The sequence below is a fragment of the Thermobia domestica genome, chromosome 8 (genome assembly GCF_964235325.1).
Source record: "Thermobia domestica chromosome 8, izTheDome1.hap1.1, whole genome shotgun sequence".
NCBI lineage: Eukaryota > Metazoa > Arthropoda > Insecta > Zygentoma > Lepismatidae > Thermobia > Thermobia domestica.
Window position 1 is genome coordinate 259213486 of NC_137461.1, and position 72089 is coordinate 259285574.

General features: G+C 36.0%; 3 non-coding genes across 3 annotated transcripts; 2 read left to right on the forward strand and 1 right to left on the reverse strand.

Moving 5' to 3' along the window:
• The first annotated feature begins 2665 nt into the window (after window positions 1–2665).
• On the forward strand, window positions 2666–2738 carry TRNAT-CGU (transfer RNA threonine (anticodon CGU)). The gene has a single exon. It is a non-coding gene; the product is annotated as a tRNA-Thr (tRNA).
• A 22069-nt stretch (window positions 2739–24807) lies between these two features.
• Window positions 24808–24879, reverse strand: TRNAQ-UUG (transfer RNA glutamine (anticodon UUG)). The gene has a single exon. It is a non-coding gene; the product is annotated as a tRNA-Gln (tRNA).
• A 4919-nt stretch (window positions 24880–29798) lies between these two features.
• Window positions 29799–29871, forward strand: TRNAT-CGU (transfer RNA threonine (anticodon CGU)). The gene has a single exon. It is a non-coding gene; the product is annotated as a tRNA-Thr (tRNA).
• Window positions 29872–72089: the final 42218 nt, after the last annotated feature.

Genomic DNA, 72089 nt, shown 5'->3' on the forward strand with positions numbered 1-72089 from the left:
CTTTATTCAACGATAGTCTCTTATTATTGTTGCTACCAGGTAGTAATGAGTATCAGAATCAGCTCCTCTGAACGATCGAACATCAGTTGTGCTAGACCGTTTTCTTCTGTTTACTAAAACATGATCAGTTTGATTATGTGTTTTACCATGTCATGAAATCCAAGTATATTTATGAATGTCGTGATGTTTGAATTTTATAATCTTTACGATAAGGTTTCTGGATGTGGCAAAGTTCACGAGTCTAGCGTCATTGTCACAACCTTCCTTATGCAGACATTTATTCCCCATAATCGGTTTGAAAATATCCTCTCGTTCTACTTTCGCATTGAAACCGTCCAACAGAATTTTCATATGGTAATGCGGGAAATGATCAAACACCCGTTCTATTCTTTCGTAAAAACTGTCTTTTTTTAACCGTCATCCTTATTTTCTGTTGGGGTATGTGCATTTAAAACAATATTACACCACCGATCATTAAGAGAAGTAAAAGAAAATCTATCATTAACAAATTCAACCAACGTAATTGCTGATATTATTAGTTTGTGAACCAGAGGCCCTGTTCCTAGTTGATAATTTTAATTCGTTCCCCGTAAAATGTCTCGACTTGACTCCTGCATTTCCTTCTCATCTAACTTTCTGATATCCCACTAGGTCCATTCTCTATTTCTAAACAGATTCGTTACAAATTTTAACGCGCCTGCCCTATAGAGACGTCTTATATTCCATGTTTCAATTCTCTCGTCGATTTTACTTTGCTGAGTTCGTGCCAAGTTATAAGTTCTGATCCGATGAGTCTGTGAGTATATCTGAACAAAACTTATATATATATAGGATGGGATTGTTAGCCCCATACCAAATCCCCAAGCTGGAGGATCACCCCTTGTCTGTTCGCGACTGCTTATTCAATATATTCGCAGCTAACCTCTATAGCTATAAAAACGACCCACAACCTGAGGACGCGCCATGCCGTGGTGACAGAAAGACCACATTTCACGGAAATTAATATAGCTATATTTTAGAAATACAATATTTACTGATAATCTAAACACCGCTTTAAAACCCACAGGAACAATCGATATGCTCGGATACATCGATGCATATTAAGACTGTGATAGCTTCGATGCCTTAAAAATCGTAAATTAGAGACTAGTGTCAATGAAGTATTTCATGAGTGCATCGTACGTTTGACTATCCGAACTATTCTTAATGTATCACATTGTTTCGTGTTATACCTACATAACTTTTATACCTACATTTTTGTAAATGATTATACTCTTTATCTGTTCTTTGCCAATAGTAACTGTATGCATTTATAATACAAAACTGAAATACAGAAGAATATTTTTTTTTTTAAATGTAATGTGATATTTCGTAGGGTATATTATGTAAAGGGCGCCTTGTATCCTTCACAGGTTCTTTATTAACAGTCACTATTTGAATTTATTATACAAAGCTGGTACACATGATAACTAAAACCACTTATCTATAATGTGATGTTTCGTAGGGCGCCTTATGAAAAGGGCGCACTGTACCAACAGTAATTGCATGTATTTATTGTACCGGACTGTGGTATACAGAAGAGTGAATAAAATCGTTCATCGTTGATGTGGCTTCGCAAGGGCGCCTAATGTAAAGGGCGCACTGCACCTTTCACGGGTTCTTTACCACTAAAATATAAGAATTTATTACTAAAAACTATTACCTTCTTTTATACTGTGATGTTTCGGAGGGCGCACCGGGACACGTCCCGATGTCCCGGTGGGCCAGCACGGGCCTGCTTCTATGTATTCTTTCACTTTGAAGTAGTACATTCAAGGGGAAAGTTTTATCGAGTTGATTTTGAGTTTAAAGTCCCTTCCATCAGCGATTCTATTTGAGATAGGACCTACTGATTAACGTGGAATCCGAAGCACATGAGCTCCAGCCGGGAAGGAGAAAGTTTTGTGTTTCCTAGCTAGGGCAAAGGTTACTGTCAAGCATGATCACTTTTGCAAAATTAAATCATCGTAACTCTCAGAGTAGCGTCGAGTTGTTCCTTGATGTTTCGCTATGTCCCTAAATGACATACAACTTATTAGAATATAGGCTATGTGTTTGTCAAGCTCATGGAGGACAATCGCCTCCTACCTACACCATACTTCTACTGCATCGGGTATAGGTATACCAAGGTGTATATATAATCTATTTGCAATTGTTCACGAGTATACGTTATTATTATCACTTTTTCCTGAAAATAAGACAGGTTGCTAGGTTAATTGTTTTGGTGAAATCACTGATTAGGTTTCATTTTCAGGAGACATTGTGCCTATCAATTCGAATCGTAACTGTTACTAACATGATTTCTGATTGTTGCGAGAAACACATAAGATAAGTTTTATTGAGAGTTTTGGGATAGAGTTTATTTATTCTTGGAATAGGGCAATTTGAATAGGGTTTATCTCCTGGTTATGCCTTATTTTCAGGGAAACACATTATTATTATTATTATTATTATTATTATTATTATTATTATTATTATTATTATTATTATTATTATTATTGTGAAAATATATAATATTTTACTAATTAGTTTCTTTACATTTTGTTAAAGACAAAGCACATTAAATCTTATTTATGAAACAGTAAAAACAAAGCATGAACTATGTACCGGCCACTAGCAGTATATCGCCTCCTTGGCTCAGTGGTTAGAGCACTGGTTTCGTAAACCAGGGGTCGTGAGTTCGAATCTCACAGGAGGCATAATTTAAGGTTTTTACTTCTGTGAATGACTACAAGTTTATATCACAGTTACTACTAACAAGATATCAATTAGAAAATCCGACAAATTCAATGTTGATTATAAAAGCTAGATGTCTCAGTCTGTGTTGCACACTAGTAGGTGGCGTTACCTGTGCTGCGTACCTGACAACTAATGGAATTTATTACCGTGAAAGAAATTTACCGGTATCGATTTATAACTATTATTACGATTTACCTGCAAGTTGAGAAACTCAACTCTTCTATTGCTAGCAGGTCACTTGCTGCAACTGAGAAGCTTCCATGGTCTTCCGCTAACCTCTTCGTCTTTACGTACAATTTTCTGTTTTGGTATCATCCATCAATTGTAGCCCCCTTCACTCCCTCCCCTTCTTTCCTGTAACCATACCCTCTAAAATGTCCCTTATGATGATGTTCCTTCTTAACCAATGTCCAACCAGCTTTTCTTCCTCTTCTTAATAATATCTAAAATTGTTCTTGTCTCCCCTACCATTTCTAATACCCTCTCGTTCGTTTTCCACTCAACCCAGCTAATTCTCTCCATTCTTCTCCACACTCACATTTCTAAAACTTCCAGTCGTTTTTCATCATTTTCCCGTTATGTTCATGTTTCTAACCCATATACTACAACACCCCATACAAGCATTTTATGATTTTTTTTCTCAACTCTTTATCCAAGCTTTCACAAAACACTTTTCTTCCTCCTAAAGGCTAGTTTCGCCATTTTTATCTTTGCTTTTATTTCATGTTTGCAATTCATGTTTGAATTTACTTATTTCAAAATAATACAAGGAGTAATCATGTTTAGATTTGAGCATTAAGTTAATGTTCGTGTATTTCTAGATTAACATATTGTGATGATTTAATTGCAACTAAAAACTTTATTGTTTCAGTTTAATTATATTAAAATATGACAAGAGTCATAACCACATTTTTTTTTAGTGCAATTTCATTCCCATCTGAAGATAAGAAAACACAAAAGTTAAGAAACTCGAAACCGTTTTTGAAATTGCTTTAAGCAAAAAATATAGATGTAATCATTTCTATATAAGGTTTTGGAGTATATTATTGTTAGGGTACAAAATTTCAGGTGACCCTACCGAACGTAGTCGGTAATGCCCTCGCGTTTAGTGCAAGCGGTTTGGGTTCGATTCCCGGTGGGGGAACTTGGTCGGAAAGGTGTAAAAGACTTTTCACGTCAACCATTTTGAGAGGGGTTTCCCTTATTAACACCAGGCAAATGTTGGAATGGTGCCTAACCTGAAGGTCCCAGGCCACTTCCTTTCTTCCTTCCGCACTTCACCGGTCTTTTTATAGTGTCATCGCCGAAGAACGTTATCCCTCATCAGTCCAGTCAATGAACGCTCAAAAGGGGGGTGTAGAGGACATAGTCGGGAACAAAATTTTTGACTTCAGGGCTGTTTGAAGTAGTTAGAAGGTAAACATACTAAAAGTCCCCGGACCTAGGAAATGAGCGGGGGACAGGAGGAGCGGGAAAGGTAACTTTTTTTAAGGTTTTGCTTATATCTCGAAAACGGTGCGTCGTAGAGAAAATGGTTTTATGTTCAAAAAGAAAGCTGAGAAAATTTTCTACAAAATTGTTCCTATTCCTTTTTTTTTTTTTCCTATTCCTAATAGTTTTCGAGATATCCGCTTGAGAAAATTGCAAATTTTCAAAAATCTCTTTTTCCCTGACTTTTATCGACAAACTCTATGCTTGAGCCTTACATACTACAGACTTGAAAAGAAAAAAGTTGACACATTATCTGCATTGGTGCATATGAGGATAAGTGTTATTTTTCTCTTATATCAAGGATTTCAAAGAATGAATTGTGCTTCGGAGTCTTTCAGGGCCATTCCACGCGAAAGTGAGCCTGAACCCAAATTTTCGAAAACTGTTAAAATCAATGCATTTTTACGTATATATGAAGTAAATAGAACGAAATTTACTTTTTCACAAAGAAAAACTTATTTACACTTAGAATTCACGTAAAATTTTAAATCTAAGTTGTGAATTTGTAACATGTCAGCTAGGAGGAAAATTTTTATTCTTGTTATCGGCAACATTTTACGGTATATTGTGCATGTTTGGCTGACCTAACTTCGAGCTATTCAAGATGCTTCTTTTTGCTACAAGCTTTAGTTCAAATAGTGTTTACAGGATAAAAATTGTTTATAATATCATTAAAGATATAAACGTCAACTTGAGTGTCCTGCCCGTGACAGAAAACTACCAAAAGTTATTGTACTGAATTACTAAATTTGTGAATGTGGTTCGTACTTAGTAGAAGTAACAATTTTCACGTGTACTTCACATTTACCAAATTTTGGACTAATGCTAACAATATATTTCGATTTATTTCAATTTGAAAACTTGTCCTGCCCGCAGGGGTGTAGCCAGCAGGTTTGTGTAGGGGGGGCCCGCCGTCGTTTTTGAGGGGGGGCCAGCTTACAATGTACAAAGCCAAAAAAAAAATGTGTTGCTGCTAGTGTTTTTGAGGCCTGAAAGAAAGGAAAATTTTGGTTTCCTTCTGGAAGACTAAAAACACTATTTTAGCTTCTATTTTCTTCTTCTTCTTCTTCTTCTTCTTATTATTATTATTATTATATTATTATTATTATTATTATTATTATTATTATTATTTTATTATCCATAAATTATATTCAAGATGCTTAATCAAGAACTACTGCCCGGGACCAAACGCTATACTTTTGTGCATAACTATAAAGGTAACCAAGAAAGTTCTGTCCCTTTTCGTGTAGGGTCTGTGTTCAATTGGACCTCACACTGAGTTGAATGAGAGTGGAGATAAGGCGAACGTCAGTTGTTGGTGTAAGTATATCCAACATACTACCTAGTTGTGGCAATTCAGATACACCGTGAACTTGCGTAAAAACAGAGGGAACATGGGACATCCACAGAGCGTCATAAAAGCATGTATGCTGAATGAGTTCAAATGGAGGTCAAACGCCGCTGTAGCGAAACAGAAGATATGCCAGGCCGTTGGTGAGTGTGTCGTGAAGACGCGGACATTGCAGCGATGGTTTAACAAGTTTAAGAACGATGACGAACACCCGAAAACACCACGTGCCAGAAGACCAACACATGTACAAATAGGAACTGGGACTACAATTCAGTATGTGGTGAAACCATTCGGCAGCACATCCATCAACTTGTGAAGCACTACAAGTTGGGTCGATGGGTCTCTCATATTTTGACTCCGGGCCAGAAGGCAACGCGGCAGTCGCCTGTGTTTATTTACTGTTTCGGAGCCATTTCTGGACAGGGCGTGACATGTGATAAAAAGTGTGTCCTATACGAAGCTCCACGGCGCTGTCATCATAGGTTAGCATCCCATGAACCGATTTCAAAACAGCTGAAATCAGCACTGTACCAGAAGAAGGTCCTTCTGTGTGTTTGGTGCATCGTGTATCGGGAACTACTACCAGCTGGTCAGAGTAATAATACAACTGTGTACTGTCAGCAGTTGAGCTGTGCTCAAGAAAAACTCAAAACCCTGGAGCCATCACTTCTGAATTGCAAATGGGTCCTCGTTTACGGGACAACGCTAAGTCCCACGTGGCTAGGATGACTCAGGACACCATTTTACGCCTTGGATGGGAAACAATATTGCAACCACTATATTCCCCGGGTATTGCACCGTCCGATTATCACCTGTTCCATTCTTTGGACAATCACCTCAGAGGACGCCAGTTCAAATCCCTAGTAAAAGTCCAAAATGCACCTCATATTTTCTTCGTTTCACGGCCCACCAAGTTCTACCGCGATGGATTGCATGGCCTTCCAGGACGTTTTCAGAAGGTCGTCGATGCTGATGGGGACTATTTTTGATCTTCCAGGTTAGGTGACATATCGATGTTGGAAGGTGGTGGGTGAAAAAGCAACAAACTTTTCTTGCTTACCTTTATATTTTAATTTAAGACCTCGTATACAGAACCTATCTACATAAGATTGATTTTCTTTGAAATTTCACTTAATTTCTTTATGGTTTCCTCACAAAAATATTTATTTATTATTCGTGACTAAAACAAAACATAATTATTTTATTACACTGAGTGGAAATAAAAGAGAGCGAACAGGGACGGCGCCAGGAACGCTTGATGGGGTGGGCGGAAAGAGGCGGACCTAGTTGCTGGGTGGGCGGACAACGAAAATGAGAACTGGGCAATGTAGACATTTTTTGACAATAATTAAATTTCAATTTTTTTACTCTTTAGTTAGCTAAGGCTCAGACCGAAATAGGGGAGAAACAAGGATGTGGAAAACAGCTGTGTTGGCCTTATAGAAGGTGCCATTCCAGCATTCACCTGGTAAGACTGAAGAAATACATGACTTAGGATGGGCAGCGGGAGTTCGTGGCTATATGCTCGACCTACCGAATTTCGCGTGGCACACACACTACCTCTACTTTTAGCTTTTTAAACAATAATAACGATGTGTTCTGTGTAGTCGAAGAAGTTCAAGACTGCTTTACCTCCTCTCCCTCCAAGAATGCACATGAATGCATAGAAATAAAAGAAGGTTCAAACAACGCAGACTAACAGATAATACTCTACTTTTCGTTAATAACATAAAATACCAATAAGTAGGTAAAGTAAAACAAGGATAAAATAGGCTGCTGCAAACATTTTTATCTTTGAAGTATTTATTACAAGAAAACAAGAGACAAAAAATATAAATGAGTAACTTCAGAAGCAATGCTGTCGTCTTCGCTCTCTCCAACATCGAGTTAATTTTCACTTTCCTCGAAATCGAACACTTCAAATTGCGAATCCTGGTTATCACTTGTATTTGTATTTTTTTGTTTTTTTCCCCATTGAACAAGAAGGATTATCACTAACATCAACGGATTGAAAATCGCGCTTCTTTGAACACGAGAAAGACACCGAGCCTGAGAAGAAATCGCTAAATTTTTTCGACATATTAGCTGAACAAGCACCGATCGCCAAGACTTCTGAACGCAACAGAGATCAACTCAACAATGCTATAATAAGGGTTTTTACAAATCTGTTTAATGCCACACGGGTAAGGCATATGGTACATTGTTGTAAACAATTGCAAGTTGGAACCCTCTTATAAGAAGCTATCGCGCCAACACAAAGCAAGGGCGCCGATTTCTCTGTAAATTGGGGGGGGGGGGGAGCATTCAGATGCAGAACGCATGCATGAGGATTTTAAGACAAATTGAATTCAAATTATGCCAAATATTGTATATTCATAAATAAAATGCGGGGGCGCACATGGGCTTTGGGGGAGCCCGGGCCCCCAGGATCGGCGCCCTTGACACAAGGCACTACTCTCCTCCCTCTCTTTCTCAAAATGAGACAATAGATAATACCGGCCAGCTCTGTCCATTATTTAGTTGGCTTTTTAAAAAGCAACTTTTTTTTTTCTTTTTTTTTTCAGTGCAGCACATGTACAAACGCTGGCATTTCAATAGCACGATTGTGCGTGTGTGTTAAACTTCAATTCATTAATCACGACTTTCGGCATCATTATATTACTACAAGTATCTGTCTTAAAATCATTGTCCATTGCAGAGTTAAACAGAGTCATAGAACCTATTACATTACAATCGAAAGTAATACCTACTGCTTGTGAAGTACAGGATATCACCTTCAGTGCCGGATTTGCGTATAAGCTAAACAAGCTATAGCTCTCTTGGGGGCCCAAAAAATTTTAAAGAAAAAGTGGCTGTAATGTCATTTCCAAGTAATAAGAAAAAGCAAATAAGATAAAACGCACATACAACAACGGTGTTCTGTACTGTTATGTATTAAGCTCTCATGAAGCAAGTAATAGGACCCTGTTTTCCAACCCGCTTGCAATGGGATTTCTGTTGCCCAGCCCCGCTTATAATGGAACCCTCGTTTCCCAGCTCCGCTTGTAATGGGGATTTTGTTTCAGAGCCCCATTTGTAATCGGGACCCTGTTTTCCAGCCATTACACTTAGCTACTTTAATAAGACTTCACAGCATAAGTGATGCAGTATCTTGTATGCGGATAGAAATCTAGTGCTACCCTTTCTTGTACTATTTGGAATTCGACAAGAAATTGAGTCTGGTAACAGTGGATGCTTAAGAAGAAGGCATGAAACGACAAGCTCGCGAAATAATAGTAAAATATAAAGGAATTACAGCCCTAAGCGGCAATAATCTTTACATCGCGAAATTATAGCTATTTTATTTCGCTGTACGTAAGTATGAAAAGTAGTTTGCAGAAGTATTTTCATAACTTTCAGAACTTGGCACTGATTTTCATAGTGATCTATAGAGTTGAGTTGATTTTGAGTTTAACGTCCCTTTCAGCAGCGAGGCTACATGAGACGGGACCTACTGATTAACGTGGAATCTGAACCACATGAGCTCCAACCGGGAATCGAACCCGGGTCTCCCACGCCAAAGGTGCGTACGCTAACCGCTTAGCCACGGAGGAGCTCATATAGTGATCTACAGAGTGCAATAATGGATCACTAAAGGCAGGGGCGATCGCCCCCCAGAATTGAATATGTTTTTATTTAAAAAATAGAACATATCCTAAGAATTTTCACCTTTGTATTATAAACGTAAAATAAAACCTATTGACTTCGAACGACTGCCCCCCCCCCCCTAAACATTCAGAATGGATCCGCCCCTGACTAAAGGAAAGAATAGGAGCACGAATCGTAGTGATTTCATCCATTCGTTCTAGGCATATGAGTCGTTCGTTTGTATATATTAACAGTATTTTATGTATTGTTACGTTCAGAACTGCCCGAATTTACCTTGTGTAAGTTAGTATGCAACAGACTGAATCCATTAGGTTATCGGCACTAGTTACTACCAGTGGCGTATTTAGGGATGCGCACGAGACAAGATTTGTGGCTGTCTCGACTCGAAAATGTGCTGTAAAAGTGATGTCTCGACTCGAAAAGTGTATATTTCTCTATTGGAAGAGTCATGTCTCGACTCGAATTTTGTCAGGAAAATCCTGTCTCGACTCGTCTCGTGCGCATCCCTAGGCGTATTTACGATTTTGTTTCGGGAGGGGCTTTGCTAACTTTCGGGGGGCTTTGCCTGGAAATGTGAACATTCTGCAAGATATTTCATTTACTTTACTACACTAAGTGATTTCGGGGGGGCTTAAGCCCGGAAGCCACCCCCCTAAATACGCCACTGGTTACTACATAGCAAGGCAAGGTACCAACATCTTTTCACGTCGCAGTAAAAAGATGCTACCTACATTTATAGGTCTTATAATAATTTTAGTGCAAGAGTTAGGTTTTTTAACGATGTTTTTATGATTTTCAGCCAGAGACGTATCTAGCCAGGGGCCGGAGAGGTCTACGATCCCAGTTTTTTGAGTGATAAAAATAATTGAAGCCATTACTTACATATTTTTGAAAGTTTAGAGTAAACTCACGATATATCTATCATAATCTGGGTTTTAGTTGCCCCTTCTCCAGTTTTAACCTTCTAAGTTCGCCTCTGGTTCCAGCGAATTTGTGTCGTATTACACCTTGTGTAATCTTCGAGGGTTGCATTCCATTTTGAGTTACTCCAGTAACCTGACCTGGAAAAAGCTCACACGATTAGTTGAGCTTCAGGCAGTAATTACCAACCCTGGATGATATTTAGACTGTGTTTACTTACACGGATCCCTGGAAACGTTTCAAACTTTACCCAACTGAATACAAACAACTTGAAATGAGAAATGATGCGGTCTCCACATATTGTAGAAGCATGGCGTGGAGCGTTGATCATAGTTGGTGCAAAAAGATCGGCAAGGGACTTTATTGGTACCAAATTAAACTACCGCTAATTTTACAAATTTTACAGTTTTTCTGTAATGTATTCAAAACAGTAAGTTAAGTTAACGAAATATACGCGAAAACGTATTTACTTAATAGATATGTATTAGGTCCATAAATTACCATATAGCATATATTCAAACAGAAAAGGCGAAATTTTGTCGCTGAAAAAGAATGCTAGAAATAAATTGGCCCCATCATCTTCAATACCTTAGGGCCCCATCAAACTTAAATCTGGCACTGGTCACCTTCATTATTCTACTTCTGTTGCAGGGGTGTCATTTCAGACTTCGCTTGAGGGGGCAAGAACACCAACAACATAAGACTTTCACAGTTTGCACTAGTATATTAGTAGACAATCGATAAAGTATATGTATTCCTCAAAATCTTGCGGGGGGCAATTGCCCCCTCCTGTCCCTCATTAATGACACCCCTGTTCTGTTGGGGTGGGCGGATGGGTGGGCGAGGCCATCCTACGGGTGGGCGGTTGCCCACCCCCGCCCACCCTTAGCGCCGTCCCTGAGAGCGAATGAAATCCAAATTGAATAAAAGCATTGTTTGTCACCAAATTTTCCAACCTCTATGTCTTTTAAAACACTTCTTAAAGAATATAAAATATACTGTATTTACAAATGTTTAGTACCTTTGTTGTATGGCTGTATTTGTAGTACCTTGTTAAAACGTTTGTCTTCAAACTGTCAAATATAAATCGCAGTAAATTGTGTAATCTGCTGTCATAAAAAAGGATCCTATTTTTCGATCGGTATAAGGAAGAGATACTATACTATTTTTTGATCGGTATGGAAAAACAATATTTTCCCATACTATTTTACCTTAAATTATTAATTGTCAATAAACTTTGTTACTTTTAAATGAATAAAGCGAGATAATTTTACTATGATTTTTTAAAAGCTGGTCATTTGGGGGGGCCAAGAAACCATTTGGGGGGGCCGGGCCCCTATGGGCCCCCCCTTGGCTACACCCCTGCCTGCCCGTGACAGTGGGCATGCCACTGGTGGGATAGTTTGTGTACATTGGTTATTCACGATAGAAAATTATTCCATGTGTACTAAAATAGTTTTCTAAGCATGAACATTATTTACTTAAATAGAGGATTATGTATTACTGTCAGTATGATGTTTTAACGTAAAATAAATGTCATATAAATATTATCATTAGTGTCACCTTTCTGTTCGTTTCAAGGGAGCAGTAGATGGGTTGAAGTACGTACAAAACGGCCAGTATGGAACTTTGTGAAACAAAACAAAGTAATTGTAGAATGTGCTGCTAATTTCGTAGCAGCTTTAAACTCTTCGTTTCAAAATATATCTGTTTTACTACTATCATCAGCAGAAATTGAAAAAAAAAAAAAAGACGTTTTCAATAAAAGACGGGAAAATGCTCTTGTCAATTGAATGTCCCCAATCAAAACAGTTATTCCTGCAATTTGACAGTGAAAATTTGGTAGTTCGTCGAACTTTTAAATTAGAGCTTCATCCGTATAAAATCTTTAAATTTCTAAAAGACTTTTATTCAGATTCTGAAAATGGTGACTCCAAAAGCCATGAAGGTATCCTGAGGGACGACTTACAAGGCTTGTGCATGTTAACAAGGCTTGTGTTAGACCAGCTGTTGAAGATATAATACAATAAACATTTTTGTTGAAGGAATTTTTCTCTAGTGGACAGAAAAAGAAAACATAGACATGCAACTATCGCACAAAGCCCAGTAGAAGAGGAAGAAGAAGTCAAGGAAATTCGTATGAAGACCGTAAGCGATTGCGGTAAAATTTTCAAGACTGATGAAGATGTGTCTTACGTGCATTTCGATCAAATAATACCTTTGATACCAGCAGTGCTGTGCCCCGGGGGGAGGGGGGGGCGAGCGTGGTTACGGCCCCGGGCGTCAAAGTAAGGGGGCGCAAAATTCAGGAGGAAAAAATAATATATATATATATATATATATATATATATATATATATATATATATATATATATATATATATATATATATATATATATATATATATATATATATATATATATATATATATATATATATATATATATATATATATATAATGTAAGGAAAACAGTATTAAAAAGTGCTCAAAATCAAGGAAAAGCAGAGTTTATTTTTGAAAATTTTCTTACGCATCGCGCCAACCATGGTGACGCTTTGCGGCTGGTCTGTCGATCTCACTCATATTTACGGGGGCGCCGTCGCGACGCGTCGTATACTCTCACCCCGGGCGCTGATTTTCCACGGCACGGGCACTGGATACCAGCACCTATTTTATATACTGTTAGACAGTGTTTTTTACGAATTTCCGTACAAGGTGGGTGTAAATGGGCAAATAAAACCATTTCCTAAAGTGTAGGTGGTGAGAAATAAGTGTACGGCATATTATTATTTGTATGTGGTAAAAGCGAGCCTCAACTGAAGTAAATATAATTATTTATGTAAAATGCTATAACAGAACAGCAGAAATTAACTTATTTTCCATTTTATTTCATTTTGAAATCGTTCTTATTGAGATGTTGTGTGTTGATTCACACGGTGTCCTGCCCGTGACACAGTAAAGTTTAGTTTATTCATTAAATAAATATTTGGCAAATTTCAATTATGTGAAGTTTGTTTAAAAATTTCATCATTTATACATTTCCGTTTAAATAAAAACATTTTGAGCTAAGAATTCACAGAGTTTTGTAACATTCACTTGGTGTGTCGAAAGTCACTTCTCTTTTTTGTCCCCACCCGTGACAGACATTTAGGAATTATTATTTTCTACTCTAAACAGAAAAAAATACTGAAAACATCAGCTACATATGCTCCTAAGTCTGTGTTGCTCATATATCATACAATTAGCAGAATTTATGTTGTACTTTTAGAAATATACAACTTTAAAGCATCAAAAATGTAGTGTAAATGTCCTGCCCGTGACGATGGAATGGCCCTTCAGTGACCATGCTCAAATGATAATAAATAAATAATTAAATTGATATTAAATCACTGGATCTCGTAAATTAGAAGTTGTAAGGTCAAATCTCACGAGGGGTATGTTTGTATAAAATTGAAGTGTAAATAATGATTTCAATCTCTCTAAACTTTAAGTTATATATATGACGAGATAGAAAAATGCAATATGACTTCCTTTTAAACTTCCTAAATTTGCTGTGCAATACTAATGGGCTATTCAAAGGAATGATTTTATCGTTCTGTTCCTCTATTAAGAAGTATCATAGTTAAAAAAAAAAAAAAAACCGTAAAAATACTGATAAATGTTTTCTTGGCATGTATTATATGGCTCAAGATTAATAACCATCTTCTTTCCTCCTCCCCCTTTCATTCTTATGACGCTATTGAAATCGAAAATGGTAAAGTTCTACGGTTTAGAAGTTTTTTTTTTTTTTTTTAACAGTCTTCTTTTCGGATGTTACATTTTATTAGCGTACCTCTTTCGTGCAGATTAATAATAGTGGAACAAAAATGATATTGATAAATATAATCGATTCCTAATGCATTAAAAATTTATCCTTGTATTTGCGATTTAGGCTGTGGTTGGAAAGTCAATAATTTTTATCTCAAGAATGTTACATAAAGAATAAATAAATAAATTGCTTATTATTTTTAGTTGGTTGATTAGAATTTAGCATCTCATTCAGCGACGAGACTATATGAGATGTGGACGTACAGCCAGGACCGTGCCGTGGTGGGGGTCAACGGCCCCGGGCGCCGAAGAAAGAGCGGCGGAAAATTCCGGAGAAAAAAAGAAAAAAGATACGAAAAGTTGTTTGGAATATATGTATGGGGGTGCCATCGTATACTCTCGCCCCGGGCGCTGATTTTCCACGACATGGCTCTGCGTACAGCTTAACATGGGATCCAAATCATGTGAGTTGTTATCAGAAATCTAACCCGGGTCTCCCGCGCTAAAGAAGCGTGCGATAATATAGCCACGAGGGAACTCACCTTGCTATTAGTAAATTTTCCTTTAATAAATTGTGCCGTTAAACTGACGGATGTTGGGCTAGATTAAGCAGTCTGAAGGAACTCACTGGGTTATCTTTTTCTGAACATATAACACGACTTCCCATTTTCACTTGGTGTGCTTCTACGAGAGATTTTGTATCGCTACTTACATGGAAGTCTGAGCGAGCGATGGCGATCGAAGGCAATTGAATAGCACAGAGAATCTGTGAGGCGAAGGCACAGGAATTGGTGCTAATCCAGGGATGCAAATAAGCAACAACATTTTACTAGCCCAAAAAGAAAAGCTACTAAGCCCACATCTCACAATAGAAATAATTTGCTTATCTTCGCTATGATATTAAATACTCGCCCGTACCGATGAACCACTCGCCCCGGACGAGTGGGCGAGTGGTAGAGACCTGCACGGGACTCTGCTATTCCTTTGGGCCGGGCCGGGCCGGGCTTGGGCGGGCCGACACTGTTATTTCTTTGGGCCGGGCCGGGCTTGGGCTGGCTGACGCTGATTTCTCTTCAGGTCGGGCCGATCAATTGCAATTCTTTAATAATTATAGACTTTCGTTAAATGATAATTGGAATAAAGCCAAACGTTGAAGAAGTGTGTCCGTGAAAAATGTTACAAAGGATGCAATAGCTATTTACAGTTTGTGTTGCTTAGCGGCTCCACTTTCACTATAGAGGATTGCAGGCATTATGCGGTAAATTAAGCTCTAACCTTGACCTCCACTGAACTCAAAATATAACAAGAAGGGGTGGGAATGTTTTGCCTGTCGCTAAACAATATTGCCATTTTCACTTTATGCTAAAAATCAATTAAGTTATTATTTTGTTACAGGGAATGGTTTTTGTTCTCTCGATGACAGGCAAGCGTCAGGTTGTGAACCAGAGTTTAGAAAATGTTTCTGAGGGTTAGGTCAAATTTAGTACTAAATTTTGAGAAAGATTGGGGCTCGAGCTATTTTTTTAAAAAAATTTATCGGGCCGGGGTCGGGCCAAAAACTTTTAAAATTTATCGAGCCCGGGACGGGCTTGGGCCAAGAATTTTAAAGAACCTATCGGGCCGGGCTCGGGCCGAAAATCTCCAAAACTTTTCGGGCCCGGGCTGGGCTGGGCCTAGCTACGTTCGGGCTGGATTGGGATCGGGCCGAAAAATTCGGCCCGTGCAGGTCTCTAGCGAGTGGTTATTTGCATCCCTGTGCTAATCGCATACCTTGGAAAACATACATTCCAGTTTACAATTTTTCTCTTATGGAGATTACCAAGTAACGATGATGATATATGTGTTATTAAGATTTGTATGTTTTGTTATTAACTATAATTGGAGGCATAAAGTCTGTATAAATTAATTCTCTTCTCATAATTCTTTCCTCATGAAATAATAGACATTAGCAGTAAACTTTCCAAATTTATATTATTATTATTATTATTATTATTATTATTATTATTATTATTATTATTATTATTATTATTATTTTAATCTGTGCCAGTTTCATATGGTAAAGTGCTTTTGTCTCTTCCCCATGTCTAACATTAGGGAAAAGGAAAAATTAGTGAAGACGTGTACCCTAACAATTGGTTTCCTACTTAATCAGTACTTTTGATAAAACATAAAGCTAATAAAATATAAAAGTTTAGGATATATAAAATTACTATGGGAGGAAGTAATTAGCAATTGGTATCATTTCACTACTTTCGAATAACCAGGACCGATTCTAGATATTTCTTAAGTGTAAGCAAACAATATTTCGGCACCCCCATCTAAATGATGTTAAAAGAGTAAAAAGTTGTAATGGACAAAAATTCTTCAAATAATTGTTACAATTGCAAATTTGTTCAATATCTTTAGTCTCCCTGTGAATATTAACGAAAAATGGCGAAATTATAACAATTGACTGGACGAATATTGAACGAAGTTCCAATTTTAATAATGAATAGCATTTTTTTTAAAAAAATTAAATAAGCACAAGACACAACTATGATATACGTATATACCTAAGATGTATTTTGACAAGTACAATTGAAACATAAAAGTCGAAACACAGCAGTCTAACATTAACCCAGGACAGTCGAAAACTTGTGAGCTTCAGATCTAACATTAACACCGGTTTGATTTTGACAAAGAGGTATGCTCTTATGCTTCATTCAAAGGATATTTACATTTCTAGTGATACGATTATAGTAATTAGCTCAATTTCTCGTTTCCTTTGTTACTGAAAAGTTCGTGTTATAAAGACATTTCTCTGGCTTTCAGTTTGGCAAAAATGTCTTATTATTGCAACCTTATTCATTTCATTGAGTATGTGATTTACAATGGCCATCAAAGCTAGTTCATTTTATCGTTCTACAGATATCGTTGATTTCACATAATTCTTCAACACAACAAATGACAAAAGTGTGATCCTTAATCGATATTTAATTTGTCTTCAATCAGTGACGTAACTTCAAAATCAGGTCCCCCTGTAAAAGGTTCTTAACCCCCCCCCACAAAAATTCTTTTCAGATTCACTTAGGCATAAAACAATTAGGCTCTAAGTTCTTTCATATCTATTTCCATCATAGAAACTCGAAATCGGGCAATAGGTAACACAACGTAAACACAAGCAGTGGCGCAGTCAAGATTTCTCTTTTGGGTCCGAAGATTTTTTGGAGTAGTCTACAAAATGCAAATAATTTTGTGTATTTGCCCCTGAAATTGGGCTAATTTTCTTAAAAATTAAAAATTCTGGGGAATCCAGACTTTCGGACCACCTCCGTCGGTGCATCCCTGAACACAAGTAACTAATAATCAAAATTCTACTTTGCATTAGGACTGTTACCAAATGTTTAAAAATAACGATCCATCTAAATTTAATACGAGAGAATGGATTGATTAATGATCGTTATACTGTTATAATGCAACGAACATGTATATGCTGCTGTGATTGACAATGAGAATTCTGAAGAAAATATGTTGATCATAATCCTAATAAACTTTCGATTGCAGTTTCGATTTCGAATACAGTTACCCTTTCGAGTTGTATTCGCATATACTGAGCGAAAACTAATTGTATTCAAACAAATTTTGACATACATTAAGTTTAACTCAGACGCGTAACCGAAGAGAACGTATCCATTTCATTTTACTTTAACAATTAAATTACTGTAATCATGTAAAATAAACTTACAGTATCAAACATTTGTCGACTTGCAAATGCTTCGTTAACAGTAACTAGTATTGACAATTCCCTCACCTTAACATTTGTATGGTTATCACTCGAAATTTTCTCCAGAACTCGAATGAAACCTTTTTAGACTCGCTTGCCTTTCATCTTCTTTAAAGTTTCGTAGCTTTCTTTTCCTTCAAAATGCTTTTTTTGTTGGCCATTATTATTGAAACGTGAAACACACATAATTATAAATAAAATAACGAAACTATTCATGATGAAAAGAAAAATGTTGATGAATGATAAATGGGCTAATACACATTAACAAAGTGAGCATTAAGCAGTGTGGAGCCATTGCGAGCCGCTAATATTAGGAACTTGAGTTAAAATTTCCCTCGGAAATGATCAAAAATTCCATTTGTACCGCTCCTCTTTTGTTAGTATTCACCCCCTCCTGGATCAATGGACAATAAAGGCCTAGTCGATTGAACTTCGATAATATGCATTTCATTTACGCTGAACTTTCTCTACCCTTAACTATGGTCACTGAACCGAAGCACTATGCAGGGACACTGTTTATGACAAAGCAAAACATCTTTGAAGACATTTCTTTCTGCTGTGATAATGTCACCCAATCCATAAGCAAAATATACAATTGAGTTCCTTTTGTTTGTTGAGCCATTCCCATTTCAAAGACATATTTGGCAATGACATTGTCTACCAAGGTCGCGGAAGAGTCGTTGGGAAAGGAATGAAGAGTCTGTTATATTTGTATTTTCTGCATATGATGGAATTGTGGAAATAATCAGGCCCCAAACCAGCCACAGAGGTTTAGGTGGGGATGAATAAGTTAGGGGGCGGAAGTTATTAAAAATGCTCTTACAAATATCTAAATTGTGTTTTTTGTATTAATAATAGAAATTTGTATTGAGGTCAGGAGGGCCACGGAAAGTTTAGGGGGCCAGGTCCTCCTCCGTTTGCGGGCCTGGAAAGAATGCCACTGTCTTTAGTCATAATGAAGTAGTGCTTAATATAACATCTATTGAAAAACTAAATTTCCCTACATATTGTCTCATATTCGTGAAATCTCCCTTTTTCGCTCTTTAAATTTATTTCCTAAATCTCTCTGAGCCGCGGGAAATTTTCCTTAAACTTGCATCATTTGTGAGTGTGACATTGGCGCCAATTGATATATGAGTCCATTTTAATTGTAAAAGGGTATTTTATAGCCAATCACGCAAAGATTCGACTTTATTGCCCTTTTGATGTATTTTATCTATATCTCAGTCTGTGCAATATTTATTTGGAGCTATTTTGAAAATTTCTCATCATAACATTTTCTCTAATAAATACTGAATTTAAAATACTGAATTTAAATACTGAATTTTCCAGTTTGGCGCCCTCTTCACTTGGCGCTTCCTGCAAACACGTGGTTCTCAGGATTCAAGATCCGGGCCCTGCAAATAACATATTCTACAATCTGGCAATACTGTCACATAACTACATAAACTGCAAAATTATTGTGCTGGCTTTGGATAAAACTTCGTGCATTTTGCTATTTGTTATACATGATGTCTCTAAGTTTTCATACAATTTCAAAGTGTTCTAGTCTGAAAACGGTTAATCGTATTTGATATCTCTCGTCACGCAAACCATAAGCCATTATTATGGGAAGATTTCGAACATCAACTTGTTCTTTCATGAGATCAGAAGAGACCACATTGAACACTTATAAGCTGGAAATTTAACATAACTGCAATTATTCTGCATTTTACATAAAATTTGACACTCCTTCTTTCTAACGGTACGCGTTTCATTCAAATATGATTAGTTGTTTTCAAACTATAACATTTTGAATTCGGATGAAGACTTTAGAAGTACGCTGTACTACCTTGTGCTTCATAAACTCCATGATTCTGCACGAAACAGACAAGTTATTTCCAAATTGTAGTAAAATATGTAAGAATCTATTGCGTTCAGAAATTTTTATCAAATTGTTAAAGAAATAAAAATATCGACAAAATTAATTGTTACAATAATATTATTTTAGAACCATAGCAACATTTCATTCATTCATTTTCATTTTCCCTTATTGCTTACATATAACACTTTCTTTAAAATTTCCTTATTTTCTTATCCTCTACATTATTCTATACACATACATTAGCATCTTTCTACTTCACCATCCTCTGCCCTCATTTTTCTCCTGAAAATAACAAATTATTTGGTAAAGTATCGCAGCAAAATCTTTGGGATTGAAAGAATACCAAAGGGTTTGCGTCGTGAAATACCAAGGAATTTGTTAGAATTTCCTCACCTTTCATCTCATCATCACCCACTAGCAAGTTACTTGATAAAGTATCGCAGCAAAATCTTTGGCATTAAAGGAATTCCAAAGGGTTTGCTAAGTGAAATATCAAGGAATTTGCTAGCAACTGGTTCTCCGGCGTAAGATTGTATGGTGCATATGATCTTACGTCCCTCTCCAGTCAAAAGTAGGCCCTCACAGAGGTAGAGACCTTGACGAGGTTGTGGGGCTTTCAACCAACATCTGCCTGCACCAACCTTAATGTTTTACTTTGAATGAAAAATAACATTTTACGCTTTACTTTTTCAGGTATATTTTCAAGCAATGGATACAGCAGCAGAAGTACTGAGAAGTTCGGGGTATCAAAACAAGTATGCCATATTATTAAATCAAACTCATGGAAAGAAAGTGAATACTCAGAAGTCAGTACATACTTCTACTTCAATGCCTTCTGGATTCGGACTGTATACCAAGGGCTCTATGTGATTGAGTTCTGTTGTTTTCGTGTAGATATCACCATCAGGGCCGGCCTTAAGCCGATTGGACCGATTGCTCCCAATTGGGCCCCGTGCCTAAGGGGGCCCCGCGCTTGCCGTCTACTCTACTCTCCAGTGCCGTTTTAACAGCATATTAGGCCCTAGAGCAAACAAGAGTGTTGTTCTTGTGATTAAATTTTGCTCCTAATACATGTAATCCGATTTAAGCAATGTTCCGGAACTTTTCGGAAACCCGCTCTAGTACCATTGGATGTGCCTTGATATTGTCTCTTGGAAACTTCCTAAGAACTGCGTTTCTCTCTCTTAAAATTCTTTTAAAATCTAAAAAGGTATTTCTGGCCATATACTCTAATGTTAAATTTAATATGCAAATAATTTTCGAAAGGGTTGACTCAGCTTGATAATTTAGGTAACTTTTTCTTCAGTACGGAAAGCTACATTGATCAGTTGATGTCAATGTTCTGTACAGCTGGGGGTGGGGGTGGAGGAATGGTGCAATTGAAAATGGAAATAGCTCTTTGAGTGTTCTCCCATCGGGAATCGGGCTCGCGACTATATATACCACAGGCGCACGCACTATATAAACTAGCAGGGAGAGCGCAATATACAGACTGGTCGAAAAGTAGGTATACAGATCAGCATCGATAGAATATGATATTTTAATTTATTAAGATAATGCATTTATTTGCTTCGGTTTGTTCGAAGCTTCAGGTATAACTGAAAAGAAATTAAGAATAAATAATGAAGAAACTAAGTCAATACCTGTATGGATAATAAGTAAATGATATAAAATGCCATGAGCCGATCAGTACGGGAGTGTATACCTACTTTTGGGCCACCCTGTATATACAGTATGTTTCAAAAGAATACCGACAACATTTGGAAGGTGATTCCTGACACCAAGATAAGACAAAAAGTATAGACCAACCATGCACAAATGATTCCTTTCGGAGTTATTAGTTTCCGAAAAAATTCAAAAATAAAAGAAATTTAAAGGTCCATAGCTCCAAAACTATGGGACCTACCGTAGTCGGGTCAGGACTTTATTTAGAAACTGATAAGTGCCCTATCCAAATATCCATGTTTCAGAATCCTGCGGTACTTCCGCAACAATTTTTATAGTGGTAGTTAGTGAGTACTTCAAATTATATGCCCGTAGCCGAACTTCCTCTATAAAAATTGTTGCGTGAGTGCCTTAGGATTCTGAAATATGTATTTTTGGATAGCGCACATATTGGTTCCTAGGTGAAGTCTTGACCTGACTACGGTAGGTCCCATAGTTTTGGAGCTATTGACGTTTAAAGTTCATTGTTTCATGTTTTCGGCAGCCGATAACTCCGAAAGGAAGCATCTGTACAACCAGGTTGGTCTAAACTTTTTGTCTCTTGGTGTCAGGAATCACCTCTCAGTGTTGTTTTGAAACACCCTATATATACTGGTTCTACAGACCTCTAGAATCTGGTGCAAGTTAATTCTAACCTGGGGCCCCGCAAAATGTTCCCAATCGGGCCCCGCGCCACCTAAGGCCGGCCCTGATCACCATCTATTTCTAAGAGATGTCGTGCAGTAAGTGCAATTTTCATATTCCATTATTTTTTTTCTTACTTGACTAAGTGATAAATATTTTGTCCAGTGATTTAACAGTGTCAGTTTTTTATATATCGATTCAACAAAATACTTTTAAGCTAGTCTTTGATAGTTCAACGAAACCGGTTCACTCTGCAGGTATGTATATTGTAATGGACTCAAAAAAAAAGTTAAAACTCCACATGAATTAGCCCACTGGGATCCAATTAAATACACTGAAGAATATATAATCTGTTCATATTAAATTTCGTATTGTTACTATTTGTAATACATTTCTTCGAAATACACAGTGATGATATAGAAAATATGGTGGTCAACACAATAAAAGTGACAACATCATACGTGTACGATACGTACGTGTGCTCCATCTTTCTGTTGAGTTCAACGCTAGTGTCATAAAATGAGTATTAAGTGAATATGGTATCGCCAAGAACATAGAGGATGAAACATGATCAAATAAATTACCCTTTCCAGTGCTGAACAATGTTCATGCGACACACAGATAGACAGAGAGTTAGCTATATTGTGCACAGCAGATTTTACATAGAAGTTCCGAGCGCGAAAAATAGTCCCTGCCCTCCATCCGAATTAGTTATAGTGATGTATCTGATAGGAAAAGTGGAACAACCACCTCATCCACTTTAGTCGTTTCCTTAAGATCTGTAACGTGGAATAGACATGAAAATATCTTGAATGTCATCTTAGAACTAATGAAGTACAGAAGGAAGACTCCACTAACGGAGACAAATGGTGAAACACACAGATAGATGGAATTGGAAAAAAAATCCCGTCATAATTAACTTTTTAGTACTCTCCAGCTAAAATTCTCAATCTAGCCTTCAAGCTGAGATCCCATATCTATCCCTTCAGCTGAGATCCTATATCTAACGAATCAGCTTACATAATTTATCCAACCCTCCAACTAAGGTCCTTTACCTAGGCTTCCAGCTAAGATCTATCTGTAGCTACTTCATCAGCTAAGATTCTCTTTCTAACTATCGAGCAAAGATCTTCTGTCTGTATAGAACCTCTCAGCTAGCATTATCTATTTAGAATTCCAGCTAAAATCTATCTAGCCCTCCAGCTAAGACCCACGATCTAGTTCTCCTCTAACTAAAATCCTCTTTCTAAACCTCCATCTAAGACCTTCTATCTAGCCCTGCAACTAAAATCCTCTGTCTAGCTCCTTAGCTAAGATTCTCTATCTAACACACTTGATCATGAATTATCAGTCTGCAGAAGGCCACTGTCTACATATTACTTCTCACCCTCATTTACTCTTACTCTTCAGCTTGTAGTGAAAAACAAGGACCACTTCGTAGATGGATGCATTGCAGAGGAACTGAGCTAATAGCGTAATTGGTTTTGATTGTTCTCCCTCCGTTTGTAGACAACTATTTCTTGATATTCATTGATTACTTGATTGATTTCATATTAGTCTATGAGCTTTTTCATTATCCAAGGTAATGACATGAAACCTATTGCTCAAAGTGAGATACAATACAAAAAGAGGTCTACGAATACATTGGCAAATTCAGGACATGCATAACATTTCTACTGGAAACGTAAGTGTGAATTTCCACGTTAACGTACTACCAGCGTTCTGTCAACAATAGAACTTCTACTGGAAAAGTTGCATAGGTGACTATAGGTGACCTAGGAAAGCCCCGAGTGTAAACACTACATAAAAGCAATGGCAGAAGAACTTTCGTAATAAGAAAAGCTTAATCGCCTGTTTATTTCAAGCGTGACATTACTAAAAATTCTTAACTTTTCAGGAAACGCGTTTGAAAATATCGAAACGCAGTGAAAACAAATGGGCGCAAGAACAACACAAAGTGCTCTCTAGTGCCCAGTTTTGGAAGCACATCTTTGAAATTTTTTTACCAGAGCTAGACATCAAGATTAGCTTTCATTTTCTACCCATAAGACAATAAGGGCGATTTTTGAGTTATGCCACTCTTGAAACAAACAGGCGACTTATTTTATCGATCTTAATAATTTGTGGATCTTAACATTTAATAACTCATTAAAATTAATTTTGAGACAGACTGCACCAGTGAGCGTCTTTAGCGTCAGTGTGAATGCTCAATACTGCATAGACTCAAGGGCGCCCATCAGGGGGGCAAGGTGGGCTGCTTACCCCCTAAGAGGAAATTGTACTTAGGAATATCGAAAACCCAATATAATTTTTACATTAGTTACAGCAAAATTTGAAACTATATTTGAAACGTCACTTATACTTGCCCCCCCCTTGGAAACCACAACATGGGCGCCCTTGCATAGAATCACTATTTTATACAAGCTTATAGTATTTCATCATTATGATTTATATTATCAGTATTATTAATGAAAAAGATAAGGAAGTGGAGCTGATTTTGAGTTTAACGTTGCTTTCAGCAGCGAGGCTGTATGAGACGGGACCTACTGGTTAACGTGGGATCCGAACCACACGAGATCCCGCCTGGAATCGAACGCGGTTCTCGAACGCAAAAGGCGCGTACGCTAACCGCTTAGCCACGAAGGAGCTCAAACACCTGTGTCATGATGTTGAGAATGTTCATAAGATGTCAGTCAATCAAAAAAGGTTGGAAACCACTGTTTTAGAGGGCAGAAATGTGAACACCATGGAAAAGAAAAAAATAAGTAAACATAATGTTAATTTAATAAAATATTTTTCTGTGTAAGCGATCGGATCATTAGAAAAAAATATACAGGTTCCACCGAGATTTGAACTCGGATCGCTGGATTCAAAGTCCAGAGTGCTAACCATTACACCATGGAACCTTCACGTTAGTAAGTAGCGGAATTCGCGATAGAATAAGTATTGAAACAGCCTATAAAACAGAATATCAGAAAAAAAAGTGATCAAAGGCTTTTAATCAGCACTTTCGTCACAGATCTAAAAGTAGACAAAATGTGGCACTTTGCCAATAATTCAGGCTACTCGGAGAGAGATAATGGAGCATAATCGAAAAGGTACTTTCTACAATATATTACCCTATAATATAAGGCTAATAATGCAAACCGAGCATTTTATTACATAATGCCACACGAAAAACAATTATTTTTTCTTCATTTTATGAAAATGGCACTTAGTTCTTATTTACATATTTATGTAGTTTCATGGGCGCCCACAGAGGAGGGCAAGAGGGTTCAATTCAGTGTTGGGTAAGTTACTTGTAAAAATGTAACGCGTTACAAGTTACTTTACTTTCTCTTAAAATGTAACGCGTTAGTAACGCGTTACTTTCCCCCAAAAAGTAACTGTTACTTTACTTCGAAAGTAACGCGTTACTTTAAGGTCCGAAACTTTAAAATTGTGAAAAAAATATGATTTCAATTTTCCGTACTACTATTACTACCGTTATTATTATTATTATTATTATTATTATTATTATTATTATTATTATTATTATTATTATTATTATTATTATTATTATTATTATTATTATTATAACAACACTGTATATAAAAAGAAACATAGGCGGTTTGTATTTGAATACTAAAAAACTAGTTGATTGCCAACCTCGGTAGTCGTGAAGTCTAGGAGTCAAGGACATTGTTCACGAGCTTCTGAATTTGGGTTGAGGGTCTAGGTTGAGTATTCGGGCTCGAGTCAAACACTGTTAAAAGTTAGAGGGCACTGGCCAAATATCTTCAAAACTCCTCGGCCCGGGTTTAGAATTGTCAACGACTCGAGCAGCTCAGCTCACAGCTCATTCACTATCGACCCGAACCGAAAAGTGAGTCGAGCCAACAGCTCACCCAACCGACTCGGCTAGAACCATCGGCTCAGTTGAGCCGAATCGAGCAAATGGCTCATCCCTACGAAGCCAGCTCGAGCCAATGGTTCGCTGCAAGTGAGCCGGCTCGAGCCATCTTCTCAGTTGAGCCGAGCCGAGCTGAGCTTGTTATAAAACATCTCTTGTGGTCTCGCTTTCGAGACGAGACGAGATGCGAGCCGTGTCCCCTCTCGTGAGCAACACGAAAAGTATTCCATATTACTGTTTAGCTTACATTTCTTATGGCTTTCGTTTTGCAGTGTAATCAGGTCATGATTTCAAGACGACTTAAAACGAACGAGCCATTTATCAAACTCGACTGGACTCGAAACTCGACGCGAAAAACTGAATCGGCTCGGAACTCGACTCGAGGATATTACCTTTGACTTGACTCGAAACTCGACTTGAATTCGAGTCGAGTCGAGTTTTAGCTTGACTCGTGCTCATCCCTATACGTTAGAAAAAAATGGTTGCTTATTGTTATTCTGTTAAACTAATTATATAATAATAACAATGTTGTTATGTAAAATTAAAAATAAAGAATATAGAGAACCATTACACTACTCTATGATCAACGAGACTCTAGGATAAGCAAACTGATCTGAAAGAACTCCAATATTGCATACCATCAGCAAACTATTTTCTAGTAATAGAGTAGGCCTCCTCATCAGAACACAGTTTATTCATATTAACACCTTACTGTAAATCGTTAATTATGGCACCCTAGTTGTTGATAAATATTTTCCGCCGGAACACTTCGGACACTTTACTTTTAAATTCTGTCCAGCATCGTCCTCAGCTCTTAAAAAAAGTATTCTTTCAAATGTTCGAACGGTAAAACATTTTCGTTCTCCATCTTTATAAAAACAACACCAATCAAAATAAATTATATTAGCGGTATCATTGCACTCCTAGTTCACTCACTGAATGTATTGATTTGGAGCTGTCAAAATCTACGACAAAATCTTCCAGGTGCTTGCAATCAGTACACATGATTTCCCTAAGGCTGTCCTCATCTTCAAAAAACAGCAAGTGGCACTACGAACTTATCTGTTTCTCTGTGTGTCTGTGACTGTCGGTCACTGGTTTCATTCTGAGAAATTCACTTACAGGAAAGAAACATTTGTTTCCGAAAAAATATATATACATATATTGTAGTTACTCATCCGAAATGTAACGCGAAAAAAGTAACGCAAACTAGGTACGTTACTTAAAAATTTGTAACTCGTTACCGTTACAGTTACTTTGGAAAAAATGTAACGCGTTACTAGGAAACTTTACTTAAAAAGAAACGCGTTACAAGTAACGCGTTACTTGCGTTACGTTACTTCCCAACACTGGTTCAATTGCTCCTCTCTGGATTTTCGAAAAATGTTAACATTTATAGACTCTTCTGGTGACAATAGTATACTTTTAAAATCAACATTCACTAAATGATTAGAGTAACAAAATTTAGTCAAACCCATCCCGAAGATTTTAATCTACTTCTCTTCCCAATGTGATATTTCATATTTTTCAGTAATAATTATATTCAACCTGATGGTGCATGCAATGATGTTTTGAATGATGATATCCGTCAGTTGAGTTGAAAAGATAATTTCGCATTTGTTTCGCATTTGTTTCTTTTTCTGACGTGGTGCTGATAGCAATGAAGTTTTGTTTTGTTGGGTTTCATTCTAGCAATTGTGTGTGTGTGTGTGTCTTGCCCCCCTTGGAAAATATCCATGTGTAGTTTGGTTGTGATAGTACTCTTTAACAGTGGTGTACACAGAAATTCGTTAAAGCAGGGATTCCAGCCTCAAAGTCCATATAATTTCATGTGTGTATATATAGACACACGCAGAAAATATTGTAGGATAAACTCTTTTTTGCACACATGTAGTTTATATATATATATATATATATATATATATATATATATATATATATATATATATATATATATATGTATCTTTTAAAAGTTACAACTCAATGTGTGCTCCAGTATTTTCTAGACAATGTCTCAACCAATAGGTACGTTTGTACGACCTTCCTCAAGACCTCAGCAGGAACACCATTTATGACCTCACGGATCTTATTCTCAAGTTAACCAAGACTTTGTGGTTTGCTCCGATACACTTCTTCCTTAACCCATTCCCATAATAAGAAATCGCATAGGATGAGGTCTGGATTTCGCGCTGGCCATTTTCTGGGATCCCGGCGATCTACTCAGCGTCCTGCGAATTGTTCTTCAAGCTATTATCTTACAGACCACAAGGTGTAATGAGGGAGAGTTCTATATTGAATAAATAACAGTTCATGGACTCGTCTCATTCAGAAATTGTAAGCCATACAAATTTTTCTAACATTTCCAAGTATCTTTCAGCGTTCATAATATATCTTAACAGATAGGGTCCCAAAATGCGGGAAGAAGTTAATCAATATCACTGTCACTTTCGGCTTACCCTGCAGTTTTTCAACGGTCTCTTGGAAACCATCTCCTGCCAATTATTAATGACTATTAAGGCGATTAACGAACTCCTGAACATGAAACAAACTTCATCACTTCTCAGATTTTTTTCAAACAGGTGTGAATGATCTTCATGCGATGCGAGCATCATTTCACAAAATTCAACATCCCTATTGCAATCATCTGGATACAATTTTTGGACATAATGAGGCTTCCAATGTAACTCTTTGTGGAGAATTGCACGCACAGAATAGCACGTAATATCACTCTCTCTTGCAGTCTGCCTTATTGATTTTGAAGGGCTTCGCTCGAACATCTCCATCTCTATGGCCACCTTTTCCTCTGACACCGAACTGTACCTTATCTCTCAATGTCCACAACACTTCCGGTAGTCATTAATTTTCTGTGGTATTTTTTAATTGTTTTTGCATCCAGAACAGCTATCCTTCCATGTTAATCTCTCCACCACCGTTGGATCTGAATTACAGACTGCCACACCTCAAATTTTGCTACGATCTTGGCTCTCTCTTCAATGCTTAATCGTCCTGGCATCTCTTGTGTTGCTATTGCAACGAATCGCAGCAAAGTTTGGAAATGAGTATACATAGATAGCAGCAGCCATAAATTTAGTATTTCATTGTGTTTTATTTGTTGTAAAGGAGAATGAAAGATTTCGTTATTTACATAGTAAATGTCGAGTCGACTTTTCCCGTAAGACTTCCAAAACCTATTGGTCCACAGCAGTCCGTTTATGTATTCTTTCACTTTGAAGTAGTACATTCAAGGAGAAAGTATTATTGAGTTGATTTTGAGCTTAACATCCCTTCCAGCAGCGATTCTATATGACACAGGACCTACTGATTAACGTGGAATCCGAACCACATGAGCTCCAGCCGGGAAGGGGAAAGTGTTTTCCTGAAAATAAGACTGGTTGCTAGGTTAATTGTTTGGTCAAATCACTGATTAAAGTTCATTTTCAGGAGACACTGGGCCTTATGCAGAGTCGTTTTGAAGCGCGATTAGTGCCATCGACTAACATAAGTCTCCTGGAGTAGTCAGTAGTTTAGTATGACGCTATCATACGTCGAAACGACTCTGCATAAGGCGGACTGTGTCTATCAATTCGAATCGTAACCATTAATAACATGATTTCTGATTGTTACGAGAAATACATAAAGTAAGTTTTAATGAGAGTTTTAAGATAGGGTTTATTCATTCTTGGAATAAGGCAATTTGAATAGGGTTTATCTCCTGGTTATGCCTTATTTTCAGGGAAACACATTATTATTATTATTATTATTATTATTATTATTATTATTATTATTATTATTATTATTATTATTATTGTGAATATAGATAATATTTTACTAATTTGTTTCTTTACATTTTGTTAAAGACAAAGCACGTTAAATCTTCTTTATGAAACAGTAAAAACACAGCACGAACTCTGTACCGCCCTCTTACAGTGTATTGCCTCCTTGGCTCAGTGGTTAGAGCACTGGTCTCGTAAACCAGGGGTCGTGAGTTCGACTCTCACAGGAGGCATAATTTAAGGTTTTTACTTCTGTGAATGACTACAAGTCTATGTCACAGTTACTACTAACAAGATATCAATTAGAAAATCCGATAAATTCAATCTTGATTACAAAAGCTAGATGTCTCAGTCTGTGTGGCACACTAATAGGTGGTGTTACCTGTGCTGCCTACCTAGCAACTAATAGAATTTATTATCGTGAAAGAAATTTATCGATTTAAAACTATTATTACGATTTACTTGCAAGTTGAGAAACTCAATTCTCCCATTACTGGCAGGTCACTTGCTGCAACTGAGAAGCTTCCATGGTCTTCCGCTAACCTCTTTGTCTTCACGTACGATTTTTCTGTTTTCATATCATCCATCAATTGTAGCCTCCTTCACTCCCTCCCTCTCTTTTCTGCCACCATACCCTCTAACACGTTCCTCACGATACAGTTCCTTCTTAACCAACGTCCCAATCAATTTCTCTTCCTTTTCTCAATAATATATAAGATTGTCATTTTCTCCCTTACTATTTCTAACACCCTCTCATTCCTTTTCCTCTCGACCCAACCAATTCTCTTCATTCTTCTTCACACCCACATTTCGAAGGCTTCCAGTCGTTTTTCATCATTTTTCCGTTATGTTCATGTTTCTAACCCATATACTACAACACTCCACACGAAGCATTTAATGCTTCTTTTCTCATCCCTTTATCCAAGGTTCCACAAAACACTTTTCTTTCTCTTTCGCCATTTTTATCCTTGCTTTTATTTCATGTTTGCAATTCATGTTTCAATTTACTTATTTCAAAATAATACAAGGAGTAATCATGTTTAGATTTGAGCATTAAGTTAATGTTCGTGTATTTCTAGATTAACATATTGTGATGATTTAATTGCAACTAAAAACTTTATTGTTTCAGTTTAATTATATTAAAATATGACAAGGGTCATAACAACGTTTTTTTTTCTAAAGTACAATTTCATTCCCATCTGAAGATGGGCGGGCGCAGAAGCTAATACTTTCTGTTGGACCATGAGTATTCGTTTATTTGTAGTTTTATTTGGAGATGGGTAATAGTCAGTGGCGTATTTAGGGGGGGCTTCCGAGCTTAAGCCCCCCCGAAATATTACTTACTATGGTAAAGTATATGAAATATCTTGCTGAATTTTCACATTTTCAGGCAAAGCCGCTCCCCCTGAAAGTTAGCAAAGCCCCCCGAAACAAAATCGTAAATACGCCACTGGTATATAGGATTTATTTATTTATTAATTAATGTGTTAGGATAGGTACAATATAAAATTACAAAATACAAAAATATAGAACAATTCAAAATAAAACAAGAAAAATGCATCTTATAACGAGCAATGAAGTGCTGAAATGATGGAGTGGTAAAGTGCTCAAAACGTTTCTTGACTTCATGGTAATAGTTCAGAGAAGAAATCCGTTAGTAGTTTCAGTTTATTTATTTATTTATTTATTTAGAAAAGGAAATTATACAAAGAACGGAGGACACACACACTAACTGTAATCTCCAAGAGAACTAACTAACCTTGAAACAAAAAATCAGATAACTTACTTTTTCTGTCAGTATGGTAAGTGCACTTCAATACCAATAGATGGCAGTTATGCTTCTATCGTTGATGGAGAATATTTATAGTTGCTGATTGTAGATGGCAGGTACAATTCTTTTGTTTTATTTCCAGAGTAAATAGAAATTGTATGAGTAATGACAATCTTTTCTTCAATCGTAAATGGAATAACCAACGAAAAACGCTGAAACAGGTGATTTGACAATTAAGATATCCGAAGAAACAAAAAATCCCAGATACTTTCAATATGGCTGCTATGTCATGTCTCATATAAGTTTCATTTACTCAATTTATTTTGTTCATTGTGTGCTCTCTTTATAGATTTTGATTACTACTGTTATCAAAGTGAAGCCCGAATAAGGTTATACCAATTTTTTAATGACTCCAGGGACGTGATAGAAGCGTGCCCTTACTTTACAGGGAAGTCAGAAAGTTCTTACCTTCATCATGGTAGAGGTGAGCTAGCTAGGGATCTGCAATTTGGCCCATGGACGCGTCCTTCTCTATGTATTCACCTTGTATTGCCTTACATTTCTCACACCTATGAATTAACCCGTTGATACCATTTCCATAAAATCTGCGAGTTAGACCTAAGGCAAAGCATGTTTCTACGCATAAATGATCTCAGTCCTCACCATCTGCCAAACACCTATATTTGGGAAGAGGCAATAATCGGACGGGTCAGATAGAGTGAATATGATGGGTGGGCCAAAGATTTGCAGCCATATTGACACAGAAAAGTTATTGTTTTCGTTCGTTGTATTTCCCGGTAGCAGCAACGTACCACTCGAGTCCAAACCCCATCTTATTGCCTTGAAAGCATCCTTTTACTTACGCAATATATTTCTATGATTGTAGGCCCTTTATATAAGTAGTGAGTCAAGGTCACACCTGTATGATCCCAAAGCACGGACAACATGCTTTACTGGATGAATGCTCCATTTTAGCCTTTTGGAAGGGTAGGGGGTTGGGTTGGTATATTTCTATGTTTTATTCATTTCCTTGGTTTTAGGATAATCCAAAATTGGTCCACAGTCACTAATTATTTTCCAAAAGCAACCTTCTTTTTGTATTGTAGATCCAAAATGCTTTGTGAACATTGTACATGTTGCTGTTCTTGAAGTGGTGATGAGAAGGTGCCATCACTTTGCTCATGTGCATGTAATATGGTGTGAGCAGACCTCCTACTAATTTTTACTTCCCGAGCTAAACAATTAGTAACCACACATTTATCTTCAAGCATTAGTTGCTCAACTTCTGTCACCGAGCTTCGGTCCTGTAGTCATTGAAAGACGACCCTTTCTTGGGTCAACATGTAGACTTATGTGACCACATTTAAATTCTCCATTCCAGTATTTTACTGTATCATAAGGTGACCATTTCTCAGCATATGCAGCTGCCATCTCTTCATGTATCATTTCTGCCCAAGATGAAGGAACATATCAAGCTCAGTATTCGAGTTTTTTCTAACATGCCGCTGTCGTCTAGTTTTCTGACTGTAACATCAATTCAACAGGATCTTTAAAGACACAAATTAGTACGCATATTAGTGAGTTGTCATTCTATGCAATTTTTTGAAATTACTAATACATTTCTATCATGATTAGATGAAGAATTTTCAGGCCTTTCTTCACACAAAATAATACATTAAAGCAAATTGTAAATCCAGCTATGTCTGGTAATAGGGGCGGACTGGCAACCATAGGGCCCACCCTGCTAAACTGAAATGGGGGCCCACTGTATAAAAATGTAAAAAAAATGTACTTGGCATTCTTCATATGTATTGCATATAAAAGTCCATCTTCGAACCCATAAATAGCATCCCATATATTCATACAAAAGCAAAACATTAATTACAAAAAATCTGAAGTAGGAACATTTTAATAGTAACTCATACAGTGTATAATTGGCATTATCATTTTTTATTGTAAACACACACAATACCGAAATTGGTGTTTCCAGTTATTTATATAGTGCTATTGTTTTTTTATGTAATGAATTTAAACCATTTATTTAAACAAATGAATGTCGTGTTTTAGAAAACCCAAAATATATACATGTGCAATAAGTAAAAACTAATCTCAAGTCAACTTTGAAACACTACAACAGCCCCCACAATGTTTTAGGGTCTGATTGTCTCATAGACGGAACCTTTTCAAGTCGATAAACGTGAAGAAGAATAAGGTCTGTTCATGAAAGTTTAACTTTACGTCTTTTTTTATGCAAAACACAAGTTTGCGGGAGTTACCCTGCCATATTTTTGATGCTGGTAGATTTAATTGAGCACATCTTTTTAAAATTGGTGGAGGGGGCCCACCCTGCATTTGCAGGGCAGCAGGGTGGGCCAGTCCGCCCCTGTCTGGTAACCTTGTGCTTTCAAATAAATGATGAGGAAGCATCTCAATCTCAAAATGAAGCCAAGAATACATTCATAAACGCATATATCCACAACGTGCGGCAAGGGTCACGAAATATATTGTAATCAAAATTTTAGGAAGGATCGAAACAATAATAAAATAAAATAAAATAAAAGGACATTAAAACCAGTCGGCAGCATAAAATTTGAATAAAAAGCGTATTACTCATATAAAAACATTTTTTTATTAAAATAAGAAGGAAAGGAAGGAGGAATCGATGGAAGACAAAATGACTAGGAAAGGTTAAGAGTAGATATTGCCTTAGTGGGGGCATTTGTTGATCGACTTTAAGGGTGTCGTCATTTAGTTTTTAGGGGTGAGCATTCCTACGAATGATTCTACACTCATGATGTAGGGAAGTATGAAAGGAATGTAGTTTACACTCCCAAGCAGCATAGTCAGAAGGGCCAACCAGTAGTGTAACTATTGGCCAGTGCCGTGTCGTGCGAGTAAGGCGACGGCCTCGTGCGCCGAAGAAAGGAGGGGCGAAATTCGGGAGGAAAAAAGAAAAGGAGAAAACAAAAAAGGGGAAAACTGCTTGGAATATGACTAGTGTGTACTTAAATTCTCTTCTTGCTTTAGGCAGTGGTCCTATAATGTTACTTATGTGCAGTGCCGGTCTGGCTAGGTCGGCTGCTCGGCGATCGCCGAGGGCCCAAAGGGCCCTAGAGCCTTTGGGAGGGTCCGGACGCATAGGAAAATAAATATTTAAAACTTAAAAAACTTAATTATCAGATGTTTAGAATGCAAAAACAGAATTAACTACTGATAATTTTAAAACACAACAACATAGTTTAATGTAATGCTTGAAAACCATGTAAAAATCAGCCAGTACCAGAACAAGCTATAGGGGCCTCTTGTAGGGGCCTCCAAAATATTAAATAAGTAAGTTGGATATAATGACATTTTTTCCTATCTACCTTTAATTTTCAGTTCACAGTTCATACGGTATCTTTTCTAATAACATTACCTAGATACAGTACCGAAAACTATTTATCTGTTATACTATTTCCCTTCGGACTTTATAGTTGCCGCAGTTTCCTTTGTGACAATTTTTATAGATTTATTGTTCCTTTCTTTTCTATTTTTCACAGGTTTTCCTAAAATTCTCTAACATTAACATTGTATTAATTCCTGACAAAAACGAGTGAAATAGTTTACTAAACATATTTTTTTAATACAACGTCTTATAGATATTACACTTTTTATTGGTAGACAAGGGCTTGCTTACAGGGGCAACGAAGAAGCGTAATTCTCTCTCGAAAACGAGGGAAATCATTGCAATTTTCTAGAATTAGTCTTACTTATTGCGGAATACGATGTCATATTGCGAACCCATGTAAATCCGTGTATTGAGAATAGTAAGAAAAAAAGAGCTGCTGATTTGAAAAGAAAAAAAGAAGGGAAAAAGAGATTGACTCAAGTTGGAAGAGGATCTCTGATTACTTTAGTGTCTAAAGTTTTCATAAATAAGATAATAAGAGTAATAGGATCCTTGGCGCAAAATATGATTTTTAAAGATTTAAAAGACAGCATAATATATAGTGTCATGATAGATACTACTCAAGATATAGCAGTGATGGACCAAGTAGCCGTTTGTGTTCGTTATGTTGTACAGGGTAAAATCTTTCATAAATAAGATAATAAGAGTAATAGGATCCTTGGCGCAAAATATGATTATTAAAGATTTAAAAGACAGCATAATATATAGTGTCATGATATATACTACTCAAGATATAGCAGTGATGGACCAAGTAGCCGTTTGTGTTCGTTATGTTGTACAGGGTAAAATCTATGAAAGACTTCTTGATTTAACTATAGCAGAAGGTACCTCTGTCGAAGCACTATTTAAAAAGTTAAATATACCTCTTTCAAATATGGTTGAATGCTCTTTTGATGGAGCCAGTAATATGAAAGGGTGCTACAATGGTCTTCAAGCACATTTGAAGAAGGTAAACCCAGAAATCATATAGCCTATACTCATTGCATGGGACACGTTCTCAATTTAGTTATAGCAGATTCTACTGTAAAGTGCCTCCAAGCAGAACATTTATTCGGGCTTGTGGAAGAATCCGCTTGCTTTTTAAGCAATTCATACAAGAGAATAATCGTGTGGGAGAAATTTACAAAGAAACATCATTCTGGGTGGGCAAGCTACATCGATTTAAAAAAAAAAAAAAAAAAAAAAAAGGTGCTACTAGGTGGTCGAGCAAGCACAAAGCTCTATCATCCATAATAGATTTACATTATGATAATGTTGAACCTTCTAAATTCGTTACATTATTGTCAGTATTGTTAGATAAGTATGTCAACAGGCAATTTCGATTGCAAAACAAAGTTTACAGTGCGTTCCCTTCTAAGACAGTGGTGCAAATTCGAAAATTTGTTTCTAGCTGTAGTCATGCTAGACATATTTTCAGTTACTTCTCCTGTGTCTATCTTTCTCCAAAGCAAGTCTTTAGACTATGCAAAGGCCTGGCAGTCGGTAGATGCATTATTAAACGAGATTAGAAGAAAAAGAGGTGACAAAAATTTTAAAAGACTGCATGACAAATGTAAATCCCTGGTTAAAGACATCAAAGCATCAAGACATTTAGGAATGGGGAAATTGATATATAAAGTGATTTTCCAGAAAAAAGAATTCCCAAGGTGTGAAAAAAATGCCTTGTGAACAAGTTTCTGACGAGGCTAGAAATTTGTCACATGATCAGAAATACAAAGCACTATACTTTAACATTCTCGATTATGCGAGTAAAAGTATAGAAGAACGGTTTGTACCCAACAAGACTTTACTTCTTGATTGTTCCTGGTTAGACCCAAAAAGGTACGAGGGTATAGTTGCAGTTGAGGTAGAAGATTTTCCAGATGATTGCTTGCAAACTGTTTCTCAATTAGCAAACGTGAATATGAGTTGTTGTTAGAACTGAAACAGTTTGCAAGCCAGTATCGTAATTTGAGTGCAGATTTTAGTGACAAGTCTGAAGAACCAGAAGAGAAAGAAGTGTGTAAATTTGTGAGAATTACAAGTAATGACGTGATAGTGATTCAGATGAAAGTGCGACATCTGAAGAAGAATCTGAAGATAAAAAGAAGAAGTCTGAAACTCAATGTGGTACTAAAGGGAAATGAACATGTCTCTCATGTGCATTTCCCATTCTCTGTGAACTATAGTCCGGGATCCACAGTACATGCCCGTAAAAATTTCTGGGTGCACGGAGTTTTATTATTCCATCGTGTTCTTTTACCTATCGCTTTCTATTTTTTCTTGGGTAGACATCTCAATTATGGTCGCTTATCTCCACAGACGCCATTTTCCAATATGGCCGCCAAATAAGCATTTAACATGCATAACTAAGGAACTAAGTCACCTAGGAAAGTCATCTTGGTGTCAAATCGTAGGTTTTCGGGATCAGAGAATTCAAATATTATCTTAAAATTGCAATATATTGAATTCTGATGCATAATATAGACAGGGGCGTACGCAGAAATTTATTTCGGAGGGGTCCAAAGGTTTTCCAAGTTCAATATGAGGACAAATTGTATTAAAATCGGTCATTGACCACTTCCCGCCAAGGTCCTAATCAGAAAATTCCAAGATAATCTTCCATGGATTATCTGCGGAAATACTTCGGCTACAATAACTGAAGTGCGTGGAGTAAATAAGTTTCGTGTATGTGAAGAGAATAAAGCCCACAAATTTCTGGCAGCTGCAAATTTCTTTCAAGATAAAGTATTAGATCATATTGAAGATTTAGATAGTACAAGTTGTTTGCAGCCGATGTACTCGCCCATGGAAACTGCATAAAAGCTTATTTTAGAAAATATGACTGCCTGTCAAGTGTTAAAGAGCCGAAAAGTACAAAATTGTTACAGAAATTCCATATATTCAAAGAAGCAAAACAGTTATTGACCCTTTGCTCAGTAAGGATTATGGCTTCACGCTTTCTAAAATTAGGAAGCTGATGAACAACTTCGATGACAATATTCTAATTTATAACAATGAGTTGAAGATATTTTTGATTAGGGAATATGAGGACAGAATCAAGTTTTGTCCATCAAAAAACCGAAAGGAACCTTTGCTTGTTTTTTCTTCTGATCTGAGTTCAGAAGTTTTAGCCCAAATGATTAGATCCCACAATGCCGTGAAGATGCAGGGATACTTCTACGTAATGCTATTAAGGAAGTAGATTTTAACTTAAGTGACAAATTCTATGATTCCACAGACCTTCTATAATCCAGGAAGATAATGACGATGTCTGATGTATTACAATTCTTTCATCCCTATTCAGTATTAGCAAAACACACTTACTCATGAAAGCAGCAGGAGATAGTGATGTCGCAAACATCAATAATGATAATGAACTGGAAGATGATGTCATTTCTGATACTAATGCACTATAACGCAAATATTTTCCACTATTCTCTCTATTCCAAATAATGTATTATCAGATATGGCATGGTATGAAGAAAACACTACTTCATATGATGATGGCGCATACAATTTATGATCGATACAAAAGTAAAACGTTAATAACTTCCTTAAATCGGGTTGGTGTTTCCATTAGCTACTAAGATTTAATAAGAGATACAAATTTACCTCTGCGTACTCTGTAAAAGCCTGTGAAATTGCTGACACACCAATACCAAGTCTTTCAACTTAGGAGATTTTACAACAGGAGTTCTTGAAACTTCGACTTCGAAGACAAGTCATCGCTCCTCACAGGTGCGTTTGGAAGCCATCATACTGCCATGGATCTTTTTTCAACATAAGACATCAGAAGAGATCCACAGAAAGAAAAAGATTCCACAAACTCTACTGATGAAGAGAACTTGTAAACTTCAGTGTGAGCTAAGGTGTCGAAAAAAAAAAAATACTAAACTAAAGAAAGAATACAACCAAACCTGGTCTTCCCAACAACTTAAAAGTCGCTGAAGATGTTGGCATTTATGTATCTGATGAGGCATCCACATGTGCTCTAAAAACTGAGTTTGTTATTTCTCTTACTCGGTGTGGTGCGTTTTTAGGCAACACTCAGCATGCATCACCAAAGTGGAGCAGTATACACTCTTTAATTTCATCCGAGGTTGTACCAATTAAATAAGTTGGGTTTCTGTCAGTTATTTCTTCCCCAGTTACTGATTACGCTACTGTTTGTACTGCCCTTAAAACTTTGAATCTGTGAAACAATTGAGACAACCCAATCTTCCGGTCTTCTGCGACGGAGTGTTCTGTACAGTTGTAGACATAGTTTCAAATAATTCAGAGGAATTTTATGACATATTGCCAATGCTTGGAGTATTTCATTGTACAAAAGTGGCTCTACGGTGTGCTGGGAAGTACCTCCTTGGTAGCGGTTTCGATGATGCTCTGGTTGAAACAGAGAACTTCGGAGTGAATTCAGTTAAGAGTGTACTAAATGGAAAACATTATTTTCCCGGGCGTTTCAAGGAATGTTAATTGTCTCTGAAGCATTCGATAAAATGATTTAGGGATGCTTTCTGGGGTTATAACGAAAAGGAAGCATATAACAATTTGCATAAAGAATTAAATCAGTTTCGACTGGCCTTACAAAATAAAGCAAAAGGAAAGTGTTAATTACTTCACAATCAACTGTTAGTGTCAAGTCAAGAACTAAGAGATTGATATTTAAGATTTATGAACGAATGTAGCGAGAAATCAAAACTTTTGCAGTTACCTCAACAAAATGACAAAATAATATTAGAAACTGTAAATATTGTGGTTGCTCAAATGTTGTGTATAATGTTGTTTATAAGTGGGAAATATTGTAAGAATACTCAGTTGTTTAGTCACATCAGCAACTTTTCTAATGTTTTTTTTTTTTTTTTTGGATTAATGATATTTTGAGCCATTAATAAATAATTCATAATGATACTAATATCACAATATTTTATATACTGCTTTTACATATATTGTAAACCATAAAACATTTTGTATATCAACTTTGTTTTCGCACCTTTTTAAGTTAACATAGACAGGGCCCCAATGTCTGTAACAAATACAATACACCATATATATAGGGTGGATCATTTTGATTCATCCACGGGAATATTTCGGAAACTATATATCGGATCAAAAGAACTTTACAATGAAATTTGTTTGTAACAAAGGGAGACATTTTTCGCGTACTCTTTATACCACCAGATTGACAATGTTGCATTCCAACACAAAGTTGTATTTTTTCAAATGTCACTACGTCAAGTTATTACAAATTTCAAATCTACATTTAAAAAGAAAACAAGCAATACCACACTTATTGTTCAGGGCTGTAAACTAACAACACTACAGTATCATAAACATTAAAAATAACCAAACTTTGAAGGTTTCTAAAATAATGATAACGCAAGTGAGACGAACGGATAAGGCATATCGAATGCATCTTAGTGTCGAATACTACCATTTTAATCTGACGTATTTCGAATAATTGGAAGAAAATGATAAGAAATTGAAAATTGCTTACAATGTTGTAGTATTAACAGTTTTTGGCAGTTGTATTTGCAACAAGTTATCACACTTAATGATTTTAAGCAGTCTTGCCAAATTTAACATTAATTGCCATATCTCTCCAACAGAGGCGTCATTTAGAGGGCAGGAGGGGGCAATTGTCTCCCTCAAGAGTTTGAGGAACACATATACTTTTATCGATTGTCTACTAATATACTAGTACAAAACGTGAAAGTCTTATGTCGGTGGTGCTCTTGCCCCCCTCAAGCGAAGTCTGAAGTGACGCCACTGCTCTCCAATAGTTTCAGATACCAAGTGCTATAAACGGAATTATGATTTTCATGCTTTTTGAAAAGAACTTACATAATTAGATGTGATAGTTATCTATGCAATGTTTCGAAATGAAGCCTTTTGAAAAAGTAAAATTTTTAATTTCTTATAACTTTGTTCATCGAAATATGTCACATCGTGACTGTAGTACTTGACACTAAGGTACATTCGATATTCCTTCCCTCGCACATCACTTGCGTTAGTATTGTTTTAGAAGCCTTCAAAGTTGGGTTGTTGTAAATGTTTTTGATATTGTAGCGTCGTTAGTTTACAATGCTGAACAATAAATGTCGTATTGCTTGCTTTCTTTTCAAATGCAGATTTGAAATTTGTAATAACCTGAAGTGGTGACACTTGAAAAATACCTTTGTGTTGAATTGGCAACACTGTTCATCTGGTGGTATTAAAGAGTAGGCCAAAATATGTCCCTCTTTGTGGCGAGTAAATATAATTGAAAACTTTCCTTGATTCGATTTGTGGTTTTCGACATATTCCCGTGGATGAATTAAAATGGTCCATCTTTTACATATAAAGTGTATTTTTTGTCGGTAATATATAAAATACTTCAATGTAAGCAATTTTATAATAATATTTGAATTCTCTGACCTCAAAAACCTATGATTGGACATCAAGATGACTTTCCTAGGTGACTTAGTTCCTTAGTTATGTATGCTGATGCTTATTTGGCAGCCATATTGGAAAATGGCGTCTGTGGAGATAAGCGACCATAATTGAGAAGTCTACCCAAGAAAAAGCAGATAACGATAGTTTGAAGAAGACGATACAACAATAAAACTCCGTGCACCCACAAATTTTTACGGGCATGTACTGTGGATCCAGGACTACTATCGTCACGGTCTGGATTATTTAGTAATTTATATACTGTGTTTAAATATATAATGACCATTCCGTCCACTCAGGTGACTTGTGAACGAGTTTTTTCGAAATTGAAAATTGTAAAAAACAGACTCAGATATTCTTTAAGCGAGAACTTACTATCTCCTTTAATGTTGATGAATGTTGAGAGAGACTTGTTTATAAATTTGGACAAAAATAAAGTCATTGATGAAATTGCGGTGACAAGCGAAGTTTTGAAAGAAAATTAATGTATTGATGTGTTTCTGATACTTTGTAATTCCTATGTGTGTCTGAGTCATTTTTAATTTCACAATTATGTGCTTTATGATATTGTAATCATTTATTAGTAGTAATCAATAATTTGCCTGTTTGTATTAATATAAAACTGGAATAAGCTTCACTTTGTTAGTGCATACCAATATTTTCGTCTTTTTACAATTATGTGGTCATATAAATGTTGTAATACACGTTAAATATTTGTTATTAGTTCCCATAAAATAATAAAAAAATGTTTATAACTATATGGGTTTCGCATACTTTTGCCATATCAACACATTTCTCTTTATTTCACTCATAGCCTCATTACATCATATAGTACGATGCTGAACTGACGCCGAAACGTATATCATTATTTATATCTACGTTATATTGCTTAAGTATGTTTTACCTTGTCATTTATCGTAACATAGATAGATTTAAAATACTTCAGAAACTTTCTTTTCATAAACAAACCTTTAATCATTGTTGTAAGTACCGAAGATACGCTGTGAAAAGTTTCTCGATCAGGGGGCCCACAACCAACTTTAGCCGAGGGCCCGTGATTGCTCCAGACCGGCACTGCTTATGTGTTAGGAAAATGCATGTGCACATATATAAAATAGAAGAAAAAAAGTAATAAAAAGTGCTCAAAATCAAGGAAACGCAGGGTTTATTTTTGGAAATTTTCTTACGCTTCGCGCCAACCATGGGGACGCTTCGCGGTGGGTCTGTCGACCTCATTCATATGTACGGTGGCACCGTCGTATACTCTCGCCCCGGTCGCTAATTTTACACGGCACGACACTGCCATTGCCTTTACGTTGTAATTGGTCACTTTATCTAGCATTAGCCAGTCAACTCATTTGCCAACATAGTTCCAACAAACGTTTAGTGTAGCTCGGACTTCCATCTTATTCCTTATCCTACGCCAATATATTTTATTGTTAGAGAAACTGCAATCCGAGGTATGGAATCAAACCCATTGGATAAACGTTGGCAAATTGTTAGCTGACCAACTCACGTTTTCCGACTGCCTCTCTGCTCGTACCTCTCTCAAAAAATTAAGAATAAATATATTTTTGAAATATAGATGATGACACCCCCTGATTTGTTAAATACCTCCCCTAAGTTCTGAGAATTTCCCCTTCAATAAGTCTTGAGTTCAACACAAGTACAAAATTAAAAAAAAAAAATCCACATTTCAAGTAATCTAGGAAATTAATATTTTATGTGTAATAGTGTTAACATTTTTTAAAGTGACCAAAACACTAAATATATATTAATAAAAATTGTTGAGTTGAGTTGAGTTTAGTTTAGCGTCCCTTTCAGCAGCGAGGCTATATGAGACGTGGACCTACTGATTAACGTGGAATCCGAACCACATGAGCTCCCGCCGGGAAATAAAACTTGTGTAGCAGTTTTGGCCGAAACTGTTACTCGAGTTTTACGGAATAATTAGGGCTTTTGTCACTATGTTTGGTAATTGGTTGCTTTATTCATGAATATTTCCGTAGTTATAATGAACAATATATAATATTTTAAATGTCATTTTAGTATTTAAGCCATACAATGGAAAATTAGTAAATAAGTTATTAATTGCTATGAAAAAAATGTATTACCGAAAGATGCTTATTTAGAAACAATCTTATATTATTAACATTGCTATGATACTTTTGTTTCGTCGATGTATCGCTGACTCAATACTTTCCAAAAATCTTTACTCACACTGCCTGAGATACTTAAGTATTTCCAATGAAAATCAACATCATCATGAAACATCTGCTGCCAAGGGAGATTTGAATGGAACAAACAAATGAACCTCACTCGGGTCTAAATCAGGGATATAATTTGGATGTTGAAGTCGTTGCACTTTGCTTCCTTCGTTCATGTTGGGCGTGGCGTTGTCTTGCTGAAACATTTCCTCTACCTGCACTGAGAAGAAAAAAAAGTATGTGGCGTAGCTAAAAACGTAGGTTACATGCGTAAATTCTGAAGTTTTTGGACTTAAGAGTCTTCAAAAAGATAATTGAAATGTGGAACAAGAGCACCCTAGACAATATTATTTTACATGAGAAACCGTTATCACGACTCACTTATCTGCTTTCGATTTCGAGCCATTTTGAAAATCGGCATTTATTTTCGCGTTTCTAAACAGCTGAGAAAACGGAAAGTCACTAAGTGACTTGTGATAACGGTACCTTACGCAAAATAATATTGTCTAGGGCGCTCTTGTTCCATATTTCAATTATCTTTTATCTATTTGAAGCTATCACATAATTACTGTAAAATTAACGGTATTTTAATTTCGCCGGGATAAAGACTCTTAACGTGCAGCAAACTGAAAAACTGTATTTTATACGTACTTTCCGTATAAGTGTTCCGAATAAACGTACTTTTCGCACGAATGAAACAACTGTATATAAGCGGTCAGGATCTCACATACATATGGACGTATGTAACGTATAGCTGACGTATGTAACACACGTACACGTATGTAATGTACGAAATACTGTTAGATGCCAGTCATCCTGCAACGGCATGATATAACATCTAAGCGGGAAAAAGGGAAGTACTATATAGCATACGAATAAAGTATGCTCCGTACTGATTTCTGTAGTAAACATAAGGATTTCGTATATTTGTACAATATATCGCTGTCCGGATAACGGATTTTTCTGTGTAGCAGGCATAGAAATTTTGTTCGAATTATATCCTGAAGTTGCAACAGCACTTCTAATTACTTTCACATTAACCATGGCAAATTGAACGCATGTTCCATACGAACCTGTAGGTGTAGCCCAATACATGCAATTATGCGCGTTCACTTAAACTAAACTATAGAAAATTAGACACACTGACAGAGATTCGTCAATAAATTAAAAATTGTATAGACAACATATCCTAATGGTATCTTTGGGAACGTCATTCAAGTAATAGTCACGCGTACTCAAAAGTGTCTGAACGTCGACGATAAATCAGTTTGAGCACCGTTTTTAGTGCAAAACTCGAATTGTATTAATGTTCTGACCTTCTGTATTTTTGATATTACCATTTTACTACATTTTCTTCCCTTTCTAGAAGTGCGTAATATACTTGTGGCACTTCTCTATCATACATTTGCAACTAATAGGAATATAATAATTTCTTAAGGAAGTTTACTGGGCAGCCTACCCATGTTAAAATGCTAGATTTATATGTTTCAGGACGTTTATATGTTTCAGGACGTTTATATGTTTCAGGACGTTTATATGTTTGAGGCCAATTCATTTGATAATGATACCTCGGAAATCACAAGCTCTTGAAAGATGCGTTTTCACTGATTGATTGCAAATTTTGTGTAGATTATTCAGTTCTAATCGAATATTAAAAAAAATAACAGTTATTTCTTTATTACGTTATTTAGGGTTACACCTAAAGTATTGAAATTTTAAAAAGTAAAGGATCATATTCTACGAGTTATACATTCCAACACCACACATTTGTATATGGAGTTAGTATATTTCTTCGGCGTTTGTTTCATGGCCAAATGGTAATGAAAAACAAAGGATAACTATTTCTCCAGTCTTAGATGAATCTTTATTGTTTGGAGCGTTTTCCCAATGAACACCATATTATAATTAGTTGTGTGTGTAACGTATTTGCTTATTACATACTGCATGCAAGAAGAAAGAAAACACTGATCATACATGAATTAGAAACTCCAACCGGAAGTAATCTGAAATCTTGCAAACGGCGCGAGATATTGAAAAAAATAATCGAAAAAATCTCCCCTTTATGGCATCCCTTGCCGATTTTCATCAAGACGTCCTTCAGGTGTGTCTGAAAAGGGACATGTACAAATATTGTGAGGAATGACAAGGACTTTTATGCTCATAAGTGACTGATGCGCTGTGTAGAGAGCGCAGGTTCAGCTAGTTCATCTCAAAATGTCTCACCAATGTTTGATTAATATTTGGTATTATTATTATTATTATTATTACGATAATCTGTTAGGCAATGTACTACAAGTACAATAATAATAACCTTACATAAATGCGTAATATTATTTGCTTCTATTAATAAGGAAGCGACAAAACAAATTAATCATTATTGATAAATCAAGTTTACATCATGCTGACGTATTTCACAATGACCTTGTTCGTTCTGATAATCGTGTAATGTAAGTTGACTTTCATTCATTCACAGGGGCATTGGCTTTATAATGACGTTTATCACTGCATACCAGCCATAAATTGAATTCACATGAGCAATAAGTTTTATTTTTCTTTTAAAAAAAATCCTATGGAATAAGTCAAGCTTTGAGTCCAATTTCCGTCAGCCGACTGACATAATGCATTATTCAATATTTATTCAGTAAGAGAAATAACTTCCTTACTTGGCAGGTAATAAATAAAAACTAGTTCACTGTCAAGGTCATTTGACTTTTTTCTATCATTTAGAGCTATATTCCAATAGTGACAACTTAGTTCAGCCATTTCCAATTCCCAATCTCAGTAAACTAGACTATAGTGCTGCCAAAATGTCTTGAGCCGTGGCAAAAATGCTAACTAAAGCTCACCCTCGACATACCCACACGTTGAGCGAATAAGGGCTCAGGTGTTGCTAAGCGGGAGAGAATTAGCGAAAGGGAGTGGAATTCCTTCAGTCGACGGCAGCGCTCAGAACGGAAGACTAGGTGTCAACACAATATGGTATATCTATAACACATCTAACTCACCAGGAATGCTTCTCGACATTAAATGGGTTTTGAATATTCTGGAAACAGACAGTGCCTCCAAAGGCGTAATATCTATATTCCAAAGTTGGAGCTGCCAATGGGCGTAAAAGATGAAGTGATGGCCCAATAAAGATTTGAGAAATGGGCAGGGCCGGATTTGTGGCTAGGCACACCAAGCCCGGGTCCAGGGGCGCACGTTGGAGAAAATTTAATAAGGAAGAGGAACAAAACTTACGGAAAAAGAATAACATCAATATGTCTGATCGATATATCGAAAAATATCGAAATATTGGAAATATCGAAATATCGAGAAGTATGGAAAAATGTCATATCGACCAAATTTTTTGTTTCATATCGACCAAATGTTTTAATTTTTAATATCACCTGCAGCGAACGTTCATTTAAGAGTTACAAACTATGCTATGTGTAAGTGTCGGAAGTCTTGTTGAATGCCTTGTCCGTCCATCCATCTGTTGACAGGTGTCAGAGCAAAAACTGTTAAAAAAAATCGAAATGCAGTTTTCTGCAATCGATTCAGTGTCCTAAGAACAGGTTTAACCTGTGCTAGCTTTTCATTCAAACTCGAAGTGGTTGAAATTGACAATTTCTGACTTCAGCCTTTATCGTCATAGAAGAAAAACAGTAAAACATGGCGAGAAATGGTTTTCTGATTGGATTCAGCGTCTGAGGACCAGGTTCTATCTTTGATCTTATTATCCTATTGTCACCAATAGTTATAGATGTACTACTTCAAGTTTGAGTATTGAATTTCCGTAGCTTCGAAGTCTACCATAGTTTCACACTGTGAAACGAAACTCAGTTGCTTGTTGAAAATGAAATTACTAAAAAATGTAACAAGATTACATAATCAGGATTAAAACTCCTAATTTTAAGGGGCATTGAACATAAGATACTACAGAATAACAACTTTGATATCCTAATACACAATTTTGCTACCCGCGAAAATGTAGAAATATCACTTTACAATGTTAATGTTGCTACGGGGAAGCGTACAGATAAAAAGCAGTAATTATTGGATTAGGATTAGAAATTAGAATTCTGGGTTTTCGGCATCTATGGTCATGTTAGCCCGCCACTTATGAGGGAATGACGTCACTTGGTGATCACACTATCCGAAAAACGGGAAGGAAGAAAGGATTGGGGAAGGAAATGATTGGCCTGGAACCTATACAGGGTATTTGAAAACAACACCGACAACATTTGGAAGGTGACTCCTGAGATCAAGAAAAGACGGAAAGTAGAGACCAACCTGGGTGCACAAATGCTTCCTTCCGGAGTTATAGGCTGCCGAAAACATGCAAAAAATGTACTTTAAACGTTCATAGCTCCAAAACTATGGGGTCAACTGAAGTCGGGTTAAGACTTCACTTATCAACCAGTATGTGCGCTATCCAAAAATACACGGTTCAGAATTCTAAGGTACTCAAGCAACAATTTTATAGAGGGAGTTTGGCTTCGGGCATATAATTTGAAGTACTCACCAACTACCTCTATAAAAATTAATGCGGAAGTATCGCAGGATTCTGAAACATGCATATTTGGATAGGGCACATACTAATTCCTAAGTGAAGTCTGGACCCGACTACGGTAGGTCCCTTAGTTTTATAGCTATGGACCTTTAAACTTCATTTTTCCGTGTTTCCGGCAACCTGTAACTCGGAAAGGAAGCATGTGTACAGCCAGGTTGGTCTATACTTTTTGTCTTATCTTGGTCTCAGGAATTACCTCCCAAACGTTGTCGGTGTTGTTTTGAAACTCCCTGTATATTAGGAACCATCTTGGTATTTGGTATGAATAAGGAAAACCAGGGAAACCTCAGTAAGGATGGCTAGCCTGAAAACAACTCTTACATTTTTCCGACTGAGTGTCTGCACCGGGAATCGAACCCGAGACTGCTTGGAAATTATTATTATTATTATTATTATTATTATTATTATTATTATTATTATTATTATTATTATTATTATTATTATTATTATTATTATTATTATTATTATTACTTATTGAACATTATAACATATGATAAGGGTCTGAGTTTTCTCTTTTCCATCCGAGGCGTAAGAAGGTGTTGATTCGGCTTTGGATGTATGAATATTGTCAGGATAAGTAAAGAAAAACAAATGCTGTTACGAGTAAGCAAGGAAATGATCAACATGTCAAACAGAAAAAAAAAACTAGACCACTAGCATCACAGAATAGAGTAGTATGAGAGGAAAAGAGAAAGAAAATGAGAGAGTTGGCCAAGGCAGGGAGAAATGGAAGTACTTCGTTCAGACTCCTATGTTGTAGGCAATAGGGAGAAGAGGAAATAAGCACATAAATTATTATTTGATTTATCTCCTTTCGCGATCAATTATAGCTTAACTAGTACTTTTCCTGTAAAGCCATGTTAAAGGAGTTAATAATTTTACGCGTATTAATTTCTCCCCCAAATCACTTGGTAGTGACTCTGGCTCACTTGGTAGTAATTACAATTAATTCCTTGTAACTATGATGAGTATAAATACATTGTGGATATATGACATAAAAATGCAGTGCATGAAACACGATGCAAATTGTGTTAGGTTGCCACCAAAAAGTACGAATGCTATCTAACCGAGTCAGAGTAGGAACACAGCAGGGGGAACCCGACCGGTAGGGAGCAGGCGCTTCAGAGATGGTGGGTATACGTATAAACGAAGTCATTGACAATGGCTTGCTATTAGTCACAGTGCTGGCTCCAGAGTTGCCGATGGATGTGCGGTAGATACTAAATGCCATCTTAATTTTACTTTTCACTTCCTAACGGATTATAGTTTATTTTCTTAAATCGGTTATTATAACAAGAGACAGATTTTCTGTGGATGTTGAGAATAACAGGCAACAGATTTTTATTCCTTACAACAACCATTAGCACAGATGATTTCTATTCTCTGAAGACTGAAAGCAATGGGTCCCATGGTGTAATAGTTAGTACTCTGGACTTTGAATCCACCGATCCGAGTTCAAATCTCGGTGGGACCTTAAGTTAATTTTTTCGTTTGTTTAAATCAATTATTTGAAATGAAATGAAATATTTCAGTTTAACATCCCACGCATATGTATTATCTGTCAGGAAAGTAAATGTACACCTGTTTTTCGAGTCTGGCATTCCTGCTCTCCATCCGTGGAGAGTATGAGAATTAAATCAATCAAATGTTTACTGAGGGGCAAAAAGAAAAGTTTAATCTGAATAAGACATTGCAGAGGGACACAAGCTGTGAATACGAATAGTGCATAGTGTAAATAAAGGACGACACCGAAAGAGAAAACCAGACACAGCTGTTGAACTTAGAAAAAAGACTAAAAATTGTTGAAGTGGGAACATAAAACACAAATACAACAAATACGCCGAAAACTAAACATTCACCATGCCATGATCTTGGTGTAGTGGTTAAGATGCTGGCTTACAAATGCAAAGGTCGCCAGTTCGAATCTTCGGTGAGGACATTTTTAAAAATTTTTGTTTATAATATACTATGCAGCTCATGAGAGGTGGTAAAAGAGATCGTATTTAGTCTTTCGTAGCAATTATTATTAGTAAGGTTTAGTACTGATAATACTTTTTGTTTTGTTTTTGTCTTTTTGTCTTGATAAAAGTAAAAAGAAAAACATGGAAGTAGATCATACTCATGGTTATTAAAAATACAATTTCTACATGCCTTACGCCTCCCGACCACGTTTCTACGTTAGCAAGTAAGAGGTTTGTGTTTAGGTTAGGCTGGTCATTACGTTTTGCAAAGGGGCCCGATTTAGCTCTGACGCACCACAGGTGCGAGAAGGGAGCAAAACACTTTTTCTCTCTCCCTCTGTGTGTCTGTTTATCTATCTATCTGTATATATATATATAACGCTATTTGTGAATGCCGTAACCACCCTAATTTTCAGCGGATTGAGATGAAACTTGGCACAAACATTAATTGTTGAAATATCTTCAGTTCGTTAACCAGAATAATCAGACGAAAATGTTCAAAATGGCGGCCCTTTAAACTCGTAAAAACTTCCAAGGGAACCAAATTTCGCCCATAAATGGGTATTCAGAATGTTTGAATAACTTTTCCTCTTTTACTGAAATATTTGTGTGCAGAGACTTATTGAAATAATGGACCCGATTAATCGCATAAAGAATGTTCACGCCCTTTTCGCTACGGTCAGGGTTTTTTTTTTTTTTTTTTTTTTTTTGCAAGAGGGGGTTATTTTCGTAGTGATAATAAGATGATTGCTAGTGATGATATGAAATTACACATTGAAAGTGAAGTAACTTGTGAAACGTGTTATTTGAAAGAATCATATAATAAATGTGCTTTCCTCTAACACAGAGAGAGCGTGAATGGCGAGGAGTGTTATTTGATTTGCTTTTTAGTAACACATTGCATTGCAAATAAAGGTAGGCAACATTAGTGGTAAGTAAAATAATAATAATAATAATAATAATAATAATAATAATAATAATAATAATAATAATAATAATAATAATAATAATAATAATAATAATAATAATAATAATAATAGGTGTTGTTTGTGGCAAGGCAATATCTTCCTCAATTCTTCTTCAAACGTAATGATTGTAACGCCATATCTCCCTTACAAACAAAATATTAGCAATTTATATCGAAAGAACGGGAAACTGTTGAGTGATGGGAGCAACGTTGGACAGTATGCACTCATAGTACTCAGAAAAATAAGCGATTTCAATGAAAAATGAACGAAGAGTCATTGCCGTGGGTAGTCATGGAGCCAAGCAGAGCCCTCTTTAGGCAAAATGTCGATAACTTATATCGAGAGAACAGGAGGTGATAGTGAGATGGGACCAACGTTGGACACCGTGGACCCATAAGGCGCATCGAAAAAATTAGGGGGACGGGCGCCAGCCAGCCTTACTTATTTCCACATAATAATATAAAATTATATTGTCGTAATACACACACGAGTTAGCTAGTAATATTTCATATTATTATTATTATTATTATTATTATTATTATTATTATTATTATTATTATTATTATTATTATTATTATTATCATCGACAGCGTCTTTTCATTACGTGTGCATGTTTGACGTGAAGCCAAAGAGAAGATCCATCATTCATAGAAAGAATAAGAATAGCCAGTTACTTTAATTGCGAACGACGGCGAAAAATACGAAAAGAGACAACCTTAGCGAAAAGAAACAATACTTTCTCTCAAATGGATAAAAAAAATAAAGCCGAGATAGATTCGAACTCGCATGGACGGCGCGAACAGTCAGTTCAGTGTCCACTTTTTTTTTTTTTTTTAAATGACTCACCGAATGTGTTTTAGTAACTTACTTATTGCTAATTTTATTTGCTTCTCTCGTTTAACTTGCTTTTTCTAATAACTTATAACGACAGGGACACGAACACAGAAACATCGAGGACAGTTAAAAATCATAGATGCTCTCCCACCGGGAATCGAACCCGGGACACCATGCACCAAAGGCGCATGTGCTAGCCACTAGACCAGCCGGCGGGGCACTGCTCACTCTCTGTGTCGTTAGGGATTACGACCACTGTATTGCCAGCTATCACTTCTGAGGGTTGTATACTATGATCACATGTTTCTTCTTTCCTGGAAGAGTTAAACCTACATTCTATGTAATACATGAAATATTTAGACCTACATGCTCTTCATATAATGTAATAAAAGGTCATGCTGGGAATAAGAAAAAGAACATTCCTTGGACAAAACAGAAACTATTGGCATCAGAAATAATTATCTACGAGGCATGCGCAGTAGTATATTTCAGAATAGTTACTGTTTAGTTCAGTAAACGAAGAAAGCGGTATAAAAAAGCAAATATGTCGAGTCAACGAGATCGACCAGAGTTGACAGAGGCGGAGTAGTAATACAACAACTTGGTTAAATTGATAATTGGTTCTTTATTCTGTAGTAGATCGTATCACTCTTTACGGGAGAGTAGAGAAAGACTTACTAACGACGCTTTCATATAGTAAGCTTTAGTAACACGATCATACAGACACAAATGGATGTAACTGTGAGTACTACAACTTGGATTTAACGAAAGCCGTTTAGATATTCAGTGGTTTGCAGGGTTGTATAAGACACAAAAAGATAAGACACAATACAATTCTTCATACCTCAGCTTCCAGTAACTAGATACATGCAATTTCAGGATAGATACTGAAACTGCTGTCGGATTTTAATACATGACGTATTGCAGGATACAAAATGCTTTGCATTACTTGTTTGTTTGTAGACAGCTACTAGCTTAGTGTTCTGAAAGGTTGTGTATAAACTAGAGATAGCCAATTCCGGAATTATTACTTTCCGGACTCCCGAAAGTAAAACCGGACAAATTCCGGAATTCGGAAAATTCCGATTTTGGAATAATTCCGGAATTCGGAAAATTCCGATCTTGGAATAATTCGGAATTCGGAAAAATCCGGAATTTAGAAATTTCTGATTTCGTTTACATTCCGGAATTCGGAACAATCCGGATTTTTTCGAAATCCGGAATTTTTCTCAATTCCGGAATTTTCTAAATTCCGGATTGTTTCCGAGTTCCGAAATTATTCTGGAATTCCGGAGTTTAACTGAATTTCATAATTTTCCGAAATCCGGAAAGTGAAAGTTCCGCTTCCGAAAAATGAATTTATTTTGGTTAATATGAATCGTGGCGTAAATAAGTCTTTGACCAGGTAATGGCGACTTCTTTGAAAGAAATGGGGTGTATGAGAATTCAATCTGTCATATTTGTAGTTTCGTATGGAGAAAAAACAGGTGTGTCTTGAAGCAGTAGCGTAGCCAGGATGTGTGTTTGGGGGGGGGGACAAGTGCTGTTATAGGCACATATAGAAAAATTACAAACAAAAAATATATAAACATAAAAATATATAAAAATTACAAACATCAAAGTACCAAAGTACAATTTCGGACCTCTTTGGGGGGCCGGCCCCTCCGGGCCCCCTTCCCTACGCCACTGTCTTGAAGGTACGGAACCCTTTCCCCGAAATCTCTACTTTTAAGTAAGTTTTGCCAAATTTCAACGGCAAGTTTAAAACTTTTATTATTATTATCATTATTATTATTATTATTATTATTATTATTATTATTATTATTATTATTATTATTATTATTATTATTATTATTATTATATCAACTCCGTGTATAATCTTTGAAAGATATACGGTTTGTATCTGAATAGTAAAAGCTAATTGACTGTCGATCTCGGTCGTCGAGAAGTCTTCAGGAGGGAAGGACATCGGTCACGTTCTGGGTTTGAGTTCCGAAAGGGCAAGTTTTCGGGCTCGAGCCAAAAATTGTTAAGAGTTATAGGCTTCTGCCAAACATGTTCAAAACAGCTGGGACCGGGTTTAGGGCTCTCAACGGCTGGAGCGGCTCGGCTTACGGCTCAATCACTATCGAACCGAACCAAGAAGTGAGCCGAGCCAACAGCTCACCCAACCGAGCCGATTTAAGCCATCGGCTTAGTTGAGCTGAATCGAAACGTGCCGATGGACTAATTTCAACTTAGCTGACTTGAACCGGTTCACATGAGCCGAGTAGGGGACCCATCCCAACCGAGAAAGCTCGAGGCATCGGCTCAATTGAGCTGAGTCGATGGCTCGTTCCAACTGAGCCGACTCGGGTCATCGGCTCATCCCAACCGAGCCGACTCGAGCTGTTCGCTCAGTTGATACGAGCAGAGCCGGTTGATATCGCTACCCGAGTTGGTCTTCTGCTTGGGCTCAAAAATTCGACAGTTCAGGTCTCAGCCTTGATTTTAAGAACAACAGTATATACTTATATTGGTCATTACGACATTTGAGGCTGTCTCGTAATAATAAAAAAAAAAACTTGTCTTCTCGTTATCTAGACGAGACGAGATACACAAAAATTGCCCCACGAGATGCACTAAAATTACGAGAAGAGACGCACCCCTGTCGTGAGCAGCACTAAAAAGTATTCCATATTAGTGCTTACATTTCTCATGGCTTTCGCTTTCCAGTCTAATCAGGCCATTATTTAAAAAAAGAGTTAAAACGAGCTGAACGAGCGAGCGAGCCATTATCAAACTCGACTGAACTCGAAACTCGCTCTGGAAAACAGCTCGACCTTGATCGCTACGCGGTAAACGATTCGTCTTTAGTCTGGTTACGTTAGGTTTCTTTGTCTCAGCTTGCAAACTTGTATGTTATATTTCTTCGATTCAAAATGTCTTTCGTATTTCTATTATGATGTCCGAAAAGTTTACATTAATAACTTGTGTTTTTCTTGAACCGTTGGTTCACAAGTTTGTATTTTCTCCACACGAAACTACAAATATGACAGATTGAATTCTCATACTCTCTATTTCTTTCAAAGCAGTCGCCATTACCTGGTCAAAGACTTATTTTCACCATGATTCATATTAACCAAAATAAATTCATTTTTTGGAAGCGGAACTTTCACTTTCCGGATTTCGGAAAAGTATGGAATTCAGTTAAACTCCATAATTCAGAAGAATTCCGGAACTCGGGAAGAATCCGGAATTTAGATAAATCCGGAATTGAGAAAAATTCCGGATTTCGAAAAAATCCGGATTGTTCCGAATTCCGGAATGTAAACGAAATCAGAAATTTCTAAATTCCGGATTTTTCCGAATTCCGGAATTACTCCAAGATCGGAATTTTCCGAATTCCGGAATTATTCCAAAATCGGAATTTTCCAAATTCCGGAATTTGTCCGGTTTTACTTTCGGGAGTCCGGAAAGTAATAATTCCGGAATTGGCTATCTCTAGTTTATACACAACCTTTCAGAACACTAAGCTAGTAGCTGTCTACAAACAAACAAGTAATGCAAAGCATTTTGTATCCTGCAATACGTCATGTATTAAAATCCGACAGCAGTTTCAGTATCTATCCTGAAATTGCATGTATCTAGTTACTGGAAGCTGAGGTATGAAGAATTGTATTGTGTCTTAACTTTTTGTGTCTTATACAACCCTGCAAACCACTGAATATCTAAACGGCTTTCGTTAAATCCAAGTTGTAGTACTCACAGTTACATCCATTTGTGTCTGTATGATCGTGTTACTAATGCTTACTATATAACAGCGTTTAAGTCTTTCTCTACTCTCCCGTAAAGAGTGATACGATCTACTACAGAATAAAGAACCAATTATCAATTTAACCAAGTTGTTGTATTACTACTCCGCCTCTGTCAACTCTGGTCGATCTCGTTGACTCGACATATTTGCTTTTTTATACCCCTTTCTTCGTTTACTGAACTAAACAGTAACTATTCTGAAATATACTACTGCGCATGCCTCGTAGATAATTATTTCTGATGCCAATAGTTTCCGTTTTGTCCAAGGAATGTTCTTTTTCTTATTCCCAGCATGACCTTTTATTACATTATATGAAGAGCATGTAGGTCTAAATATTTCATGTATTACATAGAATGTAGGTTTAACTCTTCCAGGAAAGAAGAAACATGTGATCATAGTATACAACCCTCAGAAGTGATAGCTGGCAATACAGTGGTCGTAATCCCTAACGACACAGAGAGTGAGCAGTGCCCCGCCGGCTGGTCTAGTGGCTAGCACATGCGCCTTTGGTGCATGGTGTCCCGGGTTCGATTCCCGGTGGGAGAGCATCTATGATTTTTAACTGTCCTCGATGTTTCTGTGTTCGTGTCCCTGTCGTTATAAGTTATTAGAAAAGGCAAGTTAAACGAGAGAAGCAAATAAAATTAGCAATAAGTAAGTTACTAAAACACATTTGGTGAGTCAGTTAAAAAAAAAAAAGTGGACACTGAACTGACTCTTTGGGCCGTCCATGCGAGTTCGAATCTATCTCGGCTTTATTTTTTTTTATCCATTTGAGAGAAAGTATTGTTTCTTTTCGCTAAGGTTGTCTCTTTTCGTATTTTTCGCCGTCGTTCGCAATTAAAGTAACTGGCTATTCTTATTCTTTCTATGAATGATGGATCTTCTCTTTGGCTTCACGTCAAACATGCACACGTAATGAAAAGACGCTGTCGATGATGATGATAATAATAATAATAATAATAATAATAATAATAATAATAATAATAATAATAATAATAATAATATGAAATATTACTAGCTAACTCGTGTGTGTATTACGACAATATAATTTTATATTATTATGTGGAAATAAGTAAGGCTGGCTGGCGCCCGTCCCCCTAATTTTTTCGATGCGCCTTATGGGTCCACGGTGTCCAACGTTGGTCCCATCTCACTATCACCTCCTGTTCTCTCGATATAAGTTATCGACATTTTGCCTAAAGAGGGCTCTGCTTGGCTCCATGACTACCCACGGCAATGACTCTTCGTTCATTTTTCATTGAAATCGCTTATTTTTCTGAGTACTATGAGTGCATACTGACCAACGTTGCTCCCATCACTCAACAGTTTCCCGTTCTTTCGATATAAATTGCTAATATTTTGTTTGTAAGGGAGATATGGCGTTACAATCATTACGTTTGAAGAAGAATTGAGGAAGATATTGCCTTGCCACAAACAACACCTATTATTATTATTATTATTATTATTATTATTATTATTATTATTATTATTATTATTATTATTATTATTATTATTATTATTATTATTATTATTGTTTTACTTACCACTAATGTTGCCTACCTTTATTTGCAATGCAATGTGTTACTAAAAAGCAAATCAAATAACACTCCTCGCCATTCACGCTCTCTCTGTGTTAGAGGAAAGCACATTTATTATATGATTCTTTCAAATAACACGTTTCACAAGTTACTTCACTTTCAATGTGTAATTTCATATCATCACTAGCAATCATCTTATTATCACTACGAAAATAACCCCCTCTTGCAAAAAAAAAAAAAAAAAAACCCTGACCGTAGCGAAAAGGGCGTGAACATTCTTTATGCGATTAATCGGGTCCATTATTTCAATAAGTCTCTGCACACAAATATTTCAGTAAAAGAGGAAAAGTTATTCAAACATTCTGAATACCCATTTATGGGCGAAATTTGGTTCCCTTGGAAGTTTTTACGAGTTTAAAGGGCCGCCATTTTGAACATTTTCGTCTGATTATTCTGGTTAACGAACTGAAGATATTTCAACAATTAATGTTTGTGCCAAGTTTCATCTCAATCCGCTGAAAATTAGGGTGGTTACGGCATTCACAAATAGCGTTATATATATATATACAGATAGATAGATAAACAGACACACAGAGGGAGAGAGAAAAAGTGTTTTGCTCCCTTCTCGCACCTGTGGTGCGTCAGAGCTAAATCGGGCCCCTTTGCAAAACGTAATGACCAGCCTAACCTAAACACAAACCTCTTACTTGCTAACGTAGAAACGTGGTCGGGAGGCGTAAGGCATGTAGAAATTGTATTTTTAATAACCATGAGTATGATCTACTTCCATGTTTTTCTTTTTACTTTTATCAAGACAAAAAGACAAAAACAAAACAAAAAGTATTATCAGTACTAAACCTTACTAATAATAATTGCTACGAAAGACTAAATACGATCTCTTTTACCACCTCTCATGAGCTGCATAGTATATTATAAACAAAAATTTTTAAAAATGTCCTCACCGAAGATTCGAACTGGCGACCTTTGCATTTGTAAGCCAGCATCTTAACCACTACACCAAGATCATGGCATGGTGAATGTTTAGTTTTCGGCGCATTTGTTGTATTTGTGTTTTATGTTCCCACTTCAACAATTTTTAGTCTTTTTTCTAAGTTCAACAGCTGTGTCTGGTTTTCTCTTTCGGTGTCGTCCTTTATTTACACTATGCACTATTCGTATTCACAGCTTGTGTCCCTCTGCAATGTCTTATTCAGATTAAACTTTTCTTTTTGCCCCTCAGTAAACATTTGATTGATTTAATTCTCATACTCTCCACGGATGGAGAGCAGGAATGCCAGACTCGAAAAACAGGTGTACATTTACTTTCCTGACAGATAATACCAAATTTCACATAAGTAAATCCCCACGCTAAGCGGGTTTGCATATCCAGGCTCCTAACTATGAAAATATTTACGATCACTCCAACCCCAATCATTTCACAGATTCAACCTGTTGTATATAAGTTATTAGGACGTAAAATTGAATGTAATTTATACGAAAAACCCTTTTATGCATTGCAAGACCTGTAACGTCCAAATATTCACCACAAACTTATAGTTGTATCGACATAAACAAACAAACAAAAAAAAAAAAAGTGTGGAGCACGAAACCACTTTACACAAAAGTCAAAAGAGGTCATTGAAGACATAACAACTGGTCGAGCGGTTTGTGTCACTAGTCTATCAATCAGAAGTTTCTGTGTTCAAACCCTGTAGAAAATATTCCTTTTTTTTCTGAAAAGTGTGTTCCTATTTTCATCAGAGAACTGAGAACATTTCTTTGAATAAATCTTTGGAAACTACTTTTCTCTCAAATTCGATTAGAAGCGAACATTATATGAATTGAAAATCTAACATCCACAGCTGAGAACAAAATATTAAGTATGTTCAATATGTCATTATTATCATTTGATTTGTAATTAAAAACTAATTATAAGCATTGACGATTTCAGAAGATTCTCCCCGGTAATGGTCAAGATATGAATGAGAAAAAAACTGATAAAACATTATTAGTCTACTTTGAGCATGATCGAAAATAACTTATGGCCACGAAGGGGAAATTTATGTCGAAAGGGTCTCAAATTCTCCGACGGGTCATGACCTGAAATTATCATTGTTTGAAAGATTTCCTTAACAAATAGAATATTATATTTATTTCTCGTTCTACGTTTTGAAATGGAAAAATCATAATTTTAAATAGAATTATAATACGATAAGCATAAAGATTTATACAACTAATGAAGTAAATATCCTTGTGTAAGTTATCGATTTCTATTCGGATTAAAACTCGAATACTCGTTTGCATCACACTTTAAAGTAATTCCTCTCTCTATATATATTTCCTACTGGAAAGCATGTTTAACTCCAATTACTTAATCAATATTTTTAATAATATATTTTTATTGTAATACTCTTACTATTCAATGTTGTATGCACTTAATTTCTCAAAGCAAAACCTCACAAATGTATAATTGACTAGTAAATATTATCAAATAAATTATCATTTAGTTTACGTAAATATTGCATCGCCTGATTTGAAACTTCGTATTTTAAATAATAATAATAATAATAATAATAATAATAATAATAATAATAATAATAATAATAATAATAGTAGTAGTAGTAGTAGTAAAATCATAGCCATATCTTTATCAGAATTTCAGGCTTAGTCAATAAATGAATTCAACATAGTCTCTATTCGAAGCTCTATTTAATCGAATCAGATAGAAATACGAAGAGGAACTTCGAGAACAGGTAAAAGAAAAATGTTACTTTGGTGGGTTTGGAAGTAACTTTTAAGAGTTTTTTTTTTTTACAAATTACAGACAAATGCCTTGAACACTTTTTTTTTTCTTTAAGTTAACTGATTCACCGAACGTATCTGACATATGAGTAACTTGTCTCTATTTTCTACTTGGTTATAAACGTTTTACACTCTTTTCCATTAACCTTGAACGACAAGAACACGAACACAAAAACATCCACATAGGTATGACAGTTAAAATTCCTAACTACCCCCACGGGGAATCGAACCCGGGACCACATACACCTGAGGCACACGTGCTAGCCACTAGACCAGCGGGAAGAGCAAATGAAATGTATTTTGTAGTGTCTGAAGTTTATAGCTATTTCACCCTGTTGTAGTATGTCTATTGATTTTTTAATGTTTACCGTATTCGTTACTTTGAGGAATGATATATATTATTGATATAGGTTTTATTACATATTCGGCCATAAATATTATATAAATTATCAGAATTATTCATGATCTTCCATGGAAATTCACTGTTGCATGCACAGTAGACAGACAGTGTAATTGGAAGATGAGTTCAACAGAGATTATATATTCCGCCGATTATATTTTATTTAATAACTATTTAGAAGAGATAACGAAAACGAGTCTACATAACGAAGATGGAATTTCCGTAGAAGATAGAATGGTGAGGTGTATACGGTTTGGGGTTGATATGGTTGTTGTTGCAGAATCTAAAAAGAAAATTAATAAGATGTAGAAAACTTGAGAAAGGCTTGTGAAGAATATGGGATGAAAATAAATGTTAGAAAGACAAAATCCATGGTGATTGAAACGAAGCGATCGGTGTGAAATATAGAAGTAGGAGCGGGAAAAAACAACAAGTGATTAGTTTTCGATATCTGAGTACTATTACTAGTGATGATATGACATGCGAACGTGAAATAAAAGCAAGGATAGAAATGGCGAAAAGAGCCTTTAGGATGGAGGAAATAGTATTTTGAGGGGACCACGAATAGAGTTGTAAAGAAAAAGACTCATAAAAGGCTTCGTTTACTGTATTTTACTGTATTTATAGGACATAAACATGGACGAAACTGTAGAAACTGTTAAGAAGGAACTGTATCATGACGGATGTGCTAGAGGGTATGGTGGCAGGGAAGAGAGGGAGAGGACGAATTAGACTATATAGAAACAGAATTAGGCTATTGGCGATATCAAAACAGAGAAATCGTATGTGAAGATGGAGAGGTTAACAGAAGATCGTGGAGCATGGCAGCTTCTCAGCTGCGGTAAGTGACCCGCTGATAATGGCGGAATACTTCTGATATAATTATACTGATTATGCACAGTAGGAACAGAAATATCCACTTTACTGTCATTGCTAATACGAATCACAATGCAAATTTCTACAGGTTGTCAAAATACCTCGCTCTAAAAGCTGTAGAAAACTATCTGTTACTATGCGAGGGAAAATCATAGGTCGAGCAACAATTAGACAAATTGCCATTCAGATAGCTAGGGGTATGAGCTGTGACGAGAAAACAGTGAAGAAATTGATTTAGCGGTATGAAGAAGGTAGTGAATATTTCACATCTTGGCCAAGAAGTAGGATACCAATAATAATAATAATAATAATAATAATAATAATAATAATAATAATAATAATAATAATAATAATAATAATAATAATAATAATTTGTGTTCTGACCAACATCAGAAAGTTGTGTTCTTCTGTTTCTACTGCGCATGCACCAGTGAATTTCCATGGAAGATCATGAATAATTCTGATAATTTATATAATATTTATGGCCGAATATGTAATAAAACATATATCAATAATATATATCATTCCTCAAAGTAACGAATACGGTAAACATTAAAAAATCAATAGACATACTACAACAGGGTGAAATAGCTATAAACTTCAGACACTACAAAATACATTTCATTTGCTCTTCCCGCTGGTCTAGTGGCTAGCACGTGTGCCTCAGGTGTATGTGGTCCCGGGTTCGATTCCCCGTGGGGGTAGTTAGGAATTTTAACTGTCATACCTATGTGGATGTTTTTGTGTTCGTGTTCTTGTCGTTCAAGGTTAATGGAAAAGAGTGTAAAACGTTTATAACCAAGTAGAAAATAGAGACAAGTTACTCATATGTCAGATACGTTCGGTGAATCAGTTAACTTAAAGAAAAAAAAAAGTGTTCAAGGCATTTGTCTGTAATTTGTAAAAAAAAAAAAAACTCTTAAAAGTTACTTCCAAACCCACCAAAGTAACATTTTTCTTTTACCTGTTCTCGAAGTTCCTCTTCGTATTTCTATCTGATTCGATTAAATAGAGCTTCGAATAGAGACTATGTTGAATTCATTTATTGACTAAGCCTGAAATTCTGATAAAGATATGGCTATGATTTTACTACTACTACTATTATTATTATTATTATTATTATTATTATTATTATTATTATTATTATTATTATTATTATTATTATTATTATTATTATTATTATTATTATTATTATTATTTAAAATACGAAGTTTCAAATCAGGCGATGCAATATTTACGTAAACTAAATGATAATTTATTTGATAATATTTACTAGTCAATTATACATTTGTGAGGTTTTGCTTTGAGAAATTAAGTGCATACAACATTAAATAGTAAGAGTATTACAATAAAAATATGTTATTAAAAATATTGATTAAGTAATTGGAGTTAAACATGCTTTCCAGTAGGAAATATATATAGAGAGAGGAATTACTTTAAAGTGTGATGCAAACGAGTATTCGAGTTTTAATCCGAATAGAAATCGATAACTTACACAAGGATATTTACTTCATTAGTTGTATAAATCTTTATGCTTATCGTATTATAATTCTATTTAAAATTATGATTTTTCCATTTCAAAACGTAGAACGAGAAATAAATATAATATTCTATTTGTTAAGGAAATCTTTCAAACAATGATAATTTCAGGTCATGACCCGTCGGAGAATTTGAGACCCTTCCGACATAAATTTCCCCTTCATGGCCATAAGTTATCTTCGATCATGCTCAAATGGACTAATAATGTTTTATCAGTTTTTTCTCATTCATATATTGACCATTACCGGGGAGAATCTTCTGAAATTATCAATGCTTATAATTAGTTTTTCACTACAAATCAAATGATAATAATGACATATTGAACATACTTAATATTTTGTTCTCAGCTGTGGATGTTAGATTTTCAATTCATATAATGTTCGCTTCTAATCGAATTTGAGAGAAAAGTAGTTTCCAAAGATTTATTCAAAGAAATGTTCTCAGTTCTCTGATGAAAATAGGAACACACTTTTCAGAAAAAAAAGGAATATTTTCTACAGGGTTTGAACACAGAAACTTCTGATTGATAGACTAGTGACACAAACCGCTCGACCAGTTGTTATGTCTTCAATGACCTCTTTTGACTTTTGTGTAAAGTGGTTTCGTGCTCCACACTTTTTTTTTTTTTTTGTTTGTTTGTTTATGTCGATACAACTATAAGTTTGTGGTGAATATTTGGACGTTACAGGTCTTGCAATGCATAAAAGGGTTTTTCGTATAAATTACATTCAATTTTACGTCCTAATAACTTATATACAACAGGTTGAATCTGTGAAATGATTGGGGTTGGAGTGATCGTAAATATTTTCATAGTTAGGAGCCTGGATATGCAAACCCGCTTAGCGTGGGGATTTACTTATGTGAAATTTGGTACAGCGTGGCCCAAAAGTAGGTATACTGTCCCGTGTTTTATATCATTTCTTATTGTTATCAAACTGGTAGATCTAGTTTCTTTATTATTTGTTCTTAACGTCTTTTTACTTATAACTTAAGCCTGGAACAGTCGAAGCAAATAAATCCATAAACTAGAATGTTATAATTGATCAATGCAGGGGTGTATACCTATTTTTGGGCCACCCTGTACTATAGGCTAAGGGAGACGATGATTAAATCAAGAAGTGAATGATAATGGAAGAATTTGTGGGATGAGAAAGTGGGATCAAACGGGAGTACCCCGAGGAAACCCACGGACACGAAGTTGTTCTCCACAAACTTACTTGGCCGGGGACATATACAGAGTGCAGAAAAAGTCCCGGAACGGTTTAATATCTCGCGAAGTATAGAGATCAGCAAAACATAAATAACACGTGTTAAATAGTTTTGAGAAAGCTATCCATTGATACCGAACAAAACCCCCTATCCCCATCCCCTTCGGGGGTGCGGGGGTAAATTTAAAATTTTAAATGGGAACCCTATTTCTTATTGTACTGGTACATTTGGATTCTCCAGAAAAAGTGACAGTGAATAGATACAAAATTGAAAACATGTTTTCGCAGATGGCGCTTGAATCGACGCGTGCACACACACACACACATACACATACACACACCCAAAGGCAGTGCAGCAAAATGTTACGAGAATGTTAATTGTCAGTTCCGTGCTCTGTGGCCGTACAGTTAGCGTATTAGATTACGGGCTCAGAGGTTTTGAGTTCGATCCCTGTTTAAGGCAAGCAGTGTCCTTTTATTGCTCCAAATACATTCTATACGTTTTAACTTCAATTAGTACTTTTTTGAATATAGAATACAAATAGTTATATAGAATACAAATTTCGATAATTGTTTTGCAACCTAGCTTTATGAACTAGTTCTTAGTAATAGGGTTCTTAGGGTTATTTACAACAAAAATAAACCATTTTTGTCTCCATTTGTATTTTCTTGCAAATTAATAAATATGGATAAATATATTATTTTTATTGAAGATAAAATGTATGAATTCATTTTTCGGCTGTAAAAAATTCACATAGAAATGTTACTCCGCGTGGGAATCGAACTCATGACCTTTGATTCCGCAATCCATAACGCTAACTGTACTATAGCCACAGAGTACGACACTGAGAGACCACATTTTCATAATGTTTTACCGCCTTCTTTCTTTTGTGTGTCGATTCACAATCGTGAAGGCACTGTTTTCAATTTTGGGTTAAATCACTGTCACTTTTTCTGAAGAATCCATCTATGCAATAAAAAATAGGAGTTTCCATTCAAAATTTTAGTTACCCCCGAAGAGAGTGGGGATAGGGAGTTGCATTTGGTATCATTGAATGGCTTTTTCAAAACTGTTTAACACGTATTGTTTTTGTTTTGCTGATCTGTATATTTCACGAGATATTGAACCGTTCCGGTACTTTTTTTCCACACCATGTATGAAGTCAGGAAATAACTGGTCACGTTAGGTAGTGGTTAGCACTCTGGATTTTAGCAATCCGGAATTCAATTCTGAGTGGGACATTTTTGAACAATCTCTTAACATGATTTAGATTTTGCAAGAGCAAACCTGAGTAGGTTTCGTAGTGTAATTGTCAGCACTCTGTACTCCACTGGAGGTTGAAATCTCTAATTTTCTTCATTTGTTTAAATCATCATTAGATCACGAAAGTTTCGTTCTATTTTTCTTGATAGACTTAACCTTAGAAACCCTCTCCGTGTATGGCTTTGTCGAGTGTAAATTTAGAGTTATGCTTCGAATCCCGATATTCTTGACGTATGGACCTGTATATACGCCCAGACTAGATGTAAGAATGAAGGCGAAGGTTGCACAAAAATCTTGCGTGTTAGCCTTAGAGGTTCTCTCCATGTATGGTTTTCCCAAGTGTAAATTTTAAGTCATGCTTTGCACGTGTGTTAATTTAAAGCAATTTTAAGACTAGCCTTATTATTGTGTATTATTGTCAAGTTTGAAACAAGCTTGTAATCGAGGAATTAGGAAGTTTGCTATAGCCTCGGTTAGGTTTGCAGCCATCTAAATGCAAACTTGCACGAGCCTACAGACTTAGCCTTGAAGGTTTGGGTAAGGCTTTAAAAGTCCACAATGCTTTTAGGGATAACTATTTGATTAAACCTATCCTTGACCTATGAAACAGGTCAAAAAATTCAGTTCAGAAAGTATATAGAGCATTTTCTGTTTCGTCAAAATATCATGCAGAACGAGTCAGAAACTTTGGAAAGTGATATACAGTATCATATATTCATTTTCATAAGAAAAAAGAACATATGAGTAATTACAGTACGTGAACCTGAAAATTATCACTTCCGGTAGTAATCTTTTGGGCGTTGCTAAAGATTGAAAGAAATCAGAATTCTATTAATGTAGAACAACAAAGGAAAGGAAGTATTGGGAGATAAGTAATCTGAAGTTATTAACGAATTCTCCTCATGTTGGCCACTGCTGCATGCAGGGTGCTGAACAGAAGGTAAATAACCTACATCGATATTGGTTCGTCCTTCGAGGTCGCTAAACTTGACCGGCCTTGACCTCGGAAGAAAAGAAAGAAAAACAATGTTACGTTGTGAACATTCAGACACGTCTATAACAAATCTATCAACTTTTTTGTCTCTTCGTTCAGCAATACGGCCATACTGGTATTCTGGAATCAGTAAATTAAAGGTATATTTTACGATGTATTTGTTCATTTCGTAATGATTTAAAAAGATAGAGCATTGGGAGAGAATTGTATAAAAAATGAACTTTCAACATGGGACTCCACCATAAATGTCTATATAGATATTTTTAAGGAAAGACAGAATTTTATCTGATACTCTTAATAACTGATATACAGAGGCTTATCAATTTAATGCAAACACCTAGAGTTAGAAGGATACTTGCACATTTGTTTTAAATACTGAACTATCAGTAAATAATGGCAAGAATAGATTTATCTCTGTTGTCTGCTTCATTTACCTTTTACTAGGTTTCTCTCCAGTGATAATACACGCTCGGTTTAATTCCACTGCTTTTGCCAAAATATCAATGAATAATTAAGCACAGAAATGTTTCTTTCCTGCTTGTCTTTTTTACTATTGTTTGTAGATTTCACACTTGTTTTGTGATTATATTATTTTGTATTTAATAATTTAACTTTGTTTACATTCTGTCACTTATGACTGTTTCCATTACCACTTACTAACACATTTAGTATTAGAATATATTATAACAGAAAATCCTGAATATATTGAATAATTGGGGACATATCATAGATTAAATATGTAAGCACAGAATTCTACTACGGGTTGTATCATACTCTTTTTATTACCACCTGTCATCAGTCAGTTGACAGATCTTGACGGCTTTTTATTATTCTTTTGGTACTTTTGTATTTCTATTGTCTAAAGTTGAAACATGAAACTACTTTCGACGATAGTTCGCTACCTTATTAGACTGTATTCCACCAGCATTCAGAATGCAACCTTCCTTGCCTTGGTAGCTAAGAAAGTCTCAACTATATTATCAAAATCCAAAGTAGATGCTATTTCATTTTCGATAGAAAGAATGGTCATATTCGTGAATCTTTCTTGACTCATTGTGGAGCGCAAGTATGACTTTATCAGCTTCATTTTGCTGAAAGATCTTTTTTTTATGATGCGACAGATATAGGCAGTGTTATCAAAATCTGAAAAGCGGTTGCAAAACTTTTGTAAGCTTCAAGCCCCATTGAAGATACAAATTTCAGTATGCCTTGTGGAGACAAGTGAAGTTGTTCTTTAGCTTTCTGAGCACACCTTTCTGAAGGGATTACCTATATCCTTACAAACCTGAAATAATTTTACATCATCCACGTCATTCGGGTAGAACAAAGTCAAATCAAAAAAGCATGCTTTTAGCCTTTCCTCGCTCTCATCATCTACAAAGTTGGGAAAGTAAAAAAAATCTATTTTATTTTCATCTAAATATAGAAGGAAGCAATATAACATACAATACACGTAAATTATTGTTTTTCTTTTGAATAATTGAACACTTATTTTCTTATTGAACATTTTCTTCACTCTAAATTCGTGGGCGGAAGTGTAAATTCATACGCCAAAAAAAAAAAAAAAAAAAAAAAACAAGAGCAAAAAAGGGGAAACGACCAGCTAAGCAAAAGGGTTTCGCTCGCTGAAAATTCGACTTTACAAGAACAAAAGAAAAAAGACAGAAGGAAAACGAGTAAATCAGTGAGTATAGCGTCTGCACCACAAGAGCGTTTTGTTAACAGAATAATAGCACCCTAATAAAGCATTATGTACGTTGATCCCTTCTTTGTGCTCTTCCCTTGAACTGATAAATAAGTAAATAAACACATATATTTTTTAGTTTAGATTTCCTTGGGCCCCCAAGAGCAGGGGCGGATCTAGGACGGACTTCTGGGAGGGCAGTGGCTTGTAATACTGCTACTTAGAGCTACTTTTAAAAGCTCCAAACTCTGGGATGGGTTTTATTTATATATAAAATAAAAGAAAAGTTTCTTCTTCTGGGGGGAAAATCGCCCCCTGGATCCGCCAGTGCCCAAGAGAGTGAAACTTTTATTTTATTTATTTTTCACCTACATTCAACTTTTTAATTTTGGGGGGGCCTCCAAGAGAGTGAAACTGTTATTTATTTTTAATCTACATTCAACTTTTTCTTTAAATTTCTTTGCGGGTCCCCAAGAGAGTGAGGCTCTAAGCTATATAGCTGGTTTAGCTTATATGTAAATCCGGCACTGATTAGTTTTATTAGACAGATATTTCTGTTATTTGGTGTAATAATAGTGTAATATTGACAATTAATAGTGTTTACTTTTATGGAAGGTGTGGATTATAAACCTTGACGGCCCTTGTACGGCTCATGCTAACAAGGTTCTTTAGTATTTTTTTTTTACCTACCGTCCCCCCCACACACAGTGGGACCCGGGACGGGGGCACTGCTCACTCTGCCCTTACGCCGCCACTGATAGTGTGATCGCCAAAGGACGTAACGCTTAAGGCCATAGATGTCGAAAAACCCCCAAAACTATGTGTAAATAAATAATTCTATTGAAACCGAAAGTGGTATAAATTTGCTATAATTTCCATATCTAATATTGATTCTTTGCATAGAACAAATACTGCAGGAGATAGTGAGGTGAGAAACTGTTCTTCGTATGAAAGTAGCGTCCGAAGAACAGGTTCCAACTACGATCTTATCTCTCTAATGAAACCGGAAGAGATAGGCCCATCACTTCCGGTTTCAATATTACAACCCCCAAGTTTAGAAGTATACTGTAAATTGAGAATCTTAAACAATTTCCACTTGCTTTACTTTTAACCCTTATTATAATGACAAAATAGAAATAACAGTCTCTGAGGAAAGCACAATACTAATATAGGAAAGCACAATAACCCACTAACAAAACCTTTGGCTTCATCAGACACATTAGACAAAGGTTTAATTTAGGGATGCGCACGAGACGAGTCAAGACAAGATTTTCCTGACAAAATTCGAGTCGAGACACGGCTCTTCCAATAGAGAAATATACAGTTTTCGAGTCGAGACATCACTTTTACAGCATATTTTCGAGACGAGACAGCACAAATCTTGTCTCGTGCGCATCCCTAGTTTAATTAGTTGACGAAATTCTTACAAATCAATATTTTAGTTAGAACATCGTGGTTTGCTCAGACACTATGTGCTATTTCTATAATGACAAGTAATTTTAGTCAAATCTCAAGTAGTAATTTGTTTTATGTAGAGGAATAAGTTCTCTAATAATAAATACGGTTCACATGTTGTTTCATCACACCTTTCGTGGATCCCTCGTGATGCGCAAGGATTCTTATAACTTCTAGATGAATGTAAGAAAGAAATCAAGGCAGATATTTTCTACGGGGCGTAAATTTAAAGTGCAAGAGGAGAAAAGCTTTTCGAGAATCGACCGAGAGAAGTTTTGGCTGCAGAGAAGCAAACTAATTTTCATATAGTTTCTAAATTAGACCACGAGGAACATGAATCTGAAAGAATTAAGCATTTACGTACTCTAAAAGACCCTAATAATAAAATAATTTTAATAAAAGGAATTACAAACGACATGCAGAGTGAAACGCAAACTGAATTTACCAAAACACTATCTTCTTTCCGCCATCTATGGAACAAAATTACTAAATACCCCGATTTTTGTTTGTTTGTTGTATTTGTAGTGTGTGATATTGTTCTCGAATAAATAAGTTACCCAATATGTTTCTTACACAACTACATAAGATGTTATGTTAAACTATGAAAATGAAATAATATCTTCCAGTTTTAAGTTCTACGTTTATGCCGGCTAGGCTAAAGGAGACGGTTATGATGAGAAATGAATGAAATGGTGGAATGAATAAACTGGGAGGAAACGGAAGAATCCTGAAAAAACCCATGCAAGCGGTGTTTGTCTACCAGAAAGTTCACTCGGTGCGAGCTGCGATCGAACCAGGGACTACACGCAACATAGGTGAACACTCTACCACATCTCCGCTGCAGCTCCAAAATAATAATAATAATAATAATAATAATAATAATAATAATAATAATAATAATAATAATAATAATAATAATAATAATAATAATAATAATAATAATAACAATAATAATAACATATTTACGAATAAATTAGAATAGTAAAGTGGGTAATCACAAATTCCTTCAGATTCATGCCTTCATGCTTTGACTATTCTATTCATTGTTATAATCTCATGCATTAAACCTACATTGCAGGTTGTATTATTGAGCATATATGTATGTATGTATAAGTATGTATGTATATGTATGTATGTATGTATGTATGTATGTATGTGTGTGTGAGAGAGAGAGAGGGAGGGAGGGAGGATGCTGTTCAACAAGCACCGGGTTCTCATCCCGATGAGTGAAAACGGCTCAAGCCGGCCAAGAGTGTTTACGTTTTATCTTAAAATATATCCCACAGAACGTTATGTGTTTCCCATAGAGAATATTGTGCTTTTTTGTATAGACACATAAATCTACATAGAACTTTAAGTTCTAAGATCTCGAACGGAAGTCGGAATGTCAAAATTTCTTCAGATTCATGTTCCTCGTGGTATAATTTACAAAATATATGAAAATCAGTTTGGGTCCAGTTTGCTTTCCTGCAGCCCAAGATGGCTACCAAATTTATGAAACGAGACGGGGAAACCCTATTTCTTGTCTCATGCTCAACACTTGGTAAAAATATTTTAATATTGGACGAAAGCAATTGTAATGATCCTGCAACATTGCCTGGTACTTGTAATGAAAGATTCAGTCTTTTACATCCTTCTTTTGTTACATTTTTACTTAAGTTTTACATCCGGTTGTCAAAGCGATGAACACATATACACACACAAGCTTCTACACATTTTTAGAACTTTTTTTTTTTTTTTTTTACTTTTAATATGATATATAGTTATAGTGTTTATCTGTGAATTTCTCTAGGTGATAACTGTGACAAATAAACGGAAGCTATTTAAACAACCAGAATAGGAAATTAAAAAAAAAAACAACGTGTACTTATATCAAGGCAAATGTTTACATAATCGACAAATCGTTTTCGGAAGCAGGAGATAAAAATAGTTTGCTAGGTGAAGGTCACTAGACAAGGTTGATCTATGGAATGGAATGACGGAAATAACTCACTAGCAGACTCGGATACTGAATGTCAGGAGCAGAAAGGGCAAGCAGAAATCCGAGGAGAAATAGAAAGAAAAAAAATGGCTATTTCAGAGATGTCCGTTTTGTATTAAATTTACCTTGTGCTCGATAACCTCAATGAATCTTTCGGTTATTCAGGAGTGTGCTCAGTTAAGCATAAGGTCTGAAATTCACAATTTTGAATAACTCAGGAGTGTAACATCGAGACCTGCCGGAGGTCTAAGAATGCTTAGCTCCGCTATTGCAGAATCTGAATAAAAATATTTGAGTATTGAGGTTTGAACAGGAAAAAGAAAACGCTGTCAACATCAAACTACGATTGAAGAGACTTTATTTTATGAAATTTTAAAATCAGTACTTTTCTGAAAAGCAGATAATTTTTTTAAAGTACTTTTGAACTATCTTTAGCATATTTCAATTTATTAAGACTTTCGGTTTACCGAAACTTTATACAGAGTGGTCCAAAAGATAGAAACAATCTAATAAGTGGTAAACGTTGCAAAATGTAATTAAAGTAACAATGTAGGTGGGGAACAGGAGGGGGGGAATGTTTAAGGCCATATCACAATTACGTCCGTGTTCTTGAACTTTACGCAATTGTCATAAATGACGTCATTTTAATAGTAAATTTTAATAGAAATTAAATGGCAGTGTTATTTTTTCTCTCACGCTAACCATTACGAAGCTATGACTGTTTGTTGTATCCCCAATAAGAAAGGTTTATTACGG